The 60,649-nt window shown below is 51.2% G+C and overlaps 3 protein-coding genes across 3 annotated transcripts; 2 read left to right on the top strand and 1 right to left on the bottom strand.

Moving 5' to 3' along the window:
* The first annotated feature begins 3,374 nt into the window (after window positions 1-3,374).
* Window positions 3,375-15,121, top strand: EEF2 (eukaryotic translation elongation factor 2). The gene is made up of 15 exons (XM_054013277.1): window positions 3,375-3,485; window positions 4,786-5,000; window positions 5,779-5,960; window positions 6,051-6,262; window positions 7,410-7,588; window positions 8,204-8,309; window positions 8,674-8,787; window positions 8,984-9,122; window positions 9,551-9,746; window positions 10,025-10,283; window positions 11,878-11,985; window positions 12,615-12,968; window positions 13,478-13,660; window positions 13,766-13,898; window positions 14,319-15,121. Exons 1-15 carry the CDS (start codon window positions 3,483-3,485, stop codon window positions 14,510-14,512), a joined length of 2,577 nt encoding a protein of 858 aa, XP_053869252.1. The 5' UTR covers window positions 3,375-3,482; the 3' UTR covers window positions 14,513-15,121.
* A 5,207-nt stretch (window positions 15,122-20,328) lies between these two features.
* Window positions 20,329-34,895, top strand: DAPK3 (death associated protein kinase 3). Its single transcript, XM_054013443.1, has 9 exons — window positions 20,329-20,378; window positions 22,079-22,201; window positions 27,360-27,720; window positions 29,387-29,516; window positions 29,929-29,977; window positions 31,150-31,176; window positions 31,461-31,613; window positions 32,258-32,303; window positions 33,505-34,895. Exons 2-9 carry the CDS (start codon window positions 22,140-22,142, stop codon window positions 34,045-34,047), a joined length of 1,371 nt encoding a protein of 456 aa, XP_053869418.1. The 5' UTR covers window positions 20,329-20,378; window positions 22,079-22,139; the 3' UTR covers window positions 34,048-34,895.
* A 14,414-nt stretch (window positions 34,896-49,309) lies between these two features.
* Window positions 49,310-57,794, bottom strand: NMRK2 (nicotinamide riboside kinase 2). The gene is made up of 7 exons (XM_054013981.1): window positions 57,602-57,794; window positions 55,867-55,957; window positions 53,960-54,008; window positions 53,605-53,776; window positions 50,847-50,918; window positions 50,162-50,268; window positions 49,310-49,741 (listed from the first exon to the last, which is right to left on the bottom strand). The coding sequence occupies exons 1-7, from the start codon at window positions 57,625-57,627 to the stop codon at window positions 49,656-49,658; spliced, it is 603 nt and encodes a 200-aa protein (XP_053869956.1). The 5' UTR covers window positions 57,628-57,794; the 3' UTR covers window positions 49,310-49,655.
* Window positions 57,795-60,649: the final 2,855 nt, after the last annotated feature.

Genomic DNA, 60,649 nt, shown 5'->3' with positions numbered 1-60,649 from the left:
CGCTCTACCCCTCTCTCAGCTCCTCCTTTCATCTAGCAACAACCTCCTCTTTGTGCCTTCATGCCATTTCACCGTTGTTGTGAGAGCCTTCCCCTCTGCAGCTCCTGCCACCTGTCCCTCTTCCAGCGGTGAATGTGCTTTAAGGGGAGCCTGCCTTTTTAAGGTTTCTGCAGCTAGTCTCGGTCTGTGAAGGGAACAGAGCCAGGACCCCACCCTGCCATGAAGCAGGATGAGCTTGCATCCTTCAGGGCCCAGGGCAAAATGCATTTGTTTGCACAATCCTCTCATCCATGCTAGTAAGGAATAGATAGGCCAGCACTAGCTCTTCTAGAGAAAAAGCCAGATCACTTAAGGGAGTTGGGTAAAACCATGGTGATACGGAGATCATTAGATGCTATGTTTCATTTTATCGGTGCTTAGACACCCTAGCGATGAGCCCGCTGACAGCAGCTAACTAGACAGATATGGGCCACCCATTGCTCCACCTGCAATGAGCTGACCGTTCTGCCAAAGCGGGAGGAGTTCTGCAGCGTGCGTTTCAAGGAGACATTTTAAAAGCCTCCCGCGCTGCCGGGTGCAGGCCGAAATCTCCCCCCCTGCGAAGATCTTTGCACAGGTGACGCCTGCGAGAATCGAAGCGCACGACGGAGCCATTTACACAGGCCCCCGAGAGCCAGGTTTCAGTGGAGGCTCTAAAAATAATTCTCTTTAGCACATGATTTATACAGCGCTGCAGAGCAGCCCGGCTCTCCCCTCTTGGCATGCCAGCAAACACATGAGCTAGCTAAAGCAACACCTCTGGGAGCTCTTGGCTTGCAGTAGAACCTCCCTTCCTGTAGGTGTAGCTGCTGCCCCCTCCTCTTTGCAGGCAGTACATGCGCAGCACAGGCTCCCTGCAGAGGTTTTCAATTTCCCTTCCCCGCCCCCTCCTTCAATATTTAATGCAGGCCTCTGAGGCCTCCCCACCTGCCCCCCCCCCACCTTGGTATTTTGGTTATAAGCACAGAAATAATGGAGCTAATCATGCAGCAGTAAACATACAAAAAAACAAAATACAGAGGCCAAAAAAATCCGGGGAGGTTAATATCAGAAAGGAACACGAAGTGCTGAATTATTCCAGCTTCTGTTGAATTGGAAGCATCTGGCAGCTGCTGCATTTGAAAGCTCTGACAGCGGCACTATAGAGGGCAATAGTTTCAAGGAGAATAAGGGTTCTTAGATTCAGCCTGCAAATTAAAAGCAACCCCCAGCAATCGGCAGTGCTATATTTTCACGAACTCTTTAGATGTATATTTAGGGTGATAAATCAAAGGCTTTTCCTCTGATTTACAACGACGGAATGGACCAAGCTGGGGCCCAATCCGGAAAACCTTCACTCACGCAGCCGTTTCTTAGGCTTCAATGGGACAGCTCACGCAGGATTACTTGCTTGCCTAGGGAACTGCAAGATCAGGTCTCGGTTTCCAGCTGATCGAACGTTAACGCAGTGAGCTAAAGGTTAGTGCTTCAAGAAAGGGTGGCGCTTTTTAAAAAACACCCTTATTTGCATCTTGCTTTTAAGAACAGGACTAGAGAGCCTGCAATGAACAAAGCACAGATGCAAGCCTGTGACTTAATCAGGGCTCCACATGGAGTCCGCCCATGCAGAGCTCATTGCAGGATCAGGGCCAAAGCAAGAAATAATGTATACAGGCTATAGTCTGGAGCTGTTATGAATCATCTCAGGCTGCACTCAATTTGCAAATTAATTCAGAGGTCCTGATTCTCATCTGCTTTATGCTGGGGTAACTCAAGTCAATGGTGGCGCTGTAAAATTGATGAAACTGAGCAGAGAATCTCAGTTTCCTTTAGGGAAAGGGAGGTATTATTACCTACACCTTTAATGAAAGGAAGTGAACTGCCCAAAGAATGCAAAAGCAGATATTTTAATCTGCTTATTCCTTATTATGTTATTTTATTTAACGTATACATTTTAGTTATGTACTTTGTAGGAATCAAGATACATTGACAGCTCTACAACTTTAACATTTAACGCTTTAACGTGCCTTGTGTGGTCGCTCTAAAAAAAACAGCTCCACGAGGGGCGTAGCTACCAGCGGTGCACTGTTTACACTAGCACTTTACTGCGCTGCAACTTGCTGCGCTCAGGGAGGGTGTTTTTTCACCCCCGAGCGAGAAAGTTGCAGCGCTGTTAATTGCCAGTGTAGACAAGCCCGAGTCATAACTTGTTTTCACCAAAGTGTACTGGGAATTCCCTTAGAACCCAATTCTCCTTCCAGTTTTAGTAAATGGCAAAATTCCCATTGACTTTAACGAGAGGTCGTTTGTTATTTATTATACAAGAGTCTGAACAAAAATTAACTGATGTATAAGAAGCCAAACTACTACAGTCCTATCTAATCATCATGGTGAAGTGAGTCATATAGCGATAACATCATCGGTAATTAATTTTTTTGCTTAGAGGATTATATTCATTTGCTTAATTCCATTTAATCACGTTGTGTCAAACAGAACCAACATCCAGGACTTGCTTGTATTCTTGATAAATGTTTTAAGCAGAATGCACTTTCATTCAGTATGTAGTGGTTTTACTAGCATATTTTACACGTATCCTATGAAATGTGGCCCCAGTCCTGAAAAGGGATTTGAGTGGACAGATCCTCATGCCTTGCTGGAATCCCACTGCTTTCAATAGAACACCAGGCAGGGCCCTTTGTGGGATCATATATCTGTGACCCATAACTAGAGGAACAGCTGCAGAGGATCTGTGGTCCAGTCCTGCACCTTAGCCCTAGGTTGTGAGTGTGACGCAGATCAGAACTCCCCATACCACCCTGAGCTAAAAATGCAGTTGATTTCGCCCACAGAGTAGGGCACGTTAGGGACAAGTATTAAGGGATTCCCAGTTCCCCAAAGAGCTTGCAAATATGAAATGCGTTACTTATGTATATGCATCAAACCCGCAATATCTAATACCATCCTTCGTAAGTCTTACCCACGTTTTATTCTTCGTTTACTTTACTTTTAAAAGTGGAGAGCTGGTTATTCCCTGTTGTATTGCTTTGAATCATAAATGGAATGATAGAACATGTTAAAGATTAAACAGCCCAAGTCTCCGCCTGTGTAGCGTTTATAGCAGCCCCAGGGCCTCTGCCCTGTGGGAGACTTGAGTGGACTAGCGACTGGGGCTCCACCTATGTACAGCCACGTGGTTGCAGCATGTCCCTTCTTAGTTAAAGGCCCTTCGGACCATAGAGATCCCTTAAGGGCAGGGGGGGAATAGAGAGGCTCTGGCGCATGCGCCTTGAGCAGCCCGCTGTCCCCGCCTCTACGCCGGCTCCGGCCTATAAGAGGGCTGGTCGTTGACGTCAGCTTTCTCTTCCGCCCGCTCTGTCCCCGCCAGCGAGACAGGGCCGCAGCCGCCGCCATTACCGGTCCCCTCCTTTCCTCCGCTCCCGGAGAATCCGCCGCCATCCGCAACCATGGTGAGCCATCCGCGCCGCGAGGGCGGCTGGGGGGACGCGGGGGGCCCGGACCCAGGCGGGCCGCTGGTTATGGCCGCCCCCTGGCCGGTATCGAGCGACGGGGCGGCCTGGGAAGTGGGGGTGGGGCGGGGGCGGCCTGTGCGGGGGGAGGGGGGGGCTAGACCCGTAAATCCCCCCCCCCCCCATACCTGGGAAGTGCGGGGCCCGGAGCCGGGTAGGGGGAGGAGGGTGTCCGTCCCTTTCCTGGGTGTGGCTTGTGCCAACCAGGGCAGTGCTCCCTAAGGGGGAGTGGGGGGTTAATGGGGGGTGTCTGGGGTGCCCCTTCTCTAGGGCAGATCCGCCCCTGGCCCCTGTTGGAGCGGGCTGTGCTGCCCCTGTTAAAGGACTCCCCGTCCCCAGGGGAGTGGTGCGCCCCTCTCGCATTGGGGCGGGTGCTCAGCGGGGTCTGCTAGCCTCCCCCTTGGGGGGGGTGATCTGTGCCCTGGGCAAGTGGACACAGACTGCCCCCCTCTTCTGCAAGGTGTGGATGCGCCATTGAGGAGGGGGTAGGAGGCTCTGGGGCCTGCTGGCTCTACCCAGCCTCCTTGCAGAGCGCTGGTGGTAGGCGTGAGCCTGCCCTTGTACGCCCAGTGCCTGTGCAGGTTGCTCCATGATGCTGATCGACCTCCTCCCCCAAGAGACAGGCGGGCAGGCTCCCCAGCCCCACTCTCCTGTCAAGGGGTTTGTTTGGTGGAGCCCTGAAGCTGTGGGGCGGCTGGGAGTGATGTGGCGGGGTGGGGGAAGGCAAGTGCCAGGATGAGGTTTCTGGGCTCTCCTCTCTGGTCAAAGGGAGGTACTGCAGGCCGGGGGGAGGGGGAAGATTTCCTGCAATGAGGTAGTAGCGATCTTATGTAACTCTGCAGTGTGGAGTAAAAGCCTCGCTTGGATGCTCGGGTTGTGAAAGAGTGAGCTGATGCAGAAGATGCTCTGAGTGGGCTTATTTTGTGAAATATCAGGATAGCTGTGTGGGGTATAGGTAGGAGTACAGGTGTGGCATGTGAGTGATGATCTTAAGACTGGGTTACAGGGGAACTTATCGACTGTAAGAGCCTAGTAGGCTGTGGCATTGTCACCCCAAGGCAATTGTAAAAGCCACTGGTTGGGGCATTCAGCTAGATGGGAATGCACTGGAGAACTCGGCTTTCTCTGAGTTGCCCTGTAATGTCTGCCGAGCGATCGGTTAAAGCGTGACTAAGCTTGGCACTGCTATGTTTGGATTCCTGGAAGAACTCACCCCTGATCATATAACCTTCTCTTCAAGGTGAACTTCACAGTAGACCAGATTCGGGCCATTATGGACAAAAAGGCCAATATCCGAAACATGTCTGTGATTGCCCATGTGGACCATGGCAAATCCACCTTGACTGACTCCCTGGTATGCAAAGCTGGTATCATTGCTTCTGCCCGTGCTGGTGAAACTCGTTTCACTGACACGAGAAAAGATGAGCAGGAAAGGTGCATCACTATCAAGTCAACGTAAGTTGCTTCCCTTCAAGCATTCTGGTGTTCAGTTGCTTCTCTTCCTTGAGTCATGGTCTGATCACAGGGTTGGGACCCAGGAACTCCTGGGTTCTAGTTCTGTTTCTGATACTAAGCTGGGGGAAGAAGAAACTACTTAATCAAGTGCTTTGGTTGCCACCAGAGGCTTACTTCCCTGCAACCTATGGCATTGTGAGTGTTGTCTAAATGAAGTAGGACAGGGGTTCTCAAACTGGGGGTCAGGATCCCTTGGGGTCGTGAGGTTATTACATGAGGGGGATGCTAGCTGTCAGCCTCTACCCCAAGTCCCGCTTTGCCTGCAGCATTTATAATAGTGTTAAATAACACTATAAAAAAGTGTTCCTAATTTATAAGGGGGGGGCATCACACTCAGAGGCTTGCTATGTGAAAGGGGTCACCAGTACAAAAGTTTGAGAACCCCACTGCGGTAGGAGTACTAAATACTGGCTTGTACCTGGTGCATCAATTACTACCTCTATCTTGGTAGTCAAAACAGCAAAGGAAAACTTTCATGCAATCATAAGTTAAAATGTTCCCTGTTAGTATCTACTTACGTTAACTGGTATCCCTGGAGCTGGCTTGTTTAATGCATTTCTTTAGTCAGCAACTTAATGGTCTCTAACAACAACTTTTATCAGGAGTGTGCCTAAGAGCTACCCAAGCTAAATGTGCTATAAATGCATTGCCAGAAATAGAATGCATTAAAGATGAGTATTATCATATAGCACTTCTTTTGTGTATCTTTATTTTTCAGAGCTATCTCTCTCTTCTATGAGCTGTCTGAAAATGACTTGGCCTTCATCAAGCAGAGCAAGGATGGTTCTGGTTTCCTGATCAATTTGATTGACTCTCCTGGACACGTAGACTTCTCTTCTGAAGTCACAGCTGCTCTCCGTGTCACTGATGGTGCCCTGGTCGTCGTAGACTGTGTCTCTGGTGAGAACTGGTAGCACATTTAAATGCATGTTCTATAGAAATAGCATGCTAGTCCTGCAGCCGTAATCACCAAGCTTCTGCCTCTTCCAGGTGTGTGTGTGCAGACAGAAACTGTGCTGCGACAGGCCATTGCTGAGAGGATCAAGCCTGTCCTGATGATGAACAAGATGGACAGAGCACTGCTGGAGCTGCAGTTGGAGCCAGAAGAGCTGTACCAGACCTTCCAGCGTATTGTGGAGAATGTCAACGTCATCATTTCTACCTATGGGGAAGGAGAGGGTGGCCCCATGGGAAACATCATGGTAAGGAGAGGAATCAAGGGGCTGTATTCCAAGTGAACAACTGTCCAGAGCTTGCCCTCAGGTGTTTTGAAAGACATCCTTCCTCTTTGAAGCAAGGAGCAGTTTCTTGTATTCCTCTGGAGGTTACATTGTTGATCTAGAAGAATGTTTACTATAACACAGTATGGGTAGTTGGCTTGAAATACAATTGACTTAGTCATGTTTCAGTTTGGATGCACTGAATTACAGGTTTAATCCTACTGCTATCTGACCTACTTAGTGTCAAACCATCCCTCAAATTCCTGGTCAAACTGAGACCCTCATCAGCTACCCTCTTCCACTTGATCAGGTCTTGTATCTCACGCTTCTCCTTATGCTGGTATAGGCGGACTCCGCTTTCAAGTAGAACGTTCTTCTAGGCACTCAGGCTCCTCAATTGTGCCTTGGAGGGGGATACCATGGATTCATAGACAATTATAGGAATTGCATCGCCTTTGAATGGACTAGCACGCATTCATATCAAAATTTCCATCAGTTTGGCAAGATCTTTCCGATCTGGGTCTCTAGTATTCTACTCAGCAGCCAGTCATGAGGCATTTCAACCAGTTAATAGCCAGTAGCTTTTGTTTGGCCAAGTCTCGCTCTTGCACCCAAAGCACTTACCCTTCCTTATGTTTAATGAAACCACACTTGGAAGTGTGTAGCGGAGCTAGGATGCCTGCTGTTGATCCACTGGGAAGGGTACCCTAATCACATCACTCAGCGTAGTCAGACAACATCTCTGGATCACTAATCCATGCAGGTAGCTGGTGAAGGCCTGAAGACATTCAGTTAACCACCTGTGTGTTTTGTTATCCGATTCTCACTACTAAAGCTGAAACTGAGGCATGAACTAAGTTGGGCTCCTAGATCTTGTGTTTTAGGGTGTTGTGTGTTTGTTTTTTTGAGGCAGAGCTGTAGGACCTCAAATGTCTCCTAGTCAATAGCAACCTCCCCTGCTGAACAATCTGTCCTATGTGCAGCTAAACTAACCCTTCAGAGGAGGTGATTAGCTTACAGCTCTATGGAAGGCAGGGTTTGCTTATCAGTGGAGCTGCCACAGTTTTGGGGGGCGGAGGGGGTGTCAATACAAATTTCACCTCAACACTACTCTTCTGACCTCTTTCAGATTGACCCTGTGCTAGGTACAGTTGGCTTTGGTTCTGGCCTGCACGGCTGGGCTTTCACCCTGAAACAGTTTGCTGAAATGTATGTTGCGAAGTTTGCTGCAAAGGGTGATGGGCAACTGAGCGCTGCTGAGCGTGCCAAGAAGGTAGAGGACATGATGAAGAAGCTGTGGGGGGACAGGTAAGTGATCTGCGCTCATGGTTCTACTAGTGCTGCTGATTTCTGAGCTTGGGCTTGCCCTATCTAGGATTACCTGAGCTACACCTTGAAACAGCTAGCTGGAGCAGTGATCCCATAACTAGAGATGGCAGAGCACAGAGGTGGCCTGTAAACTCAGACCAGGCAGTGGTGGGGAATACCTGTATAACACAGCTGTGTAGATCTCCAGAACCGGGGGAATACTTGAACTCTCCTGGGCTGGGAGTAAGGAAGCAACAGTATGGTAGCACCCAAAGGAAGGAATTCTAATTAGGGTGGATGGCTTATTGTGCTGACTGCTTTAAAGTCCCTCCCATGAAGGACTTGCAATCTGGATACAATCAGACAAATATTGGGGGATGGGATCAGGAATACACTCTACAGGCAGATCTGTCTCTGTTTTGCTTTTGAAGCAAGTGACTGAAAGTGCATTAGATCTCAGGAAGGTAGAGGTGAACTCCTTTCAAAACAGATCCTTTGACTTGATAACCCTTCCCTCTATCTTGAAAGGCCAGCAGAATGAGCACTGCTTATTCTGCAAGATGGAAAAACCAATCCCCTCTGATCTGATCCCCCCCCCCTTCTTCCCCCCCCTAGATATTTTGATCCTGCTTCTGGCAAGTTCAGCAAATCTGCTACCAACCCTGATGGAAAGAAACTGCCCAGGACTTTCTGCCAGCTGATCCTAGACCCCATCTTCAAGGTAACTACCATGGGACTACGTCTCCTCTTAACTGCCAGTGGTCTGTGCCTCCTTTGTGTGCATGATGATGGAAAAATTTCTTCACTTTGACCTGACTTGACTGTTTGAAGAAATTTTAAATATCTGACACAAACACAGCTGAGCCATGCAGTAAGGGCTGGGAGAGTTACTGCTCTCTAGACAAGAAGCTGTTTATAAACCATGTGTCTGATCAGCTGACCTACTAATTGGCTGATACAAGGGCTGCTGTTAAGGCAGTTAAACTGCCATTTATTGGCTCTCCCTGGAGAATGAGCATGAGCTGCTGTCTCTGTGAACTGGGTTGCTTGATGCTTTCTCCCCTAACTTGGAACTCTTGCGCTAGGTCTTTGATGCAATCATGAACTTCAAGAAAGAGGAGACTGCTAAACTGATTGAGAAATTAGACATCAAACTTGACAGTGAGGATAAAGACAAGGAGGGCAAACCCCTACTGAAGGTAAGAACTGACCGGCATTGCCTTGGGAAGAGACTAGCAGTGGGATGCTAAGCTAGTCTTTCAACATTGTTGGTAGATAACCTAAGTCTGCATAACTTGGATGAGAAACTTAAAGGGGGGAGGAAGGGGGAGGTTGGCAGTAGTATGAGCAAAGACGGGTTTGCCTGAGCCTCATGCCTCCAATCTGCTTTTTCAGGCTGTGATGAGGCGCTGGCTGCCTGCCGGAGAAGCTCTGCTGCAGATGATCACCATCCACCTGCCTTCCCCTGTCACAGCTCAGAAATACCGCTGTGAGCTGCTGTACGAGGGCCCCCCTGACGACGAGGCTGCCATGGGTATGAAGCACTTGTAGTTGTAGTGTGCAGGAGCATAACTGCATTAAGGCTCTAAAATGCCCAGAGCTGCTTGTTGAAAAGCAAACAAGTATACAGCTGGGCTGAAGTTGTAATTCCTGCACCTGCAACCTTTGTAGTGTGGATCAGACCAGCTCATTAGTGAGCGGCTTTCCTGTGGATAGCTGGGCTAGCAGAGTACCTGGATAGTAGCCAGAGTGTATACTAAAGGCTCAGTCTGTTAATTACAATGATCTCTTGGCATATGGCTTTTCCTTGCCAGTTGGGCTAGCCAACTACCTGGCTGGTAGCCAGCAGGCCAGTGTCACAACCGCTGCATTCCATCTGAGTGATTACCTTGCTCCAAGCGCAGAGCACTAGGAGTGGAAGAAAGGACCACAGGTCAGCACTGATCGCTGCTTCTTTCCCAGGTATTAAGAACTGTGACCCCAAAGGGCCCCTGATGATGTACATCTCTAAAATGGTGCCAACCTCAGACAAAGGTCGTTTCTATGCTTTTGGACGTGTCTTCTCTGGTCTCGTCTCTACTGGCTTGAAAGTCAGAATCATGGGACCAAATTACACTCCTGGCAAGAAGGAAGATCTGTACCTGAAACCAATCCAAAGGTCAGTAAAGGCAGGGATTGATCCCATGTTGAGATTAGATTTAATGCCTTATTTTTTCGATGCAGGTTCCATATTTACGTCTACATTCCCAGCACTTGGTGTGACAGTTTAGTAGCTTCCTGATGTTTCTTTGTGTCTTCAGTGGCCTTTTTGTGCCCCTCACTGGTCTACTCAATCAAGAGACAAGGCATCTAGTGTTCCTATGCAAACCTGTCACTTCTAGGCTGGGATCCTTTCTAAGGAACCATCCAGATTCACTCAAGTTTTTCTTAACCCAGGACCATTCTTATGATGGGCCGCTATGTTGAACCCATTGAGGACGTGCCTTGTGGTAACATCGTTGGGCTGGTCGGTGTTGACCAGTACCTGGTCAAGACCGGAACAATCACCACCTTTGAGCATGCTCACAACATGAGAGTGATGAAGTTCAGCGTCAGCCCGGTAGTGCGTGTGGCTGTTGAAGCAAAGAACCCTGCTGACCTGCCCAAGCTAGTAGAAGGACTGAAGCGTTTGGCCAAGTCTGACCCTATGGTGCAGGTAAGGGTCCTCTGAGGAAACTCTCTTCAATAGCAGTTGCTTGGAGATCTGTTGGAGTATTGTCCGTAATGACACAGCCCAGTACCATAGAGGAACCATGTTTTCTCATCTTCCCGAGCCGCAATATTTGAGTAGAAGAGATTGAGGGAATACTGGCAGAGAGCTTCCAAAACTCCTCCACGTGAAGGCCTTCACTTGGCTGAAACCTGTAGCATGCCATGGAAGCATGGGCCGGGGATAATGGATTTATTTATTTTGGTCGCAGTCCAGACTCTAGAGCAGGGGTGGGCAAACTCTTTGGCCTGAGGCCCACATCTGGAAATGGAAATTATATGGCAGGCCATGAATGCTCACAAAACTGGGGTTGGAGTGCAGGAGGGGGTGAGGGCTCTGGTTGGGGGTGCAGGCTGGGGATAAGGCATTTGGGGTGCAGAAGGGTGCTCTGGGCTGGGACCCAGGGGTTCAGAGGGTGGGAGGGGGATCAGGGCTGCAGCAGGGGATTGGGGCACAGGGGGGAGGCTCTCAGAAGCAGCAGTATGTCCCTTCTCTGGCTCCTGCATGGCCAGGCAGCTCTGCACGCTCCCCCATCTGCAGGCACTGCCCCTGCAGCTCCCAGCCAATGGGAGCTGCAGGGGCAGCATGCAGAGCAGAGCCCCCTGGCTGCCCCATATGTAGGAGCTGGAGGGGGGGGGGGGTCATGCTGCTGCTTCTGGGAGCTGTGTGGATCGGCCCCTGACCCTGCTTTCTGGCTGGAGCGCCAGAGCAGGGAAAGCCCCAGACCCCGCTCCCCAGTGGGAGCTCGAGGGCTGGATCTGGCCTGTGGGCTGTAGATTGCCCACCCCTGCTCTAGAGAAAATAAAAAAATAACAAATTTGCAGTACATTCAAAAGTGTTCATCAGTTGGATTTGGCCCATGGTCTGCCTCTTGACTACCCCTGGGTTGGGATCAACTAGATCTCTGGCTGGAGTGAAATGATCTCCCTGAATACTCCACCACGTGGGGACCATTGGCAAGATCACTGGTAATCTTCAGCCGTGGTTGCTACTCTGGAGCTAAGTCAAGATCCTCAACAGCATGATTTAGTTAACAGGTCACTATCCGCTGTATACATATTGAGGGGACGTGCATTGAAGGGCTGATGAAAGACTGGAACAAAGCATGTGGTGTGCAGAACTTTTTGCCACCTGATGCTACATACAGCTTCTATCTAAGTCCTTAACAGAACGTAGAAAACACCTTGAGGATCTCATGTAACTTGCCATGACATCCATTGCAATGGTTAATTCCTCTTCCAGTCAGAGGAAGGGACTTCAAAGCCCTTGAAACCACAGCATCTCTGCTTCTCCTGTTCAGAGGCAGAAAACTATTGCCCTGGCAAATATCCTCTTCAGTGAAAAGACTTGTCAACCTTGCTGGGCCACCACCAATTTCCCCCGCCCCCCAATGCAAGCTGTAAATCAGTTGATGTGTGTAAAGATCCAACATCTGAAGTGACTTTTAACAATATAGACCAGTACACACAGGTGCTTTAATGGAGTCCTAGTCAGGAGTCTCCTCCCCCACCCCATTGCATGACTGGTCACTTTGTTTCAGTGCATCATTGAAGAGTCTGGAGAGCACATCATTGCTGGTGCAGGAGAGCTGCATTTGGAGATCTGCCTGAAGGATCTGGAAGAGGACCATGCATGCATTCCAATTAAGGTAAATCTGCCACATCTTCCCTCTTGGTCTAAGCCCAGAAGAACTCAACTGAAGGCTGAGTGGCTGAAATGGCTGCAGATCTAGTCAGTCTGAAATCCTGGATTACTGGGAACAAATACAACTGCTGAAGCTGTTGTCTTCATGATGGGAAGCGCAGTAGCTGTGTAGGTAGCAAATCCATGAGGCTGCAGCAGGGTGTGGCATACACTGTCTCCACTACAGAGGCGCTGTGGCTAGTGGACTGACCATAGGGCTGAGTCAGGTGTTTCTAACCCAGCTGAGTCACTGACTTCTCCTAATTCTGCTTTCATTAGGGGGGGGTGTGTGTGTGCGTGCTAATCTATAAAATGGGGACAGATGCCTAAAATGAGTGAGTCTGCTACAAAAGGGTAGCTGATGTCTAGTGCAGCGAACACTTCGGAGTAGTAACAGTTGTCTTGTGTTTCTGGCATATTAATAATGCTGATTGGATGTCCTGCTAAACTTTCTGTGCTGGATACAGTCTTGCACTTCAGAGGCCTTTCGTATGGCTTGTGGGTGTAGAATAGACTTCACAGCTCAGTTAAGTGACTGTATTGCTTTACTCTTTCCAAATCCTCTGGAACTAACTGGTGACTGGTTGTCTGCAGAAATCTGACCCTGTCGTGTCTTACCGTGAGACGGTCAGTGAGGAATCTGACGTGCTGTGCCTTTCCAAGTCCCCCAACAAGCACAACAGGCTGTACATGAAGGCCCGACCTTTCCCAGATGGATTGGCTGAGGATATCGACAAAGGCGACGTCTCTTCCCGTCAGGAGCTGAAGCAGCGTGCACGCTACCTAGCTGAGAAGTATGAGTGGGATGTTACTGAAGCCCGTAAAATTTGGTGCTTTGGTCCAGATGGCACTGGCCCCAACATCCTGACTGACATCACCAAGGGAGTGCAGTACCTGAATGAAATCAAGGACAGTGTTGTGGCTGGCTTCCAGTGGGCTACTAAGGAGGTAGGTGCAGTAAACTGCTATTGATCAAAACCAGGAATTTGTTGCCTTCCTGCCTCTTCTCCTCTTCCTTCCTCCCTCCCCTCTCCTCCCAAGGTCCTAGGTGGATCACTAGTATGGCAGTGCAACATACTGCAGACCTCCCATGGGCAACTAACATTGACCTGGCATATCTTGATGCAGCTGCTAAAATTGCCTTTAATTTCATCCCATAAAATAGAGGAGACTCTCCATTTAACAAAGATTCTGATAGGCCAGGCCCACAGTTACTCTTGGCAGTACCTTGCTTTGGCACCTGGATATATAGAACGTGCCATAGGTAAATGTTTGGCCCGTATGAGACACTGATTCTGAGCCAGGAGTGGCATTTGTTTCTAGCTCATTGCTGTTAATAGATTTGTCACCTAGCATGCCCCTGCTAGAGAACTGTTTGCAAAGCTCTACAGGACCTAGTGAGGGGCCTGGAGAATCTCTCAGCTGGCCGCTGATATCTGGGCTTTGCTCTCTTCCAGGGAGCTCTGTGTGAGGAGAACATGCGTGGAGTCCGCTTTGATGTGCACGACGTGACCCTGCACGCTGATGCCATTCACCGTGGTGGTGGGCAGATCATCCCTACTGCCAGGAGGTGCCTGTATGCCTGTGTGCTCACTGCTCAGCCAAGACTTATGGAGCCCATCTACCTTGTAGAGATCCAGGTACTTACACTTTGCTTAGCTTCAGATCTAACCTACAATTAAAATGTCAGTCCTTTAAGCTTAAGATGAAAGCAATGCCTGTAATACAAACTTTCTGTGTACCAGTGTCCAGAACAAGTAGTTGGTGGGATCTATGGTGTCCTGAACAGGAAGCGAGGCCATGTCTTCGAGGAATCCCAGGTGGCAGGCACTCCCATGTTCGTTGTTAAGGCCTACCTGCCTGTCAACGAATCTTTTGGTAAGTGACCTTCACGTTGTTCTTGGTCATCTGATTCCTTCTACAAGCCTAGGAACTTCTGCTAGAGCTCCACATAGCATGTACTGACCTCTAGAATGTTAGAGATGGGTCTTCCCAGGTGACTACTTCCTTCACAGGGTCATGGTGCATAGACCTAGTAGTTGCATTCTTCCCTTAACCTCCTCTTCGTTTGAGCCTGAACTAACTAACTCTCTCTCTCTCTCTCTCTCCACCCTCAAGTGACTGGAACATAACAGTGGTTTCTTGGGGCTTAAATACCATGCACTCTAATCTATCTTGGAAAATACTTGGTTTGCTCTTTGTGTTCCTATTTGGTTCTGTCACTATCTCAGAACCTCATAATCAAACATGCACTTCTCTCTATGCTCTTATCCCAATGGACCTTTTTTTCCTCCGTAGGTTTTACAGCTGACTTGAGATCCAACACAGGTGGCCAGGCCTTTCCCCAGTGTGTGTTCGATCACTGGCAGATCTTGCCTGGGGACCCTTTTGACAACACTAGCCGTCCTTGCCAGGTCGTGGCTGAGACCCGCAAACGCAAAGGGCTGAAGGAAGGCATCCCGGCACTAGACAACTTCCTGGACAAATTGTAAAAACTACCCCCCAATACCACTTTAAAATCACTGTTGTTGGACTCTGAATAAACTAACTAGCATAACATCAAATGCAGCAGGCAACTGTAGACTGCAGTGACCATCTCTTTGCATTATACTTAATCAGTTTCATAGCAATTTGAGACTTTCAGAAAAACACATTGATATTCAGCCTTATAGGTTTCTGTGTTGCACATGACTCATTGGGGCCCCACTTGGTGCCATTGTAACTTAAAAACATTTCCACTTGATGCAACTCAAGTTGCCCAGTTCCATATTTATTTGACACACAGGAAAGATGTTTTCCTCTCTGCAGGGATTGGGCAAAAGGGGTGGGGTAAGAGGGTGCCTGCCTCTTCAAAGGGGGAAATTCATAATGCCCAACAGCTTGCAATCCAAGCAAAACATTGCAGTAAGAGGGTTTGCTTGAGTTAAGGGTCTCTAGTATGCTTTTTTGTTTTGTTTTTTAGGGGAGGGGGATGTGTAAGGGGACTTCTAGTTGGGCAGAAACTCAAAGGCAGGAAGATCTTGTGCAGTGTGATTGTCATCATGAACATCAACAAATGTATTAGTGCCACTGGAATAATAAATTTGATATGGTGATGAGTATTCAGCTGGATTCTTGTTCAGTTTCACTTCAGTCCAGCAGAGAGGAAACCTTCAAGCTCTAGCAGGGGGACTGAATCTAGCCTCCCTTCATTAGGGAGCCATGGCAGCTGGGCTGGGGTGTCTTAAAGCAAATAGCATCATCCTCATTCCTAGGGGAGAGATGTCTCTGGTATAACTGCCAGGCTCAGCCAGGGGCTTGTATAGAATGGGCTGTGGAAAAAGACTGGTGGTAGAGAAATCTGCAACTTATTGCACTACACATCTGCGTGGGCATTATCTGTATCTGGCCTCAGCTCTAAGCAGGCCTCTCAATCAGGAAAGCCCTTGAAGATCAGACAAATATGTAGTCCCACGACTACAACAAATGTTAATCTTTAACTTCAAGTACAAGAATGTCACTCCAGCTTGTTCTAACTGCTACTTTTCCCAGTCGGGAAAGTCTGAGCACAGCTCAATGCTCACTGGGAGAAGCTAATCAAACCTAGGACTGATTCAGGGTTAGCAGGAAATCTGTATGGCAGAGGTTGCATGGAATCCAGTAAGGTAGCACGGTGGGGTCCAACCTGAACGGTTTGTTTCTGCCATGGTTGTCAAGAGGTGCATTCCCTTCATGCTATATACAAGTCATGGACTGTTTGCTAGCACTTGATTACTATTTAATCCTGTCCTACAGGGTTTAGGACTCTTCTGTCCAAAAAGCGGCACCGGTTTAAAATGGAAACTGCTGCAACTTTTCTTGTAGTCAAGTCCTTAAGTGTGTTGGGGGGGTGGTTGTGAAACTGATGTAAGGAATGCACAGAACTGTCTGTCTTGTGTATGGGGTGTAGTTGCCACATCAGTCCCAGGATATTAAAGACAAAGTGAATAAGGTAATATTTTTTATTGGATCACCTTCTGATGAGCCACACAGAGCTCTTCTGGGAAATGTACTCCCACTGTGGCAGCAAAATGCAAGGTGGAACAGATAGATCAGTGTAAGTAGTTAGCACACAGAAGGGACCATTCAAGATGAAGTGGCCTTTAAACATTCTGAACAATCTTTTCTGGACCCACCACTTCTGGCCTTCAGACATACCTTCACTCTTCAAACTCATCAGCAGCAGGCTCCCCACTGACCAGGACATGCCAGAAGTATAGATGCAAAATCTACAGCCAACTCCACCGCTACAATGATCAACAAACCTTTCAAGCTCAATGGATCCTACGCATGCCCATCACAATAGGTGGTATACCTCATGCAGTGTGCCAAATGCCCCAATAACACTAAGTGGGCAAAACCAGACAATCGCTATGCTCTTGAATGAACTCCCCTAGGAAAATAAGACAAAAACACCCTATCACCTATGGTTAAGCATATGATTCAGTTACAGATTCGGTGACTTTTTGGGATCTCAGTGTCATCTGTTTGGGCAGGGCTGGATCAGCAGTCAGCCACAGGCCAAGTCTGGGGATGCCAAAGAGCTGACCGGCAGCTAGCCCTGAGTCCACTGGAGCGGCGGTCCCTGGCCTGCCAGAGCATTGGCTGGGGTTAGTGCAGCAGCAGTGGTGGGGATTGAGTAGCTGCAAGCAGTGCTCTGTCCATCCTCCTGCTGGGTATTTTTAGTAAAAGTCAGGGACAGGTCATGGGCTTCCATGAATTTTTGTTTATGGCCCAGGACCTGTCCCTGACTTCTACTAAAAATAGCCATGACAGAATCCTAACCTTACTTAGGGGTGAATATTTTTTCCCACAAAGCAATCTCTGACCTCTCAGTCCTCATCCATCTAGAAGCCTGCACAATGCTTTCAAAAGAGAAGCCTGGGAGCTTAAATTCATTACTCTGCTAGACACTAAGGGTACATCCACACTACCTGCCGTATCGGGTAGCGATCGATTTATCGGGGATCAATATATCGCATCTCATTAAGACACAATATAACAATCCCCGAATGCACACTCCAGAACTCCACCAGAGTGAGTGGCGGTAGCGGAGTCGACGAGGGAGCTGCGACCATCGATCCCGTGCTGTGAGGACCCAAGGTAAATCGATTAAGATACTTTGACTTCAGCTACGCTATTCTCATAGCTGAAGTTGCATATCTTAGATCGATTCCTCCCCCCAGTGTAGACCAGCCCTAAAAATCACGCACTGAACAGACACTGGATTTATTGATTACAATAATCTGTAACCCACCCCCCCCCACCCCCTCTTTTTGTCCTATGACTGCAGTGGTGTTAATGGGCCACTCCCCCTTGAATGGAAGATCTTTTCCAGACCTGAAGAAGAGCTCTGAAAGCTTCTCTCTCTCTCACCAACAGCTGGTCCAATATTACCTCACCTGCCTTGCCTATGTCATCCCTACTGATGCAACTCCTACTGCTAACTGTAGGTGGGTGTACTGAGCTCACTCACATAGGTACTTACCATCTTCTTCCTGGGCTTATCTTCACCGTACTGTTAGTATGAACGGCAACTAGAGTTTGGTCTGTAACACGATGGCCCTCCATGCTCACCTCTACAACAAATTAAGGATATCTTAAGCTCCAGCTAACTGGCCCATCAGTGTGGGTTAGGGTGACCAGATGTCCTGATTTTATAGGGACAGTCCTGATTTTGGGGTCTTTTTCTTATATAGGCTCCTATTGCCCCCCACCCCCTGTCCTGATTTTTCACACTTGCTGTCTGGTCACCCTAGCATGGGTTAAATTCAACTGCTGCTGGTGGTCCAACTAATTCCATGGTGGGGGTGCAGTAGCTTGAGTTACAATTTATCTGCTACCCATCCAATCGGTGTTTTGCAGTGTGGCCCCCTGCTTGAGTGGAGTGAAGCCAAGTCCCACGTTCAAAGGCAAAGGAGTAGCTCTTACTCTTAAGTTTGATTGTTCGTAGCATGTTTAATTTGCAATACAACAGAGCTGGCCTGTGTCAGCTGACTTGGGCTGGGGGGGGGGGGGCGGTATAAAACTGCAGTGTAGATGTTTGGGCTCCCTGTTGTGCTCCTGAGAGCGGTTAATCCAGCTGACTCTTAGCACAATTCTACAGGAGAGGAGGTGGGCAGTCACCTTCAAGAACATGGCTTCTGTGCGGTCAAATAAAAATGTGGGATTTGGCTCAGAAATTTCAGGAGGAATCGGTTTTTTTTTTTAGCATTTGAGAAACATGTTCTGTTCAAACATTGCTGTGTCAGCCCAGCACGGAGAGGTGTTTGAAGAAACAGCAGCAACAACTCTGTCTGCTGCATTCTGCGCAAAACGCGGTGCAAGTGTGCGTGGTCTTTACTGCTCACCCTGGGAGCTTAATATTAAACTTGGGGAATGAAGAGTCCAGGGGCTCTCATGTTGAACCCAAAGACTCACAATAAATGGACACACCTGCAGCGGTTAAGGACACTTGCCAGTACAATACCATTGGAAAGGACTTGGAAATCTATGGATGAAAAGCACCAAAAGGTGAAATAGTGTTAAAATTACATGTACCTTTCAAGATGGTCCCTGCCCCAAACAGCTTCCAAGCCAGTGCAACCACCTCTTCCATAGGACATAAAAGGCTACACCAAAATGTGGGAGGGGGAGATGGAAGGACCCTGGGGCAAACTTTCCCATACGGTAAGTGCCATGGGTTCACCCAAGCAGTGCGGACAGGGCCTCTGTTCTTAAATTGTATAGTTAAGAAGAACGGTTTAAAAATCCCCACCCATGTGACTAACCACCTCCATGTCTGTCGCTGGCTCTGCCGCCCTGGAACATTGTGGGTGTGGAAAGGCAGGGAGGTCCTGCTCTGATCTCCCAGTTCAGCAGCTGTTAGACACTGATACACAGCAGTCCTTGAGCTGGGCCTAAAACGCCCCGTGGAGGCTGGGAGTCCAGCCCCACTGCAGCCTGGCGCATGGAGGAGCGTGTCTGTTTGCAAGGGTTAAAACAGACAGAAGTGCGTCTGGCTCCTGCGTGTTTTCTGTGACTGAGGTGGAGGGGAGCCCCCCTCTCCTGGAGAAGGGGGTGTGCGGTACGGGGGTGGGGTGAGCCCCCCTCCCCTCCCCTGGAGAAGGGGGTGTGCAGTACGGGGGTGGGGTGAGCCCCCCTCCCCTGGAGAAGGGGTGTGCGGTACGGGGGTGGGGTGAGCCCCCCTCCCCTGGAGAAGGGGTGTGCGGTACAGGGGTGGGGTGAGCCCCCCTCCCCTCCCCTGGAGAAGGGGGTGTGCGGTACGGGGGTGGGGTGAGCCCCCCTCCCCTGGAGAAGGGGTGTGCGGTACGGGGGTGGGGTGAGCCCCCCTCCCCTGGAGAAGGGGTGTGCGGTACGGGGGGGGTGAGCCCCCCTCCCCTCCCCTGGAGAAGGGGTGTGCGGTACGGGGGTGGGGTGAGCCCCCCTCCCCTGGAGAAGGGTGTGTGCGGTACGGGGGGGGTGAGCCCCCCTCCCCTCCCCTGAAGAAGGGGGTGTGCGGTACGGGGGTGGGGTGAGCCCCCCTCCCCTGGAGAAGGGGTGTGCGGTACGGGGGTGGGGTGAGCCCCCCTCCCCTCCCCTGGAGAAGGGGGTGTGCGGTACGGGGGTGGGGTGAGCCCCCCTCCCCTGGAGAAGGGGGTGTGCGGTACGGGGGGGGGTAAGCCCCCCTCCCCTCCCCTGGAGAAGGGGTGTGCAGTACGGGGGTGGGGTGAGCCCCCCTCCTCTGGAGAAGGGGTGTGCGGTACGGGGGTGGGGTGAGCCCCTGGAGAAGGGGTGTGCGGTACGGGGGTGGGGTGAGCCCCCCTCCCCTCCCCTGGAGAAGGGGGTGCGGATCTCTCTAGGGCTGGGCCACGTCAGCACATGGCGAGGAACAACGGAGGAAGGGATGTGAGAACGGGGGTGGGGGGTGGGCAGCAGCAGCCAGGCCACGGGGGGCACTAGGAACCCGGGGGACTGGGGGTGGTAGAGTGCAGTGGGGCAGGAGGGGGTCTAGGAGTGGGGGGGCGGATAGGGGAGCCCCGCTGCCCAGGGGGAGGGATAGGGCCGGGGGTCCCCGGGCGAACCCCAGAGGAGGAGGGGGGGATGGGGCCGGGGGTCCAGGGGGGAGCCCCGGAAGGGGGGGGGGGAGGGGAGGGGGTTCCGGGGAATCCCGGCCTGGCTCGGAGCTGCAGCCCCCCCCCCCAGCGCGAGGCTTTGCCCGGTGACGCGCGGCCGACTCGGCCAATGGCGCGCACGGGGCCGGGCTTGCTGCGGTGACGTCGCCGCCGCGGCTCAGCCAATGGTGGGCGCGGGGCGGGGGAGCGAGCCGGGAGTGTCGGAATGCGGCGGCCGCGGGCCCAGGTGGGGGATCGGGGCCGGCTGCGGCTGCTGGGGAGTGGGGGCTGGTGGGGTGAGAAGGGGCTGGGGCCGGGGGCTGTGTGGGGTCGGGGAGTGGGGCGGGGGCTGTGTGGGGCTGGCCATAGGGAGTGGGGCAGGGTTTGGGGCTGTGGGGGTGTTAGGGAGCTGTGTGGTGGGGGGCTATAGGGAGTGGGGGCTGTGTGTGGGGCAGGGGACTGTGTGGGGGTTAGGGGGCAGGGTGGAGGGCTGTGGGGGTGTTAGGCAGCTGTGTGGTGGGGGGCCATAGGGAGTGGGGGCTGTGTGTGGGTTGGGAGTGGGGCAGGGGACTGTGTGGGGGTTAGGGGGCAGGGTGGAGGGCTGTGAGGGTGCTAGGGGGCTGTGTGGTGGTGGGCCATAGGGAGTGGGGGCTGTGTGTGGGTTGGGAGTGGGGCAGGGGACTGTGTGGGGGTTAGGGGGCAGGGTGGAGGGCTGTGGGGGTGCTAGGGGGCTGTGTGGTGGTGGGCCATAGGGAGTGGGGGTTGTGTGTGGGTAGGGAGTGGGGCAGGGCAGGGGGCTGTGTGGTGGTGGGCTATAGGGAGTGGGGGCTGTGTGTGGGTTGGGAGTGGGGCAGGTGGATGTGTGGGGGGTGGGAGTGGGGAAGGGGGCTGTGTGGGAGTTAAGGGGTCAGGGCAGGGGACTGTGTTGGGGTGAGGGGTGAGGTGTGGAGGGTTGTGTGGAGCTCCAGGCAGGTGTAACTTGGGGACAGTCAGAGGTACTGGAATTGGGGCTACTGCCACACCCCCTGGCTTGAAGTGGTTTCCATCACATCCAGGGTTTACAGTTTGGTTTGATGGCTCTCAGCCCCCCCATTGTACAGATTGTTCCTGCACCCCTGGGGACAGTGGTTCCTGTAGGGTAGTTGGAGTGTGGCGAGAGGGTGAGGCCTGCTGTGGGTGTGGGGCGGGAGAGAGGGGGACTAAGGAGGAGGCTGAAGTTCCTCTGTGTAGATCCCGCTCTCCTCCAGTGCACCCCAGTGGGCAGAGTGGAAACATCGTGACAAGCTCGGCTTTGCTTCCTCCTCTTCCAGATTTATAAAATCAATGTGCTGATTGAGTCACTCGTCGCCTCCCTCCAGCGCCTGGCGACTTATTTAGGGGTCTTACCCAGTGCTGTGTCATGGGGCTGAGTAGAGGAGGGTGAGCTTTCCTCTCCCTTAGCAGAGGATGTTGGGGAAGCTGAACAAAAATGTGGGAAGGAGGGTGGCTGAGGGACAAAGAACGATGGTTTTGGGGTTATAGCACTGGACTAGGGCTCACGAGATGTGGGTTTAATTCCTGGTTCTGCCACAGACTCTTGCTGGGACAGTCTCTTGCTATGTGTCTGTACAGCACCTACCACAATGGGGCTCTGCCAGTAGCTTCTAGGGGCTACTGTAATAATCTGCTAGACTGAAATATCTTCCCACAAGCAGTGGGGGGGCACTGAATCATAACCCTGGAGAGCAGACTGCAGGGATCAGTCCTGCCTTGCCTGGGTGCGAATGAACCAGAAATAGATGCAACGTAAGAGCAGGGCTCATCCATCTCTTGTATCCGTTCGCGTGCCAGTTTAGAGCAGGTGCCGCTGTGTCATGCAGGGGTTCTGTTGCTCATCCCACGGCGCTGGAATGTCTGTAGCTGACTGGGGCATGACAATTCTCTCCTGTTTCCCTTGTCTCCTTCCAGGGTTGAACCGAGCTGTCTGGCTCTCTGAAGGGTGGGCCGGGCTCTTTTTGGTCTGACAGCCATGTCCACCTTCAGGCAGGAGAATGTGGAGGACCATTATGAGATGGGAGAAGAGCTGGGCAGGTGAGTGTGCTAACTAGGGCGCATGCTCTGCTGCGGGTGGTGCCGTCTGCTGGCCATAAAGCCAAGAGCCTGACCGCTTATAGTCATTAAATAAACCCATGGCATTTCTTTTGCTGATTCCATTTCTGGTCACTACACCCCGTCTCCATGTTCCCACCCTGCGTGTTCCATCAGGTGTGGGATTCTCTACCACTTGCTGTTTTCAAGTTCTGCTGTGTCTTTCTGCAGAGCCAGCTCTGTTGCAGTGGTGGGTTAAGGGATCTGTTTATATCCCTTATCTACCTCCCAGGGGTGGGTCGGGGGAGGCTTAATTAATATTTAAAACTTGAGCTGGTTGGGAATTTTTTAACACCACTTTGTTTTGGCCAGACAATGTTGATTCACTGAAACAAACTTCTTATGGAATGGGCCAGTTTTGATTATACTTTAGTTGGGAAGGTTTCTCAGGCTCAGGGTGGAGTTTCAACGGAGCGCCAGCCAGCCTGATGGGGGTGGGAGTGGGGGGAGATCTCAATCTCTCCTGCTGGCGTTGTTCCAGTTTGTATAAATAATATTCATTGGGCCAATCAGAGAGACCATATGGTGACAGGCTCTTATACGAGGGCCAAGCGTTTTTGTTCACAATTCACTCCTTTTTTAGTGGACCTGTGGCTCTTTTCCCCATAAGCTCACATCATGTCCCTGTTTGGCTGGGTCTGCCCTGCCTTGGAGAGATCACTGTGGCTTGCTTAGCATTCTTCATCGGTGTCTCAGTCGCTCTGCATGTTTGGGGCACGTTCCTGCTATGAATCATCTTTGCCTCTCGGCAGAAGCTCGGCTGTCTTTAGAACACAGGAAGAGGAGACTGTTGTGTTGCACGCAAACTGGACTTATTCACATTGGCTGCAAAACCAGTGTGTATCTTAGCGGCGCTCCATGTCTTAGCGTAAACAGAAACTCTCCCCGAGTTTTTGGTTTTGTTGATTGAGCTACTGTTTATTGCAGCAGTGTCCAAAAGTCCCACTTGGCGGAGGCCTTTGCTCCAGGTGCTATACAAACCCAGAGGAAGATGAGGCCCCTGTTCCAAAGGGCTTATGGTCTAACACCGTGATAGTCAGACAGAGACTTCTGAGCCGCAAGTGGCTCCTTAATGTGTCTCCTGCGGCTATTTGCAGCATATGATATTAAAACGCTGTGTGATTGGTTAATAATTCAATCAGGGTGCTTTTACTATGTTATTAACCAGTTGTAGTTGCTAAGATAATTCTTGGTCAGTCATTTTGCTGTGAGAATAATCTATCCAAATAGGAAATGAAACAATGAATTCACCCGACTGTTTCTCTTTTGGGTAACGCTGATGGCTAATTTGACTCGTGAACCACTGAGGTCTGCGTATCACTGGAGTGTTGGAGTTTGACTGTGTAGGGGAATGCTTGCTTGTAAACAGTAAAATAAAAGTGGAAAAATCCTTTGTTGGGAACATTTTTGATGATCTTAGGCTTCTTAGAAAACCTTTTCCCACCAGATTAAACTTCTGAATCAGATTGAAGTTGCTGGTGTCCCTTGAAGAAGTCTGCATTCCAAGTCTGAACCATAGAAACAGAGTTAAAGTGGTTCAGTTGTAGCAAGCCCAGAAAATTCTGGTGTGTGTGTGTTTGTGTGTGTGTGTGAGAGAGAATGGCGTTTAAGTTTGGCATTAGACTTCGGCATCTAAACCTAGCTGGTGATTGCATGTTGTTTAAACCAGAGACACCATGGCAATGGTAGATGTTTTTTGGACTGCCTTCAGCGTCCTCCGCTGCTAGCTAAGGCGTGTTGTGTATCGGCATATAGCTCGGGAGTTCCTTAGGGACAGTGTTTTCCTTTTGAGTGCTGTAACCGCACAGGTGGCCCTGTTGGTGTTTAAATAAGAATGGCGCTCGTTAGAACCCTGCATCGGCTCAAAGCGTTTTCCAAGCAATCCTCCTTCCGCGCCTGTAAGGTGGACAGGCCGGGAGTGTTACCTGGGCAGTGGTATTGTGTGGGGCTTTGTGGGTCTGGCCCATGCTGCAGTGCATAAGTGCGTCCTTCTGTTTACTTTGAGATGGTCATCGGTCTTCTCCATTGCCGAGAAGGTGTGCGGGCATAAGAGCTGGCAGTTCTTCAGGTGAGTTCTTCCAGAGGCTGTTAAGGTTACGTTCCTGGGCCTCTTACCCTTTAGTTGGAGTCTCTTTTCAAGTCTGCTGGACCAACCTGCAGCTGTTGCAGTTCTGCCTTCTTGGGATGGGGACGAAAGTTTGTTTCATGGGGTCCTCTAATCCCTGGGCTCCCCAGCCCCCTGGGGAAGGAGTTTTGTGTCACCAACCTCTCCAGCTGAGCAAGGAGTGGCATGGATTCCCCTTGCTCCCTCCTGGTCAGGCAGCTGGAAGGTTGATGACTGTGGCGGTGAAGAGAGATGGATGCAGGGGGGGGATGCAAGATTTTTAAAGGAGGCAAGTGGCTCCCCCTTCCTCTGTGCTTTGGGTTTGACTAATGTGCTCATAAAGGGGTGAGCAGCTTAAAATGAAACAGAGGGTCCTGTGGCACCTTTGAGACTAACAGAAGTATTGGGAGCATAAGCTTTCGTGGGTAAGAACCTCACTTCTTCAGATGTCTTGCATCTGAAGAAGTGAGGTTCTTACCCACAAAAGCTTATGCTCCCAATACTTCTGTTAGTCTCAAAGGTGCCACAGGACCCTCTGTTGCTTTTTACAGATTCAGACTAACACGGCTACCCCTCTGATAGCTTAAAATGAGTGTGCCTATCGATCCCCTGGATTCCTTCTCCAGGGAGCACTAGGGCTTTGCTCTGGCGGTACCTCTCCTTTGGTGTGTGACTGTTTCATCACTTCTCTGTCCTGACAAGGGGTGACCTCCTTATTTCTGCATTTCCTAGAAGACATTGGTTTGTTACACTTCACACTTCATAGCCCACTTCTTCCTCCCCTGCGCAGCGCACTCTAATCCAGCCAGGCTGCTGGATTTTGCTGGTGGGAGTTAAGAGGCTCTTGGTCTGGGAAGCCTTTAGCGTTTGATCAGCTCTGACTGTTTCCTGTCCAAGCACAAGCCTTATATGGAAAGTTCAGGCCTGGCAGGCGCCAGCCAATGAAGCAAGCCTTGATGTCACGGTTTAAAAATGTAAATAACCCTGTTGGAGGGAGATGCTGGCAGTGTGTGTGTGGGGGGGGGGTGGGGTAGGGTGACCAGATGTCCCTATTTTATAGGTACAGTCCAGATATTTGGGGCTTTGTCTTTATATCGGCGCCTATTACTCCCCCACCACCAGTCCTGATTTTTCACACTTGCTATGTGGTCACCCTAAAGCAGGGGCAGTTAATTTTGATCCTCCCAGGAAGAGGAAGAAATGTACCTACATCTGGGCGTGTAACTTCCAGAGGCGGTATGGTTTTGTGGGTCTGGATTCCCTGGGTTCTGTTTTTTTGACTCTGTCGCCAACCCCCTGCGTGTCAGTAACGTAACCTCCCAGAGCCTCAATTTTTCCTGCTTGTAAAATGGGGGCGTCGCTGACATAGACCACGGGGAGGGGGGGAGCACATGTTCTAAATTAGTATTCACAAAGCACTTGCAAATCTAAAGAGCTCTGTAAGCGCCGAGCATTGCTGTCTGGGTCAGTTGCACAGGCGTGCTTCTCCCCAAATGCGCCTCACGGTGAAATTGACATCTCGGGGTGCTCCGCAATGGTGGTTGGACCTCTTGAGCCGCTGGATTCGTGGGTCTGAAGGCCGAAAGGGACCATGGTGATCGTCAGGCCACGGGAACTGCCTGATTCCAGCACTGAGCCCTGTATCTTGTGGTTATGTATCAGCAGGATATTGCACAAATGTCTAAGCAGCATAATCACGCCGTTGCCATGATATGCTTCCTGATACCTGGGTAGATGAATACGTTTCAAGGAAGGGCTAGAGATCTGTTTGAATCAGAGCAGCATCTGCAGTGACGTACTTGGGATAAAACCAGCATGAGCCATCAATCCAAATGCTCTAGGACAGGAGTAGGCAAACTACGGCCTGGGGGGGCCGCATCCCCTCAAGATCTGGTTCTCAAGTTCCTGCCTCCCTCCCCGCGTGTGCCGTGGCTCTGCGTGGCTCCCGGAAGCAGCGGCATGTCCCCCCCTCCGCTTCCTACGTGTAGGGGCGGCAAAGGGGCTCTGCATGCTTCCCCTGCCCCAAGCGCCACGCCCACAGCTCCTATTGATGGAACCGTGGCCAATGGGAGCTGCAGGTGCAGCGCCTGCAGGCGGGGCAGGGCGCAGAGCCACCTGGCTGCGCCTCCGTGTAGGAGCCGGAGGGGGAACATGCCATTGCTTCCGGGAGCAACTTGAGGCAAGCGCCGCCTTGAACCTGCACCCCCGACTCCCTTCTGCTCCCCAGCCCTGATCCCCCTCCCGTCCTCCAAACCCCTCGGTACCAACCCGGAGCACCCTCCTGCACCTCCTACCCTTCATCCCCAGCCCCAATCCAGAGTTCACACCCCAGCCGGAGCCATCACCCCCTCCCTCCCTGCATCCCAACCCCCAATTTCGTGAGCAGTCATGGCCCACCACACAATTTCCATACCCAGATGTGGCCCTTGGGCTTTGCTCACCCCTGCTCTAGGATGTTAACTGAACTCTATCTGCAGCCAGGAGGGGAAGTCTCTTCCTTCCTTCTCTCATCCTACCCAGCACAGTGGCATGTAGCGGCGGTATCGGTTTATTCCAATCCTGCCTCTGATGCATCCCAGACTGACAACCACAGGGGATGAGCTGGGCTATTGATCTGTCCTGGCTTGGCAGCAATTCGGTCTGTTTGTATGCCACAGGCGGTTGAAGTGTGCTCTCCAAGAAAGGGGCTTTTATTCTGCTTGGTGCTCAGCTTTCAGTGTCCATGATACCCCAATCCCTCAGTCGGCCAAGTGGTGCATGGAGAAGGCAGACGCTTAGACCTAGAGTCGAGTGGAAGGGCTTTACCTGCTGCCCGTGGAAGTACTGTGGCTCCCAGCGGGTTTGTAAGGAGTTGCACCCTTCTCAGTAAGGAAACGCACCAATGGGAGGTCTCTTTTGACTCCGAGCATTGCTGGCTGTAGCTACCCCGACTCCTCCAGGCAGGTGCCAATGAGGAGACGTCTTATTAACTGATGCGTCCTTTTTCCCCCCATGCAGCGGCCAGTTCGCCATCGTGCGGAAGTGCCGGGAGAAGAAAAGCGGCCTGGAGTATGCGGCTAAGTTCATCAAGAAGCGGCGCCTGTCGTCCAGCCGGCGGGGCGTGAGCCGGGAGGAGATCGAGAGGGAGGTGGACATCCTGCGGGAGATCCAGCACCCCAACATCATCACGCTCCACGACATCTTCGAGAACAAGACGGACGTGGTGCTGATCCTGGAGCTGGTCTCGGGGGGCGAGCTCTTTGACTTCCTGGCCGAGAAGGAGTCCCTGACGGAGGAAGAGGCCACACAGTTCCTCAAACAGATCCTGGATGGGGTCCACTACTTGCATTCCAAGCGCATAGCGCACTTCGACCTGAAGGTAATTTTCGGCCTATGTTGCCCAGGGCCCTGGCCTGCTAGACGCAGCGGAGTCAAGGTATGGGCAGACCCGTTGACTGTGAGGCCAGCTCCATCTTGTGCGGTGATCTCATTAGATCTTCTCAGCTCAATGAGATCAAAGCTGGTGGATACCGGGTGGCAGATCTCCAAGGGCTGCTGCGGGAAGCCGTTCGTGGTCCAGTAGTTGGCGCTCCTTTTTCTTGGGTGTGGTGTGGTGCTGCAAGGGATAAATGAGGTGCTTTTATCTCTCACTTGGAACCAATTGCTTGGTCTGTCTCCACTTCCCAAGCCCTCTGAACCCGAACATACAGGCTGAATTCTGCTCTCGTTTGCACTGGTGCCAATCCATTTACTCTGGGGGCTGGTCCACACTCACCCCCCAGTTCGAACTAAGATACGCAACTTCAGCTACGTGAATAACGTAGCTGAAGTCGAAGTACCTTAGTTCGAACTACAAAGTACTTACCACGGGTCCACACGCAGCAGGCAGGGTCCCCTGTTGACTCCGCGTACTCCTCTCGCGGAGCAGGAGTACCGGCGTCGACGGTGAGCACTTCCGGGATCGATTTATCGCGTCTAGACAAGACGCGATAAATCGATCCCAGAAGATCGATTGCTTACCGCCGAACCCGGAGGGAAGTATAGACGTACCCTGGGTGTTTGCTTGCGTGTCCTTGATCAGACTCTGGCCTGTCGCTTTGAGTCAAACCAAAGCGCGTAAGCACAGATGCAAAGGACCGAATCCAGATCGGACACCCTGTGCTTCACATAGGCAGGTGAAGCTGGGAGAGGCGGTGAAGGGCTCTTGAGAGACAGTAAACACAACCACAGTAGCGAAATACACACAGCGCTTGCGTAAAGCCACTGACTGAGGCTTCTCCTTGGCATTCTGGGTGGATGTTTGAAATAGCCACGTCGAAATGGCCCCATACCAGCGCTGCTTAGTCTTTACTTCCTGACGCGTGCATTTCTAACTCCTCTTGGCAGCGGCTGCGGGAGAGCGAGCTGGAATCTGTGCTGTTTCACAAGGCAGCATCAAAGCAGTTGTCAGTGGCGCGCTAACCACAGGGTCTCCGTTACTGATGCGTCAGGAAGGAGCTTGCCTTTCAGATCCCAGGCAGAGTCTGCAGGGCTGGCAGCTTGGAAAGCCGGGTTCTGAGCAGAGATGACTGACTATGCTAAATTAATTTGATCCAAGCTAGGTCGATTTACAGCTGCGGGGGTTCATGTCCGTGCTATGCCCCCTCTGTTGGCTGTCACGCACTTAGCAGGAGCACTTCCACTGACTTAACTATGTGGTGCACTGACCTCTGGAGCCCCACCCCTGCCCTGGGGCTGACAACCTGAGCTCTCGGCCGGAGCCCCCAGCCCCGCCATGTGGGGCTCTCGGCCGGAGCCCCCAGCCTCGGCACCGCCATGTGGGGCTGTTGGCCGGAGCCCCCAGCCCTGCCATCAACGTAAGCTGCCTTACGTTGACCTAACTCTGTCGTATAGAGTTAGGCGAAGCCTGGGAAGGGGGGGAAGGAGGATAGGGAATCACAGGATGTCTCTTTCCAGTATAGACTTTCACTCAAAGGTACAGGGATCTTAGTGAGCGTTGCTGGAAGCCAGTATGAAAAAGCCCTGCTGCTTTTGCTTCTCTCCAGCCCGAGAACATCATGCTGTTGGACAAGAACGTGCCAAACCCCCGCATCAAACTCATCGACTTCGGCATCGCTCACAAAATCGAAGCGGGGACTGAGTTCAAAAACATCTTTGGGACCCCGGAGTTTGTAGGTAAGAGGGAAGTGGGGCAGTGGCAGCTGTGTGTTCTGGAGGCTTGTTTGAATCTGGGAAAGATGCCCTGTGACTTTGCAGTGAAGGAGAGCTGGGGGAGGGTGGAAGCAGTATTCCTGCATGGTGCCCCTGTGTATCAGAGCCCACAACAGCCTCCCTTCGCTCTATCAGTTGTGTATCCAGGACCTCCCTGAGTCTGAGGAAGCCACCAGTGCAGCCCTGGACTGGGTGAGATTTGGGTACCCTTGCTACAACTCTTCGACATCCCCAGGAGAAAAGTATCCCCAAAGCTCTGGCTAAGTCCAGTTGCGTGAGGGTTTGAGTCGTTGCATGAGATGCCCAAAGCTGCTTGCAATGGATTCTCCCTGCAGCATAACTCTCTCTCTCTCTCTCTCTCTCTCTCCTTCTAAAGCCCCTGAAATAGTGAACTACGAGCCCCTGGGGCTGGAGGCTGACATGTGGTGAGTATGCCATGACTCTCCATCATAACCACAGGCCCGTTGTAGAACAGCTGCTGATGTGGGTGGTTTCGGCCCAGTTCTTAGTGGGCAAGTGTTTGCACCCTCTCTGTGGTAGATACCAGCTGGCAGCTTCCTGACAGAGGCCAAGAATTAAATGCACCTGGGGATTGAACTGTCGTCTTGTTTCTGGAGTGGAGTCCCTCTAAGCCAGGGTTGAGGGGTGCTGGGCTGGTTGGGCAGTGTGAGGGAAGCGGCCCATGCCAGCTTATACGCTAGCCAGCGTACCCATATGCTATCTTGGCCCATACACTAGCTTGCAGTGCTAATATGCATGTGGCACGTTCTTGTAGGTAAATAGGTTGCTTCAGTCTGCGGGGCTGTCAGCCTGGCACTGGCAATCAGCCCGGGAGGAGGGAATTCTGCATCCGTGGGGCTTGTTTCTGTCCCTTGGTTGTCTCCCGTAGGCAGGCAGTGTTCTGGCTGGGGTCTGCTGACCCCGTTGCTGTCTGCTCAGTGTCATAGAATCTCAGGGTTGGAAGGGACCTCAGGAGGTCATCTAGTCCAACCCCCTGCTCAAAGCAGGACCAACCCCAACTAAATCATCCCAGCCAGGGCTTTGTCAAGCCTGACCATCTAATTCCCTCCTTTTATATCTTTTTGTCCCTCACTCCTGTTCCTGTGTTTCATCTGTTGTTTCCTGGTTCTGTGGTACCCCTCTCGCTGAAGGGGGCAGGCCTTTAATTCCTGGTGGGCCCCAGCAATCTGACTTTCAGACAGGCTGGTCTCTTTGAATGCTGCTAAATCTAGCTCTGGGGTGGGGGGGTGTTGGGTATGGGGGCAGGGCTCGGGATACGCCTGTAATTGCTGAAGGCTGAGTGGGATTTGGATGATTTGCACATCCTGGAAGCTTCTAATGAAATAACCCAACCCGGGATTCCCTGACCTGAGCTTTGATCCTTAACTCGGGCAGCTCCGAGACATGAACAGGGAACCTTGTCCTAGACCTAGAAAGCGTCTGTGCTCGGGGAAAGCTGGCTGCAGGGTGGACCGATCTGTCACGAACATGTGCCCTCCGCTGGAAAATCTAAAAGACTTAAGGCTGGAGTGAGGAAAGACCTGACTAAAAACTGATCTACAATGCAGTGATCTTATGTCCTCTCCTTCTCTCCTAGGAGCATCGGGGTCATCACATACATTCTGTGAGTATAAGGACAATTATTCTTCTCCCTGGATAAGAATATGTTCTTCTGTGCTTGAGGAGACAGTGTTGTCAAAGGCTGGGATTCAGGAGTCCTGGGTCCTACTCCTAGCTCTGCCACTGAGTCACTGCCTGACCTGGGGCAAGTCCTTTTTTCCCCCCTCTGTGACCCAGGTCAGGGGAACCGAAGTAATGTTAGTGCTGGTGTTTGGGAGTGAGCGGCAGGGCTTGACGCTGTTAGCACAGAGCGGTGTCTGATGGTAACTGTCTGATCTCGCCGTGCAGTCTCAGTGGTGCCTCTCCGTTCTTGGGCGAAACGAAGCAGGAGACCCTGACGAACATCTCCGCCGTGAACTACGACTTCGACGAGGAGTATTTCAGCAACACCAGCGAGCTGGCCAAGGACTTCATCCGGCGCCTGCTCGTCAAAGATCCCAAGTACGAGACCGGTCGGTTGAAACGAACCGCGGGGAGCGAGGTGTGGGGACTGTCTGCTGGGTGCCCAGCACTGCCCCCTGCCAGCAGCCTCCAAAAGCCCCCAGCCTCCCTCTTGCTGCCGTGGTGCAGTGGAAGAGCTTGGCTAACTATGTCTTAGACCATAAGTCAGCCAGAAGTGCTGTTTTCTCACGTCCTTAGCCTCTGACAGCTCTTATCTGCCGTCAACAGGGTCCAGTCTCGCACAATATCCTCAAAGCAAAAATATGTACCGCTCCAGGTGTGCGGGTTTAATGGGAGCCGTTGGCCTGGCTCTCGTCTCTCCCGGACGATAGTCTGTTACCAGACTGCCGTTGCAGTATCTCTGGAAGCCAGCTCCTCTCTAACGGGGATCCTGCACTTAGCAGAGAAGCTAGCTCGCCTGGGGCAGCGGTTGGGTCCGCAAGGCAGGAAGGCAAATAATTACAGTACAGCGTGTGTTGAGTCAGCTGATTTGACGGCTGGTGCTTGGTGGAATTAAAGCAGAGACTGAGAATAACTGGTCCAGCTCTCTGCGTGCGGGTTTCATCTGAAAACTAGTGACCCAAGTGGGCCAAAAGCTCAGTCCAGCTGCTGTAGTCTAATGCCCAGGCCTAATGTCGTTGCAGGAAGCGAATGACAATTGCCCAGAGCCTGGAGCATCCCTGGATTAAGGTAAAAAATCCATAAATTCTTGTGGCCTGGCTCTGTTTCCCAAAGATACCGAACAGCCCAACTCCCACGGATGGGAACAGCGTGCACTCAGCCCCTCTGGAGAATCCGGCATCTAAAAATTGCTCTTTAAATTGCACTTGGTATCCCCCTTTAAGCAAGAGGTGGTTGCTTCTCATTCACTCCGCCAGCCTGGAGAGGTCTAGCAGCTGTGATGACTTGGTCTAGAGGGAGCTGATTCCTCACCAACCTTGAAGCAGGGGTGGGGACAAAACAATCTGGAATTCTCTACAGGCAGGGGAGTGTGGGACCGGTGGCCATGTCTCCATCAATATTGGCTTGCACCGTGGAGGTAGGGGAACCGCACTGCGTGCAGGCTGGCTCTGAACCATGCACGAAGCGTAGGGTGTGAATGCAACTGCCGGGCTTGCTGTTGGCCTGCACTGCTACAGACTAGGGACCGAGTGGCTAGGCAGCAGTTCTGCAGAAAAGGACCTAAGGGTTACAGTGGATGAGAAGCTGGATATGAGTAGACAGTGTGCCCTTGTTGCCAAGAAGGCTAATGGCATTTTGGGCTGTATTAGTAGGAGCATTGAGGTGAGGCCTCACCTGGAGTACTGTGTCCAGTTTTGGGCCCCACGCTAAAAGAGGGATGTGGAAAAATTGGAAAGAGTCCAGTGGAGGGCAACAAAAATGATTAGGGGGCTGGAGCACATGACTTATGAGGAGAGGCTGAGGGAACTGGGATTATTTAGTCTGCAGAAGAGAAGAATGAGGGGGGATTTGATAGTTGCTTTCAACGACCTGAAAGGGGGTTCCAAAGAGGATGGATCTAGACTGTTCTCAGTGGTACCAGATGACAGAGCAATGGTCTCAAGTTGCAGTGTGGGAGGTCTAGGGTGGGTATTAGGAAAAACTTTTTCACTAGGAGGGTGATGAAGCACTGGAATGGGTTCCCTAGGGAGGTGATGGAATCTCCTTCCTTATTGGTTTTTAAGGTCAGGCTTGACAAAGCCCTGGCTGGGATGCTTTAGTTGGGGTTGGCCCTGCTTTGAGCAGGGGGTTGGACTAGATGACCTCCTGAGGTCCCTTCCAACCCTGAGATTCTAGGATTTTATGAAATGCACAGCCTGGGGGTGGGAGGGGAGAATCATTGACCCTGGACGGTACCCGAGAACTGAGTTTTCCCTTCTCCTCCTTGCAGGTGATCAAGAGGAGGAACGTCCGCAACGAAGACAACGGCAAGAAGCCGGAGAGGCGGCGTCTCAAGACCACTCGGCTCAAGGAGTACACCATCAAGTCCCACTCCAGCATGCCCCCCAACAACACCTACATCAACTTCGAGCGCTTCTCCAAGGTGCTGGAGGAGGTGGCTGCCGCTGAGGAGAGCCTCCGGGAGATGGAGAGGAACAAGAAGTCCTTCCGGGAGGACATCGAAGCCTTGCGCTCCATCTACGAGGAGAAGGAGTCCTGGTACAAGGAGGAGAATGAGAGCATCCGCCAAGACCTGCGCCAGATCCGGCAGGAGCTGCAGAAGACAGAGGCCCTGAAAAAGCAGACCCAGGAGGAGACCAAGAGCACCCTGCTGGTGGCCAACGGACTCAAGCGACGCTACCGGAAGCTGGAGAACCGCTATGAGGCTCTGGCCAAGCAGGTGGCCTCGGAGATGAAGTTCGTGCAGGAGCTGGTGTGGTCAATGGAGCAGGAGAAGCTGCAGGGTGGAGAGGGGGACTGCAGCATCCGCTAGCCTTCATCCTCTGAGCTTGTGGGGCTGGGGAGGAGGACCCGGTGGTGGGGAGAATACCTTTGCCATGGCCGGTATGGGGGAGACACCCAATCTGTGCCCACTTGAGCGTCATCTATTCACTAGGAGCCCGAGAGGCTCGGCCTTAATGGCATAAAACCGGAGTAGACTGCAGCAGCGTTTAGTATACAGGTATGACAGCCTGGACACTGCAACTCCCATCATGCAATGCTTCTGATCCAAACTGCAGTCTGCTGAGCCCACTGCATGCTGGGACCTGTAGTCTTCCCCCAATTGCCCCACCATATTAAAGTAGAAGGCTGCCCTATTTATGGGCTGGTCTCCGGCCAGCCCCCTGTTTTGAGGGTATATTGGCAATGGCCGCTTTTAATTACTTGCGAGTGGGCCCAGTCCTTGTCCAAGGACTTGGGCTGTTTTTTACTCTGAAATTAATGAAATCACTTGCTGATCATTCTTAATGTTCCATCTCTTCCCCGCTGCCTCTGACCACCAGCAGTGAAGCTGTGACTTGTTTTCTAACTCCCTTCAGCCATGGCTGTGACCATCCTGACCTGGGTACTGTAGCTGCTTGGACTTCTAGAGCATCCTGGCAGCGGGAGCTGCTCTTGCAAGTTCATAAGGCTCTTGCCTGTCTGGGGAGAGAGACCAGCAGGTGTTCCCAGATAAACTAGTTCCGTAGGGCAGAGCTGAACGGCTCAGGGGGGGGCCTTGATCTGTGCATTGATAGCTCCTGACACGTTTGGAGAGCAAAGAGCCAAACCCTTTGGAAAAGGCTTCTAACTGGCCAGTCCGTAACCTGGCTGTCAAGCTCTCCTGACCTGGGCCACTTGCCTTAGTCGGCTCGCACGGGGCGGCCTGTCTGTACTCTCGCCGGTAGAATCTCTCTCGCCGATTTGCAGGCTCCTCGAGAGCTGTTGCCTCAGCAGCATGGCCTTCCTTCCTTCCTTCTCGGCAACTGCCTTTGTCCCTCAGCGCCCCCAGTGCCGCTTTATCCCCTGGTGTGAGGGGAGGGCTTTAATTTCTTTCTAAACTCTCCAAGCCACTCTGCTGTTGGAAATACGTTTTCTTACCGTTCTGGGCGGAGAATTGCTCACCCTGTGATGATGCTAACCATTGAGACTAGAGCTGCCTCCCGTCCAGCAGTTACTAGCTATAACCTGTGGGGCTTGGGCTTGCTTTAGGGCTGCCGGGCACCGTTCCCAGCCGCAAAGGATGCTCTGGAACGCTAGGGCGTCCTCTCCATGATCCTTGCCCTTTCCCAGGGTTTCATTTGCAACTCACTCGATCCTGGCCACAGAAGAGACTGGCTGAGCAGTCCTGAGCCAGTGCTGGGTTGTAGAATTGGAGAGTTGAATCGTTTTCCCCCTAATGAGGGCAGGGTTTGGCCTTCTCCTGCCACGCTTCCTCCCTGCTGGCCTCCATATCAAAGACCCCGCTTTATTCGAGGCAGGAGAGCACTGGGAGTCTAGGATCTTGAACCCAAGCGGGTGTCTTCCCAAGATACGCTGGGTGTGCTGCAGCTCTGATGGCCGCAGGGGCTGCCATGAACATACCTGCCCATGTCAACTCCCCGTGCCTGGTCTCCTTTTCTGCACCTCCTGGCCTGGATGTTCCTCCGGAGCCATCTTGGCTGGGGTTGTTCCTGCTGCTTCTTGGAGCCTTTTCCACCTGTCAATTGCTCGTTGTCCCCTGAAGCAGCTGGATACCTCCCGACTTCAGTCTCTGCCTGTCACTTGGCTTCTGTTTTCCCTCCGCTTGGTGCCTCTCAGCCCTGAGCCCGCGTAGGAGTTCGTGCTGCCTCTTTTCTGACAACCTCTTTCTTCTTTGTACAATAGGAATCCCAGTGTCATGGAAGCTAGAGGTGAGAAAGATCAACTAGCAGGCCCATGGAGTTGGCTAACGCAATGCGGGTCCTTCCTTGCTGTCTCTTCTGCCTCTTCCCTGATCCTTTTCTCACACGTGTTACAGGCTGCCTGGCATCGTGCCCAGTACTCAGGAGTGGATTTGCTGGCCACAGCAGGGCCATAAGGGTCTCTCCTGACTCCGGCTCCTTATACTGCGTGTTCCTCACCGCTGCTTGTCACCCACCAGATCTTCAATTTCTCTCCTGCCCTAGTGGCCTGATTCAGTGTTTGGCCCTCTAGGGCCGAATTCCCTTGCACGTTTCTTCCCCCGCCCTCTCCTTATGTTCGTCACGTGCAGAAGCCGCTTGTCAGTGCTTGTCCCTTTTCTCCCCTACCCCCGCCCCACCTTTGGGCGTTGACTGGCCTCTGTGCACTTCCCATCTCCCTGCATGTTGCCAGCATGCGCCAAATAAAGGCCTGCGGTCTATGGTGCTTGATTTGTTGTTTCCCTGTAGTTATTCCCTCCACGCCTTCCAACCAGGGACCTGAGAGTGCTTTGCAGACACCAACTGAATCTCAGTTGACCCGTGTATGTTTCTAGAGGCGAACTGAATCGCACAGTCAAGTCACTAACCTATGGGAACAGAACCCAGGAGTCCTGCCTTCCATCCCCATCTCGACCCACTAGCCAATCCTCTTGCCTGCGAGCTAAACCACATTTCTACCTCCACCACCCATGTGTGGTTATGGCTGTTCTGTGGCCTGTTACCCAGCCAGTTTAACTTTTGTGTTTCATCATCAGTAAAACGTTCGCTGCCCCCTTGCTGCATTGTACCGACAGCTGCTTTGATAGTTTAAGGCAACTGTTTGAGTCTCTAGTGTACCTTGAATTTCAGTTTCCCTAATTTTGACCCTTACAGCCATGTGCTGTCTTCAACCCCAGGTCCAATCAGTTTCCTTTCTTGGCTTCCCTCCCATCTGTTCTAGCCTGGGGTTTGCTCTATACAATCACGCAGTGCAAGAAAGAGTCTATGTGCAGACTGGCAGTCGTGGGGGAAGAAACAGTCTATCAAGCTGGAAAACAATAATCCGGCTGCAAACGTGGCATGTGCAGCTTGTTTGGTCTCTTCTAGTCTGTGGACTCTAGCGTCAGGAGGAGAAGAATGCAAAGAATGCCCTGGATTTTCCTGGCTTTCCTGCTAACTCTTCGTCATTGATCCCTCCAGGGAGGAAGCAGTGAGGAATTCGTTGCTTTACGGCTCATGCCTCCACGTTGAAAAGCCAAGCAGGCTAGTGGCTGTGTTGCTTGAGAATCCCTTTTCAGCTGGTCTCTCTAACCCCCTGCTTTCTTCCATGTCTGTCTCGTCCTCTAAGCAATCTATGACCAAAGACTTTGAATCTCACGGGGGCCCAATCCTTGCCCTTGCCAGATACACTCCAGGCCTGTCGATTTCACTAGGAATAAAGGATTGCTTGGCACTTCCCAGGATCAGGTCCCACGTCTGCAGGGAGCGTAACTTCTACTCGGCGCTCATGGCAGGCTACGTTCCCCCGGCGGTTGGGGTTCAGGGCTGGGATGCTGCCAGGCTGTATCCTGGGTGCGGTCGGATGTGACAGCAGTTACACCTAGAAATCTCTCGAACGTTCTCTTCACCCAGCTTAAGGATTTGGGCTCCAGACTGTAAAATGAAAGAGCAGGAAAATGCCTAGTGGAGAATATTGTTGTTGTCTCTTCCTCCACAGAGGCAATGTTTGATGCACTTATCCCATTCCGATTGTATTCCCCTTTTCTCCTGTGCCATAGCTCCAAAGGCCATGGATTCGAAAGGCAGCCCCGTGCCTGCGAAAGGTGCAGCATTGAGGGCTGTCAGGTAACTCTTGAACTCTGAGCTGTAGTGCCACCTCAGAGATGAAATAGACCCGTGCGTTTGTGCCAATCAGAGTCAAAAGCACCATTGCATGTGCCGTAACCCAGCACCCAACTTCCGTAATGAAGTGGACGCTGGCCAGAGGGCGCTTTCAGGCGAACTTGTTCCAGTGGCACAGAAATGTCTGTGTAAAATGAGGGAGGGGCCTGGACTGGTTCATCTCTGGATACATAGTGGATCAGGGAAACCAGATACTCAGCCAAGAGATGTTGGTTGCCAAGCCTGTATCAGATCTGCAGAAAACACGTGTTTTCCCGGCCTGTGATGTGTGATCTCCAAGTGTCCTTTCTGTACTCATGTGCTGTGTGTTCCGAGGGGTTGGAGGAGGGAACCTTGTAGCCACTCCTGTATGTTCCTGGTTTTTGAATACCTTTACCCCTGGTGTTGGAGAAAGCAGATGCCGGTGCGGGATTAAATAGATGAGGGGAGGCAGGTGTGAACGACCAGGTGAGATGTGAGGTTTGTCCACAGGCTGGTCTCGAGCTGCTTGGATGAGTTGGGAGCCCTGGGTGTGCCTGAGTGTATTGCACTGTGGCAATCCTTGGCGGTCCTTGAGCAAGGACCAGCATCTCTTCCCGTCCAGGGAAAGTCCTTAGTCAGTCCCTGCTGTCAGCAGGTGTCAACCCAACTCAGGGCCTTGAGGAGGGAGAAGAGCATGGGCTGGATCTTGGAGAATCCCGATGCTTGTCATGAACATGATAGTGGGGCGGATAGAAACTCCTGTGTGAGAGCCACTAGTCACTGGGACCCCTGGCCCCTTCCCAGAGCAAGTCTCCACTCTGCCTAGGGGTCCCCAAAGGAAAGGCTGAGAGAGGTCTCTGGGGAACAGCAGCTCTGCCATTGCTTGGGGCAGGGAGTTGATTGGTTTGTATCAGAACCTAGGGTTGAAAGGCAGATGGTGCCTGTAGCGCCTTGCCTGAACCGAGTGTTGGAAGGAGAGCTGTTGTACAGCACAGCAGCAACAACGTGCAGCCAATCAGTGTTCAACTTTGCCTGAAGGCAGTTGGGGGTTGGCCAATCACTGACTCTCAGTGTAGACAGGGGCTGAGCCCTCTGGGTTCACCCACATGGCTGTCTGGGCTCCTGGGTCGTGTTGCTCTGTGCCATGCCCTGCTGCCTGTGTAGCAGGGAGATGTATTAACCTTGGGCTAGGTCCACTTTTAGTAGGAAGGAGTGACCCCATGTACTCTTGTGCTCTGGGACACTCACAATCCAGTACCAATAGGTTATACCAGCCTGTCTTTATTTTAAAGGAATAAAGATTTCTGTATCAACAGGCTGTGGTGTTGGTTTGTGTTCTGCCATGGGTGGGAGGAACCTGGCTTTAGGGAAGGGGAAGGTAGCGTCACCTGGGAGAACTTATATTGGTGAACTCTCTATGCCTCTCGCCTCCAAGGTGCTGGTTCGAATCTGGCCAGAGGAGAGCGTCGGCTAAGCTGCTTAACGGTAGCTCGGCATTAGGGTGCCCTGCAGAGAGTCCAATTCTTTGCATCCATGTGGTTGCAAACCCACCCCCCTTCCCATGCTCCATGGGGCCAGGCCCTGCTCTGTGGCTAAACACAGGCCTTTCTTCTCCATGGGCGGGCGGCTGGTTATCTTTCATGCGCTAAATTCATACCATTTGAAACACCCCAGCTGGATTCCCTGTGGCAGGAGCTCTCTGCACTTCAATGCAATTCCCTAGGCAGGCTCTGTACTTTGCTGGTTGAGTTAAAGGGGTCGGTGTCCTTCTCCCTGATCCCTGGCACTGATCTAACAGGAAAACAAACCTACTGCTTGGCCAGTGTAATGCCCTAAGCACGTGTGATCCTGTCTCTCTAGGAGCGTCCCCGTGTAGGATAACAACCTACTCATGTGCCCATGCAGAGAAAACTGCCCTGGGTGCTGGAGCTCCTGGTTTCTCTCCCCGGGCAGCAGTCCCTGCCGCCATTTCTTTTGCCAGCCCCGAAGCAGGGAGTGGGCAGCCTGCAGGACCCACAGCAGCTGAAAACGTTTATCTGCTGCATGAGCGATGCTCACGTGGGAGTGCTAAGAGGGGAAACACCCCTTCATACCTACCTGTGTGTGAGATCGAGTTTCCCCCCCCCACCCTGCCCCTAGATCATCACCATTTATACACTCTGCCTTTGCTTGCCTCATGTCCTTTATTGAATGGAGGCAGCCAGGGTGCTGTCAAAGCCCTACCTGGCAGAGCAGTTTGAAACAGGGAGTGGGGGAGTCGCTTACTCCACGCTCCTCTATCCTTGGCATGCAGGTGGGTCCTGAGAGCAGCGGGGTCTGTCGAGGTGTTAGGTGCATATGAGATGGGGGGGCTGTGCCCTAGGCAGGGGGAGAGCTTTAGGCATATGAGATGAGGGGGAGGGGAGTGGTTTGAGCATTGGCCTGCTAAACCCAGGGTTGTGAGTTCAATCCTTGAGGGGGCCATTTAGGGATCTGGGCCAAAAAAAATTGGATGGTTTCATTGGGGATTGGTCCTGCTTTGAGCGGGAGCTGGGACTAGATACCTCCTGAGGTCCCTTCCATCCCTGAGATTCTACGATTCTGTTCCCAAGTAGCTCCGCGGTCTGTCTGGTGATGAGCTGCTTAAATCCCCTAAGCACTGGCCGTGGCGTGTGTAACAGAGGCTGGCTGCCACTAGAGGTCACTGCTCTCCCTTTCTTAAAGACCAGGCCCCAGGCTTTGCCTCCTGGGTGCTGCTCTGGGTTTCTCTTACCCTGGTCCCTGCCTGCCCTGGTGCTGGGGGGAGACCTGAGGCTGCCTGGCTTGGCCTCAGCTGCTGCAACGGGAGAGGACTGCGTCCTGGGGTCCTTCCCTGAGGGCTGCAGGAGTGTGGGTGGGTGGGATGAGGCGGGTGATATCCTGCCTTGAAGGAGGTGGGAGCCAGGTGTGCCTCATTACCCTTGCCCTGCCCTTTGGGGGAGGTATAGCTCAGTGGTTTGAGCATTGGCCTGCTAAACCCAGGGTTGTGAGTTCAATCCTTGAGGGGGCCACTTAGGGATCTGGGGCAAAATCAGTACTTGGGCCTGCTAGTGAAAGCAGGGGGTTGGACTTGATGACCTTTCAAGGTCCCTTCCAGTTCTAGGAGATGGGATATTTCCCTTAATTAATAAAAATTAAATTAAAAGCTTCTCGTTTCCCTATCGCAGCACCTCTTCCTGCTTCCCCTCAGCTCTTTCTAACTGGCCAGCCCCTCCAGCTGAGGGACAGGCGGGTTCCCTCCCTGGTTCGGATGTGAAGGCTGGTGCTGGTGCCCAGTGTCCCAGACTCAAGCCCCTCCTTTTGTTTGCCCGCTGCCGGAATCCCACGAAATGTTTCCAAGCAGACCGCATTTTCCAGCGGAAAAATAGTTCCCCCAAACTTTTCCACCTGCCCGACTGACCCTCTGAATCTAGCAACCAAGGCCCTGGCTGTTTGTTGCGGGCTGGGTTTCCCTGGTGTTTTTCCCCATCCCGGTCTCCTGCAGCAATTACAGGGCCCCGGAAAGGATGCAAATGTCAAAGGGACAAATCATCTGTGGCCGCAACTGGCTCAGCTCCGTGGAAGGGGGTGGGGGAAAGATCTGGGGGGCCCACACCTCCTGCATGCCACAGAGCTGCGCCGTGAGAGGGCTCCGTGCAGGCCACTGAGTGCAAAGGGAGGTGGGTACGGGCCTGGACGTGCCCGTGATGGGGCGCTGTACGTGCTGCAGCTGGTACAAGAACTCCGAGACTTCTCAACAGCCTGCAGGGGGAGGAGTCCATTGCTCCCAGCCTGGCACTGAGACTTGGGGTAGGCTCTGCCCCGTGGGATGCTTTAAAAAAGGCACACGGTGATTTTAGGCTGCTCCGTCTCTGAGGGCTCCCAGGCTTGGTCCAAATCCTGTTGCCTCCACGTCTGTTTCTTGCAACGATCCATGACCAAGCGGGCCAGGAAACTGCGTGTTGGTTCCTTCATTTCAAAGGAAAACAAATACGGAATTGTGGATGTTTTGTGTCTAAAATCTTAGGGGTAGGTGTCCAAACCCCCAGGGATTCCCCTAGAGAGGCACCAGGGCTTGTGCCCGCTGGTCCATTGCCAAAATAACGTTGGGGGCCAGGGCTCTTGTTTTCCTTTCCAGGACAGGGCAAGTGCACAGCGTCTCCAGTTGTGGAACGCTGCCAGATGCATCTCATGGGCGAACTCGTGCGCTGTATCACACCTGTGGGGTGGCCAGCAAAGGCTGAATGTGGGACCGCCGGTTTTTAAAGCGTATCCTCTAGTACTGCCGGAGCTAAAAGAGCCACCTCTGTTATCAGCCTCAGTATGTGACCCAGCCGCCATCGGAGGGGATCTGAGCACCACACTGAGGGGGGAGGTGGGTTACAGGTGCTGATTTACGCTGCCTCTGCCTTGAGACTTTGGCCCCACATCCGCAAAGGAGTTTGGTTTGGGGAACCCTGTTAGATGCAATTTTCTGATTCTGCTGTGTAGGACAGTGGTGTGAATCAGGCGTAACTCCAGGGAAGGGACACTGGGGTCAAACCAGCAGAAGCAACTGGAGAATCAGGTTGGGTGAGTCTAATCCAGAATTAACCTGTGACGGTTAGAACGTCCAGCTAGTGAATTCCAGCTGCATGCTTCATGCCGCAGGCCCCCGTGCTGTTCGCTGGGGCCAGGATTTAGCTCCGCACGAGGCTCGAAGGTTGTTTTCATTCTCAAGTCTCTTCCCTTTTATCCTGCAGGCCGGCAGGGGCTGGAATCTAATAGCAGGTGTTTCGTTGCTACGGGGCAGGTTCACCAAGGGTCCCAGTAGCTGAGCGGTTCAGCAAGTGCTACTCTCTCTGAACTGCCTGCCTGCCAGGTGACCTTTGGAAATAGCCGAAGCAAGACCAGCTGAAAGACTTTGACTTTGGCCCTTTCAGAACTCAGCCCCGAGGTGGCAGCGCAGAAATCGGCAAGGATTTCAGCATCTCATAATTATCCTCTGCAATTTTCCTTGTGCGCTACCATTTTTTTAATTCATGTTTTATTTGTTTTTTGACTGGGACATGCAATGCCCAGCCCGGCTCGAACTAAACTGGTTGGAGGTACTTATAACTACCAAGGCATCTGCACCAACACCCTGATCTATCTATGATCCTTACACAGCCCTTCTAGTGTGAGAGCTGCTGAGATACTAATCTTTAGTGTATTTATCCCCATCGCCCCCCTGTGGGGTAGGGCAGTGCCCCATTGTACAGAGGGGAACTGGGGCACAGAGACTCCAAGACTTTCTTGTGACGGCCAAGACTATAACAGGGTTCAAAAAAGAACTAGATAAGTTCCTGGAGGACAGGTCCATCAATGGCTATTGGCAGGGATGGTGTCCCTAGCCTCTGTTTGCTAGAAGCTGGGAATGGGCGACAGGGGACGGATCACTTGGTGATTACCTGTTCTGTTCATTCCCTCTGAAGCACCTGGCATTGGCCACTGCTGGAAGACAGGATACTGGGCTGGATGAACCTTTGGTCTGAACCATGGCGGCCGTTCTTATGGTCTTGTGTCTACACTGCAATCAAGGCAAGTGATTGCAGCATGTAGCCCAAAGCTAGTTTGAGTAACAGCAGCAGTGAGGACACAGGCGAGGCTGCTGGCGTATGGAACCAGGGTCCTGAACAGACAGGGCTAACCTGGGCGGCTGCAGCATCACTGCAGTTGTTACTCCAGCTCGCTTTGATCTAGCTAGATCGGGGGTGTTCACACATGCTGTGCTCACATCTAATTGTAGAGGAGCCGTACCCCAGAAGTCTTTGGCAGAGCAGGGAAATTAACCCAGGTCTCCCAAATTCAAAGTTAGCATACTAACCCCGGTGTGTGTGTGTGTGTGAGAGAGAGAGAGAGAGAGCGACTTAGAACCCAGTGGATTTCATGAGCAAACACATCTCGATCCTCCTGTGGGTTGACTGGATTTTATAAATTGCCCAGTTGTTTTCTCTTTGTGCACGGGTCTCCCCCTCTCACTAAATGTTTGCCCTTGGATGGATGCTAGTTTCATCTCCCCAGTGTTTAAAATAAAAGATAAATCCCTGTTTCCATGGAGAGGGAAAACACAGAAACATTACTATTCGTTCTTGGTTTTAAAACCACAGGGCATGATTTGCATTCAGAGCCACATGGGTCGAGTCCCATGGGGGCTGCCCTGGTGCTGGGCTCTGTCCCGGTAGGTCCAATTGCCAGAATGGGAACTTATTTTTCTTTTACAAAACCTAAATTTGGGATTTAAATTGGATAATTCTAAAGACTCCCCCACTTAAAGCGTTCCTGAAGATTGCAGACGTTTGCAGCTGCCCCTCCAAAATGATGATTTATGTCCCTGTAGCACTTGGAGGGCCCAGCTGAGATTGGGGCTCCTTATGCGAGGCGCTGTATAGACCTTCCCCACCCCAACGAGCTTCCAATCGAAATACCCGCAGGGTGGGAGTGGAAACAGAGGAACAGCGGGGGCAAGTGACCAGCCTATGGTCACAGACCAGGTTGGTGGCAGAGCCAGGAAGAGAATCCCGGGACGCTGATTCTCAGTACAATGCCTGGTACGCTTCTAGGCCACGCTGCTTAAAGATGTCAGGAGTGAGATCTGGTGCTCGTGCAAGGAGCCGTCCCATGCCGGCTCTGTTGTGGGATCCCGAGGTACCTGGGTCGGGGGGCTGAGGGAGGCTGAGTCATTGTGGCCCACGGCGGGTTGGGGAAGGTGATCCTCCCCTCTCGGGTGCTGACCTTTCAGCCCTTGTGCCGTGTTGCCCAGGTCCTGACAATCCCAGCTGGGGAAGCTGTGCCTTCTGCGGGGGGGAAAGGAGCGTCTGACTCCTCTCCATCTGCATAAATCAGCTCTTTGTCCAGGCCAGGCAGACCGAGCCATTCCCTGTCTTTGCCTTGCCTGGAAACCTCAAAGGACGTTGCCCTTCCCTCAAGCCAGGTCCAGCACATGCAAGAAACCCACTCACCCACCAGCTGAACAAATCAAATCCTGCCCCTTTGGCTGCCTTGTCTGTCTGCTCCCCCCTGACTGCCCCTGGAGCCTGCCTTCGCTTTCACCCCACACGCTGCTCCGCTCGATAGCTGGGGTAGGGCTCAGAGGCCCAACCTGATCATCAACCAGCAGGCAGTGAGTGCCCGGCTTAGATCTCCCGAGTGAATTCTGGCCCAGGTTGGCCACCCCTGGGCTAGTTGATCCTATTTAGTAACACAGCAGTGGGCAGAGTCCCGTTTAACATGGGTTTTATACCGTGCTGGCATGTCCCAATCTGGTTCAGTTTGGGTTGCCACCTTTCTAATTGCTGGTAACTGGAGCCCCGAAGCCCCGCCCCTGCTCCGCCTCTTCCCCTGAGGCCCCGCCCCTGCTCCACCTGTACCCCTGAGGCCCCACTTCTGCTCCGCCTCTTCACTTGAGGCCCCACCCCTATCGCTTGCTCCTCTCCGCCCCTCCCTCCGTCACTCGCTGGGTCATCTCAAGGAGCCTGCCTGCAGATAGGAGGCAGCCCTGGCTGAGCGGGGACTGGCGCGGGTTAATGACCCGACACCTCCCCCCGCCCCGCGGTAACTGGACTTTTGGTTCAGTTGCCATTTAGGGTTGCCAGGTCCCTGACAACCAGGCACTCGGCAACCCTAAATGGCACCCGAACACAGAAGCCAAAACCTGGAGTGTCCGGCTAAAAACCGGCCGGGCGGTAACCCTAGGTTCAATCCCCGGAACGCCGGGCCCCCAACAAAAGGACGGGCCTGGAGCCGCTGTGCTCTCGGCACGCAGGTGGGAGCACCGGGAGTCGGTGCTGTTTGTCCCTGTCAGCCACATGGCTCAGCGTGACAGGAGGGCAACGAGACAGTGATTCGATACTGGTCCAGGAGCTGGTAGGGTCAGAACAATAAACCCTGACGGTGCCTGGATCCCCAGTCACTTGTGTCTGTCAGCACGCGGGCAGCTGCACCGCCTCTGTTTCTTTCTCTCCTCCTGCTACTTTGTTCCTTCTCTAGACAGGGCTGGCGTCTGATGTGAGCATGACTGGGGCGATAAAAGGCGACATGCCCCAAATTACTCACCCGGCGAGGGGTTTGCATAGCAGAGATTCTCCTGAACGCTGGCCAGGACGAGGGCATGACTTACTGCCTGGGCTGGGCCAGAGCGGTGCAGTTCAGAGTAGGATCCAGTCGCGTGGGGGGGTCCTGAACCCGCATTCTTGTTCGGGCCCGTAGCTAGTTAAAATATACAAACCTGGCCCCCCTCTTGGTAACCCCATTGCCCTTGTGGGAGGCAGAATCCCATCGGCCGTTTCACTAGCTGGGATCAAATTACCAAAATTGCCATGCTTCAGGGCACGGAGTTGTCAGGAGCTGTGGGTCAGGCAGACACTTCCTCCCGGCAGTAACAGCAATCATTGCGACTAGAAATCAGCAGTTCTCAGCCCGCGGCCGGCACGCTGCCTGCAACCCAATTAGCACACAGCTGTGGTGGCCCAGCTCCGCTGTGTGCTAAAGGCTGCGGGCTCCCGGCTCCCTGCCACGCAGCAGGGCAGTTGGCTGCCACCCGGTGGGTCTCAGGGTCCGGGCAGCCAGCCGCTGCCCAGCCTCACACGGCGGGGTCCCGGTGGGGTTGGGGTCCTGGCTGCCCCAAGGCCTCATGAAGTGAGGTCTGGGGTTGGGGTCCTGGCTGCCCCTTGGCCCCCCACGGCAGGGTCTGTGGTTCTGGCTGTCCCCCATGGCGGGCTCCGGGAAGCTTAAGAAACCTGCAACCTGCTGGATGTTCCTGAGTGGGGCGCAGGAGGGCGGTTACTCCCCCATAACCCATTCTAGACGGGAGGCTCAGGTCAGTCTGCCATTCACGAACCACTGCCCCATGCTGCACCACCAAAATAGTCTTGTATGGGGGAGAGGACACCCTATCAGATCAATTCACGGGCAGCAGCACCTGGGCTGAAATTCTGAGCCCCCTTCGAATAGACGGTGGGCCCAGCCACCTACTAATAATGCCTCGCTCTGATATAGCACTTTTCACCCCTAAATCTCTCAGTGCTTTGCAAAGGAGGCCGGTATCATTTTTTGCAGGAGGGGAAACTGAGGCACAGAGCAGGGAAAGTGACTTGTCCGAGGTCACCCGACAGGCAAATAGCAGGGCTCGGATTAGAGCCTTGGTCTCCTAAATTCCAGTCTAGTGCATTACCCACTAGGCCACCCTGCCTCCTTGAACCCCAGAAGAAGCCAAACTTTCGGTGCCCTTGCAAAGCAGAATCTGGCAGGGGAAGGGCTGGATTTGATGGACCCTGCCCCTTGCTGGGGAGGGGCGGTGGCTGTTCTGGCGGCTTTGTCACCCGGTGCTTGGCTCTCAGCCGGTGGCGTCGGTGATCGGAGCTGGTGGAAAGAACCCCGTGAGTGAGTCGGGCTGAGCCCAGGTGAGTCAGGCCCCGTTCCCAGCTGAGTGTGCTGACGGAGGGGAAGGCCGGCTGCCAATCCCCCTCCCAAGGCAGTCCCAGCTTGACTGCCAGACACCGGATCTCTTGCTTACGCGGACAGGGGGTGTCGGTTTCATCCTGACACACCGAGCACGCAGGCCTGGGGATAATTATAGCCTCCCAGGCCAGCCCCCCCCAGCTCCAGCTGCGTCTCTGAGAACCAGCCCGCACCCAGTGCTGTGGCAAGTACTGCAGCCTTATGCATAGCTGGGCTGCCAGGAGCACCCAGGGGTGACCCCTCTGTCCTGAAGCGTGAGATTTAAAAGCCCTGGCTCTAGGGCTGCATTTTAATTGTTGGTAGTTCTTTGTATTACAGCAGCAGCTGGCGGCCTGTCACAGGGTTCCCTCAGCCTGCGAACAGCCCTCACGCCCGGCTGCAGCACGTTCAACACCCGGTGCGTGATTTACAGCATGCCACACACATGCTTGTTCCCCACGGGTGGGAGAGCGTCGCCCGCCGACGTAGCGCTGTCCACACCGGCGCGTCTGGCGGTGTAACTCACGTGAGTCAGGGGGGTGTTTTTTTCACACTCCCGAGCGACATACATTTTACCGGCAGAAGTGCTAGGGTTGACGTAGCCTGACTGTCCTCAGCTGAAGAGCGGAGTCACCTTGTTAATGGGTTAATCGCCTGGTGCTTCATCAATTGTCTTGTCAATTTAGCACATGTGGGGACGCTGACTATTCCCGCTCTGTCACAAGGCCCCAGCCCAGATCAGGGCCTCGCTGTGCCGGGCACTGCACAAACCCACGTGGGAGGCAGTCCCTGCCCCACAGAGCTGACAATGTAATTAGACAAGGAAGGGTTCTTCGCCTCAACCCCTCATCGGTAAAAGAGAGTGAGAGAAGTCACGTGACTTGCCCAAGGTCTCGCAGGGAGACTGTGGCAGAGGCAGAAATTGACGCTAGGTCGCCCACAGCCCTGTCCAGCGCTTTAACCATAAGCCCCTCCTTCCTCTTTTCTCAGTGGAGCCATGTGTGTTTGACACTTGGGTGGAATTTGGCTTATTCCCTCTCAGCTCACTACGTGTTTCTTTGAAGGCCTCGGGTGGCTAACCTGGGTTAACTTCCAGATGGTGGCAGCAGTGGGCTGGTGGCTAGCTGACGCAACTGGCCTCAGGTCCCGATTCTGCCCACTGACTTTTACACTCCATAGCATGGCCGTTTCTGCTGTTGACCCAGTCCTAGTAACTGGGGAATTCAAAACTGAATCACTTTCATGCCCAGATTACAAGATGAAGAGGAGACATGAGCTGCCACTTAAAATTCTTCATCTTACAAAAGGCAATTGACTCTAGAGTGTGAAACAGTCCATTGTGCCGGAGTGCTGAGAGCCAGCACCTGACCCAGGGTTTGGGTCACTTACTAGTTCCCCCAAAGAAGCCCTGATTGAGGGGAGGAAGACTTAATTATCTAATCAGACTGGGAGCTGATGAGCTAAGGGGTTAATTATCCCATCAGCTGAGCCGGTAGTTCAAAAGCACAGGCCCTAGGTACAAAGTGGGGCTAGCAGAGCCCAGGGGAAGATGGGTTTCTGGCTGGTGAGAAGCCTGCTGCTGCTGCTTCTTGGAGACAGGGCTGAGGATTGAAGGACGCTGTAGGTAGATCTACTGCATGGGGATTGTGGTGGTAACATCAATAATCTCACAGAGGTGTTGATAATTAAGAGGCATCTGACTTTGGAGAACTCCAGGGTGGGAGAGAAACTAGCTTTGTGAAAGCCACAATATTTTAGGGTAAGTGCAAATTTGGTTCAAGCATAGGGTGACCAGATGTCCCGATTTTATAGGGACAGTCCCAATTTTTGGGTCTTTTTTTTATATAGGCTCCTATTACCCCCCACCCCCGTCCCGATTTTTCACACTTGCTGTCTGGTCACCCTATTCAAGCATAAAATAATATGTCGAGGTTTGACTGACACACAGCTCATTTCCTTCCGATCGGCATGTTTTAAAAAACGTGAACTTAAAAGTGGTATCACCAGCAATAAAACAAAGGTTTAACATCGGCTCAAAAATACAGGCAGACCAGATGGTGGTTTTCTGACTGTTTCGTGTTTCGTTATAAAAATGCATCTTAAACCGTTACATATTTAAACCAGTGGAATACAAAAAACTGTCTGTGGCTGAGTTGTAAATTACTTCTCCATTTTTTTTTCAATTATATACATAAGAGCTTTTCCAAAGGACAGTATGTGACTGGTTTACACAGAATTCTGTAGGGTTTATCCATCTTCTAATCTCTAAAGTACTATTTACATCAAATCTGGATCGTTAGCTCTCCTTAGACCCTGAAAAGCAAGAAAATAATCCCCGAGGATGGAAGGCGTGTGCTGTTTCAGTGGGGTCAACCAATACACAGAGAAGCAGAGGTATATTTCCCTATGAACAATTGAAAAGCATGTTCTGAATCTCTTCGAAGACCTGATGGCACAGGTCATCTCTGGACTTCAATCCATCCAGATAAACTGAAAAGGGGGGAAAAAAATCACTGATTAGTTGCAGTCAGAATGGCATTTGTGAAGGTCAAATTTCAAAAGGCACTTGAACCATGTCATGCAGGTGGCCAGCACAAAATAACCCCTGGCCCCCAAACACCTGCATTTTCAACCAAAACAAATCTCATTCCACGGAGTCTCTCAGGTGGGTTTAGACTTCCGGGAATAACCTGTTCCTAGGGCTGCATGGTTATAAATAACACTTTGCCTTTGAATGGTGTTAGCTACCCCTGAGCAATTTCATTGAAGTTAATGAGGCTGCAACCAGGCCAGTGTTCTTGGCTTCATCACAAGCAAAAAGCGGGCAGTAGAATGACAGGGAATAACCTCCTGGAATGAAGTCTTGCCTGCCTTAAATCAGCAGGACCGTTTGCAGAGAGAGTAACTTACCAGCATCAACCTCATGGGTCTCCATTTCCTTCCTGTATTTTAAATACATGGGCCACACGTGTCCATCGAAAAGACCAGGTGGGTCAGGTATAGGATAATGGCGTGTACTGTGGGTGGTAAAAGGGAAAGGAATCTGTTAGATTACCATGTTTCATTGTGTCTGGCACCATAGGCGCCGACTCTGTGGGTGCAGCGGGGCTGGAGCACCCATGGGGAAAAATTACCGGGTGCGCCGCACCCACCGGAAGCCAAGCTCCCCCCACCCCTGCCTTGCCTCCTACCCCCCTCCCTCCCAGCTCTTCCCATCTGCCGCCTAACAGCTGTTTGGCAGCACTTAAGACTTTATGGGAGGGAGGGGGAGGAGCATGGACGCGGTGCACTCAGGGGAGGAGGTGGAGAAGAGGTGGGGCGGGGACTTGGGGGAAGGGGGCTGAATGGGGACATAGAGGGGGCGGGGACTTTGGATATTTCAGGAAGTAAAGCTGTCTTTGGAAATGCCCCATTAGCTGGCCTCGTCCTCTGACTGGCTTGAAAGTTTGGAATTGGAACTTCAGTTGGAAAGTGATGTCAATACATCTAGTATTGAATCACAACAGTCACGTGACTAATACGCGGTCTTGCCTACGTGCGCAGAACCTAGAGCAAAGCCAAATATTATTAAACGTAGCTCAAGCGACTAGCTTACCTCCTCCTCCTCTTGCATTCGTCATAGGGAACTGTCAGATAGTAGCGTTTGTTGAACAAGTCAGTCAGTGGTCTGGGGAAGCAGGGGAAAAAAGGCAACACTAGATCACTACTAGATCACTTATCTCCTCAGACCGAGAGACAAATGCTAGTGGCCACGCTGCGACAAATAGAAGCTTTCTACATTTCCTCTATGGCTTGGCGTGCCATTGCTTCAAATTCTGCAGCAATGTTTCAGTCAGCCTGAAATTTCCAAATACTCGTGCGTACTACACAGAAGTAAGGTGTCTAAAGGGGCCCGAACAGCCAGATTTGGCACAAGAAAGCTAGTCAGCCCGTGTTCCTAGGGGGAAAAACAATGCAGGCTGTTAATTCTTTCACATTTGACTTGAATTATGTTCCTACTAGGCTGAAAAAACACTCACTGGAGAGGTCAGATCAGACCAGAGGATCACTGCAAGACCAATCAGATTTGTACAGCAGGGTTGAGCAAAGTTTGACTGACAGAATTCTGATACCTCCCATGAAGGCTCCCAGAATGCAGCATTCCATCTGGGCCTACAGATAGGCTGTTCACTTCAAGATGGAGCCTTTCATAATGGGACCCAAAGTCTCATTTGGGCAACACTGCTCCACTTCATTCAGGCACTGTACAGGCCTTGGGGGCCCTAGGCAAGTTACCGATGTAGTCTTCAAAGAGGCTCTCCTAATATGTAGTCTGTGGAGACAATCCATTTACATTTGACGTTCAGCTTCAGAAAGCAGATTGCCGCTACCTGTGAAGCTTGATAGACTCAGCGTTTAAACGTCGAGCAGGTGTCATCGTACATGCTGTCCCCGCAAAACTAACCACCGAGGGTAAGGCCAGAAGGGACCGTTGTGATCATCTCGTCTGATCTCCTGACTAACACAGGCCAGAGAACTTCCCCGAAATAATTCCTTGCGCAGATCTTTTAGAAGGACTTCCAAACTTGATTTAAAAATTGCCAGTGAGGGAGAACCCACAATAACCTTCAGTTAATTACTCTCACTGTTAAACATTTATGCCTTATTTCCAGTCTGAATTTGTCTAACTTCCAGCCATTGGACCATGTTATGCCTTCTCTGCTAGACTGAAGAGCCCATTATTCAATATTTGTTCCCCATGAGGGTACTGTTAGATGGAAATCAAGTCGCCTCTTATCCAGTAAATAAACCAGTTGTTGAGAGCTAAGATTCTGATGCAAGGCAACTGTAACGCTTCTTGGAAGTCTCATAGTTGTCGACTGTATTTCACTAAAGTTACATTAAGGTTATATGTGTGGACATATAAGTCATGGAGACTTCCATGTCCCTCCGTCTCCAGCCTAGTCCACTACTCCCCTCCTCCAAAACTAATTTTTCACCGCAAGAAGAGTGCAGAAAAATGTTGTTTTTCTCAAATGTGAAATTAATTGCTGAGCTCAGTCTAGTTCCTAATTGAGATTTACCTCACAGGAGGCTATTAGACGGCTTTCCCTTCACCCTGTCCCTGGGTTCTTGTCACGCAGACAGAAAGCAGAAGACCAGAAGTCCAAAGTGCAGGCAATGCGATGTTTATTGGGGTTAGTTTCCAGCAAGCATGTGACACTGCTGAGCCTTGTTTCCTAGTGTCCCCTCTCCCCCTCCTCAGCAGGTAATGCACGCCCACAGTCCCACCCCTTACAATTTAGGGTCATGTTCTGTTTTGGGCTTGGGGTCTTCATCCCACCTCTTATACCCCTTGGGAGGGGTAAGGAGTGAGGTTGTGCTACAGTCAGGGACAGGCATTTCTTTGGTCTTTTATACCTCACCCCCATCCCTCTTTGCCCCGCCTGACTGGTTGCTTGACCTTGCCTTGAGATAGGGGTTGAGGCAATCTTAAAGTGTGCTCTCCAGTAACACGTTAACTGCTCTTAGCTGTTCCCATTGTACTTATAAACCTATCTGGAAGCACCATACACAGTGTCTTTTGTCCTTTGTTAGGACATATTAGTAGAAGATATAAGAGGATCAAAAAGTCAAACCCAAAATTCTATCCCAGGCTAACAAACAAACCTATGTACTAACAGAGGCCAAGGACTGAACGGGCTTGGAGAATAAAGTATCTTCTTGATCCCATCCGTGATCATTGCCGGTCTAGGCTGAGACACGCTGGCAGGAGAACATAGGAGGGAAGTTTTAATGACTACTGCAGGATCAGTGGGTAAGGAGCTCTGGTCTAAGCAGAAGTCTGGGTGCCTGTCACTCCCAAATTCAAATTCTGGCTCTTGATTAAAAATTTGCCATGAACAAGTCAATCTCTATGGGCTGGTCTACACTGGGGGCGGGTGTCGATGTAAGATACACAAACTTCAGCTACGCAAATAGCGTAGCTGAAGTCGAAGTATCCTATTCGACTTACCCCGCTGTGAGGACGGTGGCAAATCGACCGCTGTGGCTCCCCCATCAAGGCCGCTTACTCCTCCTGACGAGGTGGAGTATGCGCATCGATTCGGGGATCGATTTATCGCGTCTAGATGAGACACGATAAATCGATCCCCGAGAGATCGATTTCTACCCGCCGATCCGGGCGGGTAGTGAAGACGTGCCCTATGTGTCTGTTTCCCCATCAGTAACGTGGGGGAAATTCTTCCCTACGGCACCTCACAGCAGCACTGCAAGGATCAGTTAGTTAATGGCAAGGAGGCTTCGGTGCCCAGAGCTATAAATCTAGCCTTTTCATTGCCACACATTTGTCTGTAAATAAAAAGACATTTTACTTGTAATTGTAAAGCAGGAAGCCTTCAATGACGAGGATGTGGATCTCCGCTGGGACGGGTTCTTTAGAGTTAGGCCTAACGTTCACCCCATGGGCGCGGGCAAACTTCCTTGGCTCCTCAATCCACGCCTGCACCGTGCTCAGCATTGCATCCATATCCAGCGATTCCAGCGCTAGGTAGAAGAAAGGAAGGCGGGGAAGTCAAAAGCCACAAACCACAGAGGCATGAAAGTGTGTAAATATAAACTTGTCATATAGAATTTTGGAAATTTACCATTAAATCTTAATATTAGAGTGAAAAAGAAATACTTAGGAAAAATATACATTACTGCTTCCTAAGCGATCACCGCTCTTACCATCCCATTGTTTAAAGCCGTCTTCCCCGACTTCTATCTGATCTTGTGGCTGAAATATAGTGAGCAATAAAACAGGGCTGCAAAGGCAGGGTGATCAGTTAGCTAAGACAAGATCACAACCTGGGCACTGTTGCACTACACAACGGAGCAAGTGTTCATTTAACAAACCGGCTGCCGCCTCCTTCTGGGGGGGAAATTTGACGGGGCCTTTTGACAGGCCCCGCAGCCTGAGAGCTTCAGAAAGTTCGTTTGCTCTCTTGTCCCCGGGGGCTGCTTCTGACAAAGGATTCTAAGTTTAACATAGTCTAATAATGCCAGATCTGATTAGATTTAGGACCATGGTTTTTACACAAAGAAACAGAATCTTCGGATATAAAAAACACAGGTAGTATTAAGTGACAATTGCTAGATCACATGTTCAGCATAGTAGGAATTAGTGTAACGAACACGTCCAATAAAAGCTGTACGTCAGCATAGTAAATCTTCATCTTAGCTGTGCTTTCAAGAGCCATTTATAAATTAAACATGCCAGAGTGAAATTATATATTTTACAGAAAAAAATTAGCGAGAACTCCACCCCCTTTACCCTAAACTCCTATTAGCATTAATCTAGCTGCATTTTGTGGGTTAGGGTGAAGAAATGCTCCCAATTTAGCAATATATACAATCTATTTAGTTCTATTCAGTAGGGTGTGTATGCTTATGAAGGGCGGACAAACAACTTATAGGTTTGTCAGCACAGGAAAATCTACGAGGCTGGGGATATCGTGTTATTAAAATAGGATTGCTCCAACCGTATCATCATAACATGGCTTGGTCTTGCCTAGATCAGTGGGATCAAACTATGGTATAACCCGGGGGTAGGCAACCTATGGCATGGGTGCCAAAGGCGGCACACGAGCTGATTTTCAGTGGCACTCAGACTGCCCAGGTCCTGGCCACTGGTCTGGAGGGCTCTGCATTTTAATCTAATTTTAAATAAAGCTTCTTAAACATTTTAAAAACCTTATTTACTTTACATACAACAATAGTTTAGTTCTATATTATAGACTTATAGAAAGAGACCTTCTAAAAACGTTAAAATGTCTGACTGGCACGCGAAACCTTAAATTAGAGTGAATAAATGAAGACTCGGCACATCACTTCTGAAAGGTTGCCGATCCCTGGTTTAACCATTATGAAAATTGTTAGTGTGAAACACAATTCAGGAACATGTTCTAATGTGGCTTGGTCTTTGACATCATCTGGGCTTGATCCAACACACCCACTACCTCCAGTGGGATCTTTTCCCACTGACTTCCATTGGCTTTGGCTCAGGGTCCTACAGAGGTAAAACAGAGCTAATGGTGTTAGACAGTCCCCTGACATAATACTCTTCCTGGCCCAGCTCCTGAAAGGTATTTTGACTCCTAACGTCCATTGAAATCAGTGACAGTTAGGAGCCTGAATACTTTTGAGGATGTGCCTAAAGGACGATAGATTGATTTGGCTTTGTTTTAAATTATAAATGCCGACTTGCTTGCAGCTTTGTCATAAAAGATCATTTGAAAGCACCGGAAAGAGAATGCTAGCAAGAAAGGGTCAAGGTAGGGACAAACTAGGAAAATAATTTGAAATAAAAGCAAAAAAAAAAATTCCACTGCCTATGTTCCAACCTCGTTGGCCTGACACGCTGGGTTCCACATACTGTGTTGAAACGAACACACTAGCATTTAGTAAAAGGCAATTGTATTTCAGTCTGTCCAAAACCATTCAAAAGTGAAATATGTTCTTCCGAAACAACTTAACCTCACAAACGCACACCCAACGTCCCTACGGTACATACTTGACATTGTACTAAATAGAGAAATACATTCAATATATAACTATTTCTAAATCCATTAAATCGGCAGAGTAGTTATACTTACCTTGTAAAAATCATCCTGATGGACAACGCAACAGTTTGGAAGTGCTTTGATAAGCCGGTTGGTCAAAGTGGTTTTGCCACCGTTGGTCACGCTAAATAGAAAATTTGAAGCAGCATTGGGGAAGATGCATTAGTTTAATGGGCAACGACTGCCGACTAACAGCACTTCTTCAGAGGGTATTTCCATTACAACCAGGTCTATTTGCCTCTGCATTATATGAATTAAAAAGAATCTTTAATCAAGCATTCTGATTTGTGGCACGTGTTGATGGCCAGCAGGCTCCACACTGTTTGCCCCTGATGGAAGGAAGGGATGTTTCTTACATTAATTCCATCACTTTCGCGTCAATATGTCTTGCCCCCGCAGGATCTGGCAAAAGAGGCTAGGGACAGCAACCCTGCCCGTCCTAATAGCCATTGATGGACCTGTCCTCCATGAATTTATCTAGTTCTGTTATAGACTTGGCCTTCACAACATCTCCAGGGTCCTCCTCTCAAGAACCAGAGCCAAAGGGGGGGACCCCTCCAGTCAGAGGGAAAGTCCCCCTGTCCTTCAGATTGTTCCCCTCAGTCTCAAATGGGGGGTGTTCTATGAAACCTCTAGTTAAATTGCTCCCCTTTTGGGGGCTCAGGATCTCTGCCACGTGTGTTTCAATGAGAGCCCTGACATCTCTCTGAGACCCATGTGGCTTCAGCCCTGAAGGGGCAAAGTTGCTCACTTAAAATATCGGCCTGTCTTTAAATCCTGGGACTATGAACAACGAACATGAGCAGACGTCTCCCAGGGATTCACTCGATGGGGACTGGCCCAGGCAGGCACCCTTTTGATGAACAAGCCATTTTAAAAATAGATTCTAAATGTCTTCTTCTTAGCAGGGTAACGGGGCTAAAGCAATGCCATCTGTGGGATTTAGGATACATCAGTTGATACAGCCAAGATCCTTGAGACTTTAAAAAAAATCTGCCACAAGAGGGAAACGCTTTAAACAGCTGCCTTAAAAATAACCCCAACGCAGGGAGTCTACCTTTGCTGTCCTGTGAATGAGTCTTGGGGCAGATCTGGATTCAAACTCCCACGTTCCCCCCACAACTGCATCCCCAAGCGGAGGGATTTTCCTCCCCAGAGGAGGGCGGGAGTCATCAGGGCTGAATGTGCCAACTTCAAACATTTCATTCCAAAGCTTTCACCCTCGCATGCTTTTTCATACCCTATACATCAGATCCTCCACTGGTGTCCGTTGAATGGCCCGTGACAACCGGCACCCGCAGAGGATCTGTCCCCTGCAGTCACCCAATTCTGGAGGTTCATGCAGATCTACTTCCCAGTCTCACGCATTTGGAGGGGAAGTTAAAAAAGACCCTTCTTTTTGGATCCATTTTAGGAAGCTTTTCCATCAACTTCCCCTGTGTTTTGCAATGGAACACTTAAAACCTCACTCTGCCTTGAAAGGCTCTTTCGTTTTCTTAGCTGTTTAAACCTACTTAGAAATCACAGATAAAGATAAAGCTTTTCCGGCTTCAGCTCCCTCCCTTTATTACTATATAAATCCCAACCTGCGGAACTCTCCGCATGCAATATAACAAGCATGATCTGGTGTTAGGAGACATTAGTGCTAGATTTTTGCCTTATTTAAATCCCCGCCTTGTTACCACATGAAAGTATATATCATCTTCACGCCCCAGGGCGTGCTGCGCGCAACAAAAATAAAAGTCAGGAAGTAAATGCAGTGACTTACCCCCCTATACCTATGATGTATTTCATCTTCCTGGAGTTGCGTCCTCAGCAGCAATGGGGAGGGAAGAAACTTGGATTCACGAGCAGAAAGGATGCCTGATCCTTTCTCTCTCTAAACAAGTGCTTGTCTCCAGCCTCTCACTCTCAGCTCTGCTTGCAAGTTGCTTGACTATTTCATTGAGGAAAAAAGACGTGGGCGCCTTTAATTTATACCCTGCTTCTGCAATGACCTCCCCCCTCCCTCCGCCTTTCCGTGCCCCACGGGATGATGGAAAAGCACTATGACTATCATGAGATGCAATACTTTAGAAGCTGGTCTTAGCCAGTCCTGATCTCAGTAGCTGGGTCATGCGCACAGTTGCGGCACCTGTTTTCCACTCCTCCCAGACCCCTTACTATCCCTTGCTAGCTGGGTTATAAATACCTTCTTGGCAAACCTTTCCTTTGCCTAAATTAGTAATGGGCAAGCTGAGACTGTCACCCCTTTTTACATTTCCACGGGGACTTCTGGGGTAGGGGAGGGAGATTGGTAATGGCACAGTGAAAAGCGTTGTCTTTTCCTTGAAGTGACACACACAACTTCTTTGCCTTCCCTTCCCTTTCTCCTGTGTTTCTAAGTGTCTCACAGCGAAAGCATGCGAACTCAGGATTCCACCTATGATTTTTAGAGGAACATTTCAAAGAAGAATGCAGGGGGAGGCGGTGAAATTATGCTGGGCTACCACCCCTTGAGGCTTTTTTGGGACGGGCACGTTGGCTTAACTGCCCACTATTTGGGCTTATTTCTGCTACATAGACACAAATGCATGAAAAATTACATGGGCTGCCTTCCTAAGCGCCTGCTTCTGCAAAATTGACTCCTATTGAGTAGCACTGACTCATGGGAGTTGACTTGAGTTGGACTACACACTTGAATACGTACTACTCAGTGTGAACAAAGATTGGAGAACCTGCCCCCAAACCTTTATTCTTTCCAAAGGCCCTGCTTTTTGTCCTACTCAAATGCTTTTGCAGGTATAAGGAACTGGGGACCTTTTGAAGTGAAGGCTAAAAAAAGCTGGTGTTAACCTGGAGATAATTTTTAATGATCTTTTTTTTTTTCAGATCAATATGATGCTAACAATGCATAAAATACACTTAAACCGCCTCTGTTTTGAACAGAGATGGAGCTTCTGGGTTCAAATTCCCCAACCACAGTGTATCTTTTCTGTTGTGCGTTTGATAGAATCAGTGGATAGACAAAAGCTTACCGGAAGATTCCTTACTTTGCAAGGCTTTGTATGCACCACTGTAAACCTTTGTGCTGTTGATTTTTATTTAAACGACACTGTGGACACGTCCTGTCCCTTTCTTCTTCACTCTTGCAGTCCCAGAGAGCCAAATTTTGCACTGTGCTCTTGGGGTTACTGTACATGTGGATAGTGCTGAGGTGGGGGCTTAGCCAGTGGATTGTCGGGCTGAAAGCCGAGCTAAAGGAGAATGCAGGGGACTCAGACACTTCTACAGCACTGAGGTTGCATTAATGGTCATGGAAAGGGTTCCCAGGTGCCCTGCTGTAAGGATTTTTAGGGACCCTATCTGACCAGAAGACTTCGGGGAGCTTTACAGTATACGTCCTGCTGGGTCCCCACTTAAGCCCCTCTATCCGAGCTGGAATAAAAGAAACCACCACACGGAGATGAACTCACAACACTCTATTTACTAAAGGAGAAGGAAGGAAGGGGAGGAGGATGGATTAAGGACACTGGAGATTTGGAATATAAGCAAACACACACACTCGATAAAGCGAAGATGTTTTTCTACCTCCTTCAGGTACTGCCGATGGCGAGGTTGCAGAATCCGGACTGGTGAGATCAGTGATGGACACCAACGATGGATCACAGGGGGCCAGGATAGGTAAGTAACCCTATCTCAGATCCACCCTGTCCCTCTTTGCGTCGTCTGTGGGTGAGTGTCAGATCTAACTAACCGGATCTAGTCCGAGAGTGCACGTCTGCTTCCCAAAAGCAAATAACTAATAAACCCCAAGATGACAACTTCGTTCAGAGAGTGGCTACTGCAGGCCAGTAACCCAGGTGGGAGCTGTACCACCCCACATAGAGAGCGAGATTTTAGACACCTGAGCCCCAAAGATTAGACAAGAGCCCCTGGCCCCTCCCTTTGTTTGTTTATATAGAAACCGGTTACTTAGCAACAACTGATTCCCGCTCTTTTCACTTTCCCGCCTTTTGCAAGGAGGTCACCTTGTTCTTATCCAGACCAAGATGGCCACCTAATAAACAGTGCCCTTTGGCAGGGTTGTAATTAACACTGCATCTTGGAGAAGAGGGAAGAGAAGAATTCTTGCTGAGCTTTTACACGGCACTAATCATTGTAGCATCTGATTGCGTAGTATTTTCTGTACTGCATCTTCCAGAGACTCACCGGGCAATACAAACACACTCAGAATTTGACCCATTAAGAATAGGAAATCTGCCCATCCCAATGATAAACGTCTATGGGCGGTCGCCAAAAAACCCCCACAGTTTGAGTGGTTTGCACATGTCACCCATAGGCCTAGATCAGTGTTTCCCAATGTATTCCCATCAGTTTAAGCACAGCACAATATTTGCAGTGGGGAGTCAAGGGGGCAGATCTTCAGCTCGGTTGAATCGTCATAGCTCCATTTCAGTGGAGTCGGAGCTATGACCCGCTGAGGATCTGACCCAAGTTTGGATCTAGGGTCATTTAGCTTTTCCCACCCTCACTGCACCTGTCCTCTGCCCTGCACGCCTGGGCTGGGAAGCTCTGCCAGAGATAAAATTACCAATGTATTGCATTAGTTTGGTCAGGTGTAATCTGGTGTTTGCACAGTCGTATTTCAAACATAACACATACAATTTTAATTAAAACATCACTAACAACATTTCTCAATGTATCATTATTGTTGGATCAACTGAAACTTCCTTTTTCTTCCCTGTGTGTAAATAGTGTCTTTACTGACACTTTATTCGTACAAATACCTCCCACCAACCCTCCTCAAACAGATAAGGAATATGTTACCTCTCTT

This window comes from Malaclemys terrapin, chromosome 24 (genome assembly GCF_027887155.1).
Source record: "Malaclemys terrapin pileata isolate rMalTer1 chromosome 24, rMalTer1.hap1, whole genome shotgun sequence".
NCBI lineage: Eukaryota > Metazoa > Chordata > Testudines > Emydidae > Malaclemys > Malaclemys terrapin.
This window is presented reverse-complemented; position numbering and strand designations above follow the sequence as displayed.

Bases quoted from the DNA above. Each gene is read 5' to 3' on its own strand.
- NMRK2 (XM_054013981.1), bottom strand. From the start codon at position 57,627: ATGAAATACATCATAGGTATAGGGGG. The intron at 54,009-55,866 runs GTAAGTATAACT...ACTATATTTCAG, and splicing joins ATCAGGATGATTTTTACAAG to CCACAAGATCAGATAGAAGT. The intron at 49,742-50,161 runs GTAAGTTACTCT...CCCCCTTTTCAG, and splicing joins GACCCATGAGGTTGATGCTG to TTTATCTGGATGGATTGAAG.
- DAPK3 (XM_054013443.1), top strand. From the start codon at position 22,140: ATGTCCACCTTCAGGCAGGAGAATGTGGAGGACCATTATGAGATGGGA. The intron at 29,517-29,928 runs GTAAGAGGGAAG...CTCCTTCTAAAG, and splicing joins TGGGACCCCGGAGTTTGTAG to CCCCTGAAATAGTGAACTAC. The intron at 31,177-31,460 runs GTGAGTATAAGG...CTCGCCGTGCAG, and splicing joins GGGGTCATCACATACATTCT to TCTCAGTGGTGCCTCTCCGT.
- EEF2 (XM_054013277.1), top strand. The intron at 5,001-5,778 runs GTAAGTTGCTTC...TTTATTTTTCAG, and splicing joins TGCATCACTATCAAGTCAAC to AGCTATCTCTCTCTTCTATG. The intron at 6,263-7,409 runs GTAAGGAGAGGA...GACCTCTTTCAG, and splicing joins GCCCCATGGGAAACATCATG to ATTGACCCTGTGCTAGGTAC.